The sequence below is a fragment of the Rhipicephalus sanguineus genome, chromosome 6, assembly GCF_013339695.2.
Source record: "Rhipicephalus sanguineus isolate Rsan-2018 chromosome 6, BIME_Rsan_1.4, whole genome shotgun sequence".
Taxonomy (NCBI): Eukaryota; Metazoa; Arthropoda; class Arachnida; order Ixodida; family Ixodidae; genus Rhipicephalus; species Rhipicephalus sanguineus.
The window spans coordinates 141,948,427-142,020,515 of record NC_051181.1 but is presented as its reverse complement, the minus strand read 5'-3'; the positions used below and the strand labels follow the sequence as shown (position 1 = coordinate 142,020,515).

General features: G+C 48.0%; 1 long non-coding RNA gene across 2 annotated transcripts; it reads right to left on the bottom strand.

Annotated features, from left to right (window-relative positions):
* Nucleotides 1-17,875: 17,875 nt before the first annotated feature.
* On the bottom strand, nt 17,876-61,638 carry LOC119396587 (uncharacterized). Of its 2 annotated transcripts, none has more exons than XR_005184467.2 (3): nt 61,458-61,638; nt 21,914-22,106; nt 17,876-18,717 (listed from the first exon to the last, which is right to left on the bottom strand). It is a non-coding gene; the product is annotated as an uncharacterized LOC119396587 (long non-coding RNA). The 2 variants fall into 2 exon arrangements; XR_005184466.2 differs by having other exon boundaries at nt 21,936-22,106.
* Between the last annotated feature and the right edge of the window lie 10,451 nt (nt 61,639-72,089).

Sequence of the window (72,089 nt, the reverse complement as noted above, 5' to 3'; positions counted from 1 at the left end):
TTCTATGCAGCAGGATCTGTTTTAAGTTCTCTTGTAATGTAGGCGTAGATTAGCTCTTTAAGAATCGAAACGTGGAGACTCTGGCGCACGTAAATTTATTAAGGCTTGCGTTATAACAACGCCCGGTATAGTTTAAATAATCCGGAGCACTCTATAACGGCGTTTCTCACAATGCAAATTGTTGCTTTTGGACATCAATATCAACTACTTACTCGGATAATAAATCAATCGCAAACCTTATTGCGGGGCTCGTAACTGAGAACGTTAAAAGCCGAGACACATTCATGCTACGTGCTCCCGCAATGTACTCTTGAACAACGAATGCTACGAAGCGGACTTAACAACATATTCACCGAAATGTTCCGCAGAGTGCGTTTAAACCATGTGGTCAATTGCCTCGGTGCAGCGAAAGCCTGCGCCCTTTTATTTTCTCTAATTCGCACGCTTTCTTCAAGGCAATAAACGGAATGTGACTACTATCGGCACCCTACCGAAATCAGCATCATCCGTGCACTAAATGAGCCGTTGTTTCGTGACTTTAACGTTAAGCCCAGTGATATCGGTGGCGCGCATTTTGGTGGTTAGGTGACGTTAAGTATTTTTGTGAACTAAACGAGAGCACACATTCATGAGTCACAAAATATAGTTCACAGAGCACCTCCTTGTCGGAGTATAGACAGCTTGGTTGAAGCACACATGAATCTAGAATGATATGATTCCATCGTCATCGGTATCCTTATATGAAGGGACAACGAGCATTGCTTCATTTTTCTAACGTTACATTCGAGGCAACGCCATCGGATCGCCGGTCGTTCCTCGTTTTCACTTCCAGCCTGACCGTCCGTGCGACTTGTCCGCTGCAGCGACTGTCGCGCGCGTGTTCTGGCACGCAGCTTTCGTCCTACTGCACGGAACTAAAGTACGAGCCTCCGGAGAAACACAGAGGAAATGCCGCGCGCGGGTCGCGGAAATAAATTAACGCGGTCTCGCAAACGCGAGAGGTAATCGAACCCGTGGCATCGAAAGACTCGCCCTCTATCAGACTCGCCGCTTCGACAGAGCGCACCGGGGACGCTTTTCAACGCGCATCCGAAGTCGTCCACTCGCCCTCCTCCTTCTCGATCGGTCAGTCGGCGGGCCAACGCCACCGGCCGCTACGGGAGAGGGCGTCGGTGTAGCCAGACTAATGACTGGGGACGCTCGCGCCGCGCGCAGTATATAAATGCCATTCGGGCCAGTGGGAGGCAGGGGGTGGAAGGGCCAAGGCCTACCAACCTGCCTACCGACCTGCTCAGCTTAAACGATATCTTCACTCGCAACAAGAGACCGCGCGGCGGCGGAGCCGAAGAAATATGACGGGTTGTCATAACCGGACCCGGGTGACAGCTTTACTTGCGCTAATCCGGCTGAAAAATCGGGGCCGGCAGTTTTGAGCATGCGATGCAATCGTTGAAGACCTATTTCTTCGCCGCTGCATCCGCGGACTTCGCTTTCTTTCTTTTTTTTTTTTGTTTTCTCGCCACTTTCTCTCTCTCTCTCTGTCGCTTCCCGTGAGATCTTCCTCTCACAGCCAGCCGCGGCTGCACACGCCGAAGGTGTACGACCCTCTTAGCGTGACCCGAAACGACCTCTGTGGCAGTGGGCTATAGAAAATCGCTGTGGATGGGAGATCGCCAGTTTTGTGCCTTCTTGTTCGCGAGCCAGTATTCCTCGGAGGTCGCGGCCTTGATATGTGTGTACCTCCACGAAATAGCTCATGATTCATAGAGATTAAGGTGGTGGAGACCAGAACGCTTCCGTAGGCTCCAGCAGGGGGGTGGTGGGGTTAGAGGGGAGGCAGGAAGTGAGACGCAGCCATGTGCGGGCCAGAGGCCAGAAAGAGGAGAATAACGAACGTAGACCGCGATGGTAACTTTATATCTTATATAGCTTGCAACAAGAGCTGATGAGTTTGGCTTCAACACGCCCGTATAGAGAGCGAAAAATGCTGTTTTATTTCCGGTGCTGTGCAGACGTTCTTGTCAGGATATGTTTTTATAATAAAAAGTCACATGACCTATGCATTTGCCTAAGGTGACTCGAAGGCGAAAGCCTTCTTCTTTTTCTTCTCGAATGTATTGATTCGGGGAGCAAAATTTTGTATTGCTGGAATCACGGTTTTAACGGGTAACGTGCTTGTGCGCAGCTATAAAAAAATGCTTGCAACAGAGGTCAATCGACAATTTTATTCATTTTTTATTTTCTATCTTGTCTGCCCCCTTCTGTTGACCCTCCTCCTCATTGAGATATGAGGTGCATTGGTGTAGTTAACAGAAAATCAAGATCTTCTTAACTTCTTTTAAATACAGGTGTCAGGGGGCCACTGAACATGCATCATACTTAAAATAGCTATTTTAAATGCCTTGTTTAAAGGACTTTGACTTCCTCCAAGGAGCCTTATTTCCAATGAAAGTGAATAGAACGTGCAGTTGTCTACGCCTTATCACATCTTAACAGGCATACGAGGAGGCGGGAAGGCTTCCGGCTCTTTGATATTCATTGGCAAGTTCGAAGTAAATATAAAGAGCATAGGCTTGCGCAGGGTTCCCCATCAGGGGGGGGGGGGGCAAAGGTTCATCGCAGCACCCCCTTCACCCTACTAAGTCAATGTATGGGGCAGATTTTGAGCTCCCCCCCCCCCTCTCAGGTGATTAGGGGGGGAGCGCCCCCCCTGCCCCCGCCCCCCCCCCCCCCCCTGTGCGCACGCCTATGATAAAGAGATCCAGTTCCTCTCGCTCATAAAAACAAGCGGAAAGTGTGTTAAAACACCGAAGCATTAGAGCAGCTTTTGTTATGATTAAATACACCTGACGCGTTTGTTCGTCATTTCTTTCGTGCAGTTATTGTCATCACCATCATCATGATCAGCCTTTATCTCCACAGCGGGACAAACGCATCTCATAATCATCTTTAATATACCCGAACTTGTCAGAGCTGATTTCGTTTCAGCTTTGCAAGTGGCAACTTGCACAGCTAATAAACTTCAATGGCAATGTAACCCTATTGCACATTTGCACAGGTGTTATGTAGTGCCGTTGTCAGAGCACGCTACCGGCAACTCGTACCGCACGACGCTCCACGTGCACTCAGAATCAGCACGGATACAACGGAATGATGCCCGTGGCGCCATCTGAAGGTGAAGAAGCGTACTGCGCAAGAAGGAGGGGGGTTGGTTTTACGCTTGCGAGATGCGCGTTGCAAGAAATACCACTACGAAGCTTCTCGAAGCAAAAACAATAAAAATTTGTCGTCATATGGGGCTATGAACTACATTTTGCAGGTATAACGGTGTGTCTGCGTTTCTGCAGCAAATAAAATATGCTAGAAGCAGACTAAAGCAATAAATTTCGCCATCGGGAAGAAGATTTTGCCTGCCCGCCACAGTGGTCTTGTGGTTATGGTGCTTGACAGCTGACCCGAAGGTCGCGGGTTCGAATCCCGGCCGCGCTGATGGAGGCGAAATGCGTGAGGTCCGTGTACTTAGATTTAGCTGCACGTTAAAGGACACCAGGGGGTCGAAATTTCCGAAGCTTCCACTACGGCGTCTCTCATAATCATATCGTGGTTTCGGGACGTAAAACTCGAATATTTAATATTATTAGACTTTGCCTGTCGCGGAATCATTGAACTGCGTAAGAATACATCATATACAGGGCCTGATTTGCAACCGTGAAAAGTGTTTCAAAGATTTCCAAGATGCAGAATAACACCCTGCCACCGTCTTATACTGCACATTGCACCTATAAACCCCAAATCAAAATCTTCCCGAATTTCTGTTACATTCTTCTTTCTTCCATAACTACAGACCTACAGTGGCCGTAGAGAGATAGTTGGCGGGTCGGGGACCTTTCTGAATGGAGATTAATCTTTCTTCTCGTGCTGAGAATTAAATATAGTGTCGACCAAGCAAAAATGCATCTCCAACAAACGTGCGCGATAAACCGTGACATGTTTCCGCGAAGCAAGTTGACCACCTCTACGCTGGAAACTCAGTGGCTCGCGGTCTGTCAGTCATACAGCACGGTGCACCCATACCTTATCAGTGAGCTGTCTCCGATGCTTTCGAGTCTGGGTTGGGTCGGCTTGCGGGCAAAGCGACCAACATTGATTCGGCAGCCACCTGACCGAGGCCACCGCTATCGGCTCGAAGGTGACTGACTCCCAGCCGGACTCTTGCGTGAACTTTTTATCTGGCTGGGTGCGAAACACAACGGCGTTTGATTGGCAGCTAGGGCTAGCGATTTCCGGAAGTGAGAGGGGTCGAGCCGTATAACGTCGCGTACTCTACCATCCTTCTCCGGTCCATCCATGCAATACACCTCACATCTAACGTTGCTCACGTGCTTTATCGATAAGCTTGCCCATAGGGGGGCGAAAAGTGGGAAGGGGGCAGCGGGGGTGTCCCTCCCTCCCCCTAATACTTCGTCTTTGCACCGTATTCTCATCGTAAGGGCTTAAGTGGGAGTGAGTTGGGAACAAAAGGGGGGGGGGGGGTACTTCACTTCACTTCACCCCTCCTAATGGAACACCTTGCGCACGCCTATGAGTTCGCCACCGTATAGCTTTACATCGCAAGATGCATCTATCATTCCTCCTGACATAACGCGCAGTGCCCGTTACTCCTTCGGATGATAAGCAACACGTGGTTTACTTATAAGGCTCCCGTCGCGTCAGAATCGTAATGCATTCACTATGCCGTCTTCCACTGTTTGCCCAGAAGATATCGCTGCGGTATACGGGTACGCCGAGTCTTATCTCGAACTAATGAAGCAAAGCAAAGGGTTAGTTCACTGAATATACTATACATGAAAGTATTCTAACATGGTAATGAGTAGAAATGCTCATGGAAATGTTTCTAACTTCAGCACGTTAAGTGAGCGCCAGAAGTCTAGGGACCACGAGACTCAAGAAAAAGCTGAATACTCCCGCTGCTTCGGCAGGCAGCGTTAAATTTATGTTTCCGACCTGAACTAAAACGCGCTAACAACGTGTACTGCACAGGCCGACCGAATACAGTAACAAGTTACTGGGAAATTCAAAGTTTACTCAGACGTAGTGGCCTCTAAACTTTTTGGCGCCGACTATACTATAATAAGCGGGGCATATTGCGCATGTGTGTGACAGGAAGAAGCACCCTTCTTGGGAACGTAGAAGATCGCCAATATGAGACACTGAGAACAAAACTTTCATACGATTTAGCGCACTTTAGTATAAAGCGTGAGTGTTCGTTTATTTTTATAGAAACAGAGTTGGGTGATCTTAAAGGATCTCTAAGCTTAAGCGCCAGTAAAGAGGAAACTTCAAGAGAAAATAATTTGATAAAGTATCGTACAATGCGTAGTAACCTTCATCTGAGCTTAGTAGTTTTCTTAGATTTTGATTGCATTTAAAAAATCACTATCACTTCCCTGGCACGTTTTCTCCTGTATCAAACACCTTTTCTCCGTTTATGTTATGTGTCAGCCTTTACAGACAGTGAGGTGATTAATTTATTCATGCATACGACGATTGTCAATCATTCATTGACCAAGTCAGTCTTTTTCTCTCTATACGTTGCACATATTCGATCAGCGTGGCATTGCAAGCTTGCTAGAACAAAAACATCAAGCCTTCGAACTTTGCAAATAGAAGGTGCGCGACTCAATGCACCTACTAACAGCCACAACCTCGGACTTGCCACTCAAAATGAGTATGCAGTTATCTCTCTTCCACTCCGTCATTAGCCCCACGCCAATCCTTTCTTTCTACGGAACAATGGTCACACGGAGACGCGCAATCACGGTGTCGCATTCAAATTTAGAAGCGCAGTGCCGATGGTTCCCATGAGACTCACAACCCATAGACTCCCAGCACCGGCGCCATGACAGGGTTTGACGTGAGCAGGCAGGCTTGCGACAGCAGGGCATCGGCCATCCTGCATGTAGAAACCGCACAAAGCCCGTATAGCTGTAAGAGGCGCGCGCGCTCGCTCATATTCGCATAACAATGGAACTTTCGTGGTTCTCGAAGCCTCGAAAATGGGGCTGCGCAAGCGCCGACATCGACTCGATGCCGCCGACACGCCTATAACGAAGCGGTCTATAGCGTTTTAACTAAAAGACATGCAAAAGTTCACATAAAAACATACATAGATATATATGCAGATAAGGCGATATGGGTTGCTCGCAGCCCACAAAGTTGCAAAGTCGCACACGCAATGTCGCGTCAAAAACATAGAACTGAAAACGTCTGATTTGGTATGGACGGCTCTTTGGAAAAAGAAAAGGGAGAGGGGGATGGAAACACTCTTCGAAAAACCTCCCCTTCGTTAGCGACGAATTGTCCCGAGAGGTCCGTGGTGAAGACCCCCCTTCACCCAGAACCACTCACTATAACCACTGTCAGGATCTGACTGCCTTTTTTTTTTTCTTTCCGTGAAGTTTGTTTCATTCCACGCGTGAGCTGGCCCACATGGCAGACCGCGACTCAAAAAAAGTGAAGCCTCAGAGACAGCCAGAGAAAGAGAGACATTACAAAGTCCCCGAGTGTCCCGGGGGAGTGCTTGCTTCTCGGGGTCCACTTCCTCTCAATGAACGGTCGGAAAACGACGGCGTTTTTTTTTTTTTTTTTAAACGAGTCCTCGGGGAACAAACCGAAGCTAAGTGGTCTACCGGCGTTTTGGGTCACGCCCTCTAATTGTGAATTGGGAAGTGGGAGGGAGCGGTGGGCGCGCGGAAGCAATTCGCCGCAAGAGGTATATATCGAGAGAACGCGAGCGGCTTGAACGACAAAGCCCCAAACGGTAGGGGAATGTCAACGCCGCTTCAATGAAGAGGCCGAGCCGACTAACTTTGCATCCTATTTATGTCCTTTCTTTCTTTTCCTCCTCACGGAAGAAGTCATGCGAGCGCCTTTCTCGGCGTCCACTGTTAAAACTGGGCTTAACCTCGACGGGAGCGCTTTCTCGTTCAAAAAGGCAAAAGAGGCCGGCAAGGAAGTGGGAGCGTCAATGGCACAATTGAAGTATAGCAGACGCGCGCAGCCTTCCCTCTGTCGGCGAAAAGACGCGAAGACAGCTTTATATAGTGAACCGGCTACTTCTAGTTCACTCTCTGGCCAGCAGGGGGCGCTGCCGACGCATTCCCAACAGCCGGCTGAGACGCCCCAGAAGCGGCCAGTCGCTGTTGTCATATGCAGGAAGGGCTCAGCGACAGTTTCGCGCTTTCTTTTTTTTTTTTTGCCCTCTCCTATGTTTGAGTTGTGTATGTCTGTCAACAGAAACGATGGGACATGCGTCTCTCAAGAGTGAAGGAGAGTCTATCACGCCTCCCCACGTTCCTCATGCGTGACCGCAAACGGTCAGTTCTGGCCAGCTGCCTGTCGTGTCGTTATAGTGACCAGTTGGAGAAAACGCGGTACTTGGCGTAGAGTCGCTCTCCTTTAGTTAGAAACTGCCAATGTAGCAAAACAGCAGCTTCTGAGTTGCCGCCGCCTAGTTGGTCATACAACAAAGAAATACCAGCAAGATTGCGCAACTTTCGCTGTGTGTACAAATATATACACATACATGGTTGCTCGTGGGTATGACAATGTGACGCAGCAAAATCGAATATGCGTATACAAAAGGTGTTGTACACATTCTAAGGGATTTATGATTGGACGTTTCCTGCAAGGATAATGTACGCAAAGTGTAATAAATAACACAGCAAAGGCGTATAGGAATCAGTTTGCGGCCGCTGTATATGGTTTTGTAGTGGGTGTTTATCTGTTATTTTTTTTAATTGACTTCTGTCCAGCAAATTTCGCAAGTTATCAACGTCAGTTACGTTACCATAGCTGTAGTCTTCTTTACAGGCAAGACATGGAGTTCGTTTTTGAGGTCAAAAAGAAAACTTCTGATCTTTTAAAGAGGACGAGAGAATACAGGAAAGGCGGAGTGGTTATTTAGACTATGTCCAGATTGTTACCCTACACTTTGCCTCAGGGTTCACAACTACCTCGTACTGTATCATTCTTCTAACGGGAAAGATTTAGCGAATCCTGACGTTTAACATCTACCATTAGGAAGGCGGCTGGCCATTCGCAAAGACAACTTACGAAGGAAATTGTCGTGAGTTTGACTCCTGTTCATAATCTGTTCTTTTGCTGTTCAAATTTTTCTAGTGAAGAAAATCGAAAAGAAATCCAATCAAACATTCTTTAGAAATACTCTATGTATGCCTCGATGGTTAGTACGAAAAAACTAGGTGTCAAGCGAAGGACTTAAGGTACTGAACGATGCCCAGCATAATTTGTCAAACTTGAAGGTTCTAAACAAACAAAGAGTTTTAAAAAAATGTATGTAAATGTGTTGAACAACTTGAAATGCTAATGTTTTACAGCTGCAACATGGGAAGCAAGGGAAAACGGCAAACAGATGTAAGCGTTATCATATCTTGTTGACAAAAGTACAAGGAAGTCAGACCCGCACAGAGCCGTCATAATTTAACGCAATGTTCAACTCACCTTCATACACGAACTGCTATATAAGAAAGTAAAAAAGAATGTTTGCTGGAACCGTGCTAAGTTCGCAGACTAACTTTAAAACAGTTGCAAGATGAAGTCGCAATGCAACAGCACGATTCAGCAGTTAAACGCGCCTAATTTCTTTAATTTCTTCAAAGCAGTCAGCGAAAATTCTCGCCCACCGTCATAACCCTGATTGTAGTGCTTCGGAGAAAAGGATAAGAATGTTAGAAGAAAGACAGGGAGGTTAACCAGGGCTGAACCCTGCTGGCTACCCTGAAATGGCGAATTGCCTGCTTTGCCGAAACACATCTGCGAGACATGGAGGAACCGCTATCTCTCAGAGGCTACGTATGGTCTGGGCTCAACCGTCAAAAAGGTGAACGCAAAGGAGGCGGTTTAGGGTTTCTGAATAGAGTGGACTCCCAGTGAGACAGGTTGCAAATTAACTGCTCAGAGCACATGTGGCTAACTGTGAAAATCGGCCGGCACAAGGTGGCGCTGGACTTCGTTTACCTGTGGACTGGCAAAAATGGTTATGACAAAAATGTGGAAATTTTGGCATGCATGGAAAATGACATCCTTAACATTAATCTGCCAATACTGCTTGTTGGCGACTTCAACGCGCATATTGAGGAGCTCGATAGGGCCACAGACAGAACTGGAAAACTCCTTTTAGACTGGGTAGAGAAAATGGAGCTCGTCATTGTAAACACCACCGAAAAATGCAAGGGCACAATAACCTGGGCCGCAAGGATCAATTCGTCATGCATCGACTATTGCCCAATCTCGCCAGGCCTCCTCCCGCAGCTAACCGACATGCACGTGGACGAGAATGGAGAGGAGAGCATAGGCAGTGACCATCACAGTATCAAATTGCGATTCGGAGCACAGGCCTACCCCACCCGGCTCCCTGGTGCCCAGACTGGCTGTCGGTCACTCACGGATGGCGAAATAGAGGAGGTGGCAGGGTGGATGGAAGAGGAGGCAGTCCAGAAAGACATGGAAACTTTTGATGATTTCCAGACCTGATAAAATACATGATAGGGAAAGTTGGTAGCGAACACAGGCCCTCGAGAGGCCCACCGAGAGGCCCACCGAGGCAGAAGAGGAAGGCTTGGTGGGACAACGGCGTGGCAACGGCCCTATAAGCAGCTCTGCCGACAGCATAGATTTGCGCTCCGGCTTGGTGCTGATGAGGCGGAGGTCAAAGACCTGTGGGCTCGTTATTTGAGGGCCAAGAAATCAATGTCTACCTTGGTCCAAGACCGCATGAGAACCATAAACCGCAAGATACTAAAGGAAATAAAAGAGGCTGGTCGAGATACAGGGAAGAAATTCTGGCGGCACATACAGGGTCAGAAGTCGACAGCCCAACCATGGACAGACAGCCTTCAGGATCCCGAAATGGGGCTGGAGTACAGAGGTGAGGCATGCCTCGACTTCATCGCAGAACATATGGCAGGAAAGCTCAGGTCGCAAGCTGGACACAGTGTTGGCTTGGATGAGAGGCCTCAATCTCCTGACCTGGCACAGTGCGATGGTATCACTGAGCGAGAGCTTGACCGAGCCCTCAAGCGACTGTCTGGTGCATCAGCGGCTGGGCTGGATGGAATACCGCCTTTGCTGGTGAAACGAATTGGGAAGAAGACTCGAGAGCACTTGCGAGACGCCCTCAACTATGTCATCCAGTCTGGCAACATACCGAGGGTATGGAGGTACGCCCCCATAAGGCTCATCCTTAAGGAAGGGGTTGACAAGTCTCTCCCTGACAGCTATCGACCCATCACAATAATTTCGGACATGTACAGACTGTTTGCCCATATCGTGCGAGCAAGGCTACAACGGTGGGCCGAAGGTGAGGTCCTAGGGGAACTACAAAACGGTTTCCGGCCTGGCAGATGCCTAGAGGACAATCTTTTCGTTGGCGCACAGGCAACGGAAGTCGCTCTAAAGGAATCCCGTACGGTCTTTCTGGCTTTTCTGGACATCTCACAGGCATACGATGCCGTAGAGCAGACTAATTTGTGGTCGACACTGTCACAACTAGGTGCGGCAGAGGAAGTGGTGGCACTGCTTAAGGCACTCGATCTACACCGACACTCAGGCATTTGTACAGTGGGGTCAGAAGAATTCGCACCCCATCAAAGTGACTAGGGGCCTGCGACAAGGTTGCCCCATGTCACCGCTGCTTTTCATGCTCTATGTTGCAGGTTTAGAGCAGCGTCTGACAGAAAGTGGGCTTGGCTTCGACCTGAGCTACATGGAGGAGGGTATCACTAACATACGACGCATCCCGGCTCTGTTTTACGCCGACGATATTGTCCTCCTGGCGAAAAACCCTGATGAGCTGCAGGATCTCCTGAACATATGCGGCGAAGAGGGCACAAAGCTCGGCTTCTCTTTCACTTTCAGGAAGTCAGCAATGATGACCTATGGACCAGCGGCCCCCCTTAAGACCCCAGAACTCTCCATCCAAGGAAAACCCCTAGCTTGGACCAATGAGTACAAATATCTGGGGATATCAATCACATCTGCCCCAAACTACCTGCAGAGCTATGAGATAGACTTAGCAGCCAAGGCGAAGACCCGACGATCCTTTATCGGCTCTAGGGCACTGTGGTCGTTCAACCGTTTCGAGGTGTGCAGAGCGCTATGGAAAGGAGTGGCAGTGCCAGGCCTCACGTTCGGAAATGCGGTGCTGTGCCTGTCGTCCGGCACAATACAGGCGCTAGAGACCCGACAGAGGGAGGTCGGCCGCGTGGCTCTCGGCACACAGAGAAGCATGCCAAATGAAGCCATACAGGGCGATGTTGGCTGGTCCTCCTTTAAAGCGCGAGAGGCCGTGGCAAAAATCTCTTACGAGCGGAGATTAAGCGGGATGTCCGATGACCGGTGGGCCCGGCAGATGCACAAGTACATCTACCTACGATCCCATAACACCAAGTGGGCAACTCGAACAAAAATCCTTACCGAACGGTTTGGCGTCGAAACCACCCAGCTCACGACCGCCCCACAAGCTGGCCAAAGGCACAAAGTGAGGGAGCGCGTCAGAGCCGCTGAACTGGAAAGATGGAGGACTTCGGCTCAGACAAAGTCGGCGTTGTCAGTATACCGAACAAACAAACAAGCCATTGAACCAGAACGGTTCTTCGACAATTCCAGGGGAAGCAGTCTCCTCTCGGAGGCTCGTGGGGGTGTCCTTCGAACTCGATCCCTGCAGGCCAAATACACACCGAGCACGTCGACGACCTGCCACCGCTGCGGCGCGGCCGAGAAAACCATTAAGCACGTTGTGCTCGAATGCACTGGCCTGCAGCCCGGGCCTCCGCTCGAGCAGATGAACCCCAGTTGCCCCAATGCCCTGGCGACGGCGCTGGGATTCCACTAGAGTCACTGTATATGCGACCTTTAGGTAGCAGAGTAGCGCATAGGTCCGGCTAGCAACCACAGCTATGCGGTGAAGTCGCACTCCATTTTTGCAGGCGACATGCCTACCGCGTCGCCGATAAACATGTCTGGCGTGTCGAAGGCCGGCGATAAACATTGGCTGTCGATGACTAGTGTTAATTGAGTGAGCTGGAGCGGCGGCGTCGAGAAATACAAAAATTGGCCCGAGCGTCAGCTTCTCCGCAATGCATGGTTGCTAGCGGCGTTTGGAAAACAGATGCGCAGCTCTGCTACCTAAAGGTAGCATATACAGTAACTCTAGATTCCACGAACAGGGTGCGCCCCCTAACTGGAAAGAGTTGGAATTAACGAAGCAACGGCTGGAGCACTGGTGGCGCACCAGAAATCCGCCATCTCCCCCCGAAAGTGCAGACAAATAGAACTTTTTCCTTTTAAAGGTCAGATCCGGGCTGTATATGCTCGTTGATCGCCCGTTACAAAGGGCAAGGCCACAGTTATCATCATCATCATCATCATGAGGAGGGGAAGAAAAAGAAATCTCGGAGACTACCTCGAGATTTCTAGTAATTTCTTTAACTGTGAGCAGCATCCGCGTCCGGGAAGCTGCCTACGTTCAACAAACGCAAAGCAAATGACTCAAGACTCAAGGCGCAAAACAAATTTTAAAAAAGTAAAGGAACCTAATATATATGCTCCATAGCTGGCGTGTAGTCGTACAGCTTCAAGTTGCTGGCCCGATGCGCAGCGACCTACCGATGCATGTTTCCGATAAAGCAACAGCCTTTAAAGTTCTGGCCGCCGACAAAATACACGGGCACAAAAAGGAACAGAGAAAAACGAAAAGCGCATAAGCCTCAATGGAAAAAGCTCGGAGAAAGAAAGGCCAATGCATAGCACTAGAGACAGAGGGCGCGATTTTAATTTCCAGAGCTCAGCCAAAGGCGCGTTATATAGTATATAGGATATACGCCCTTCGACGAGGGGGCAGCCGAAGCGCAGCAAGCCTTCGGTATCGATCGCTAGCATCGCACAAATTACCGTAATTATCGCGCGTCGAGCAGGCCAGACGCAGCAGCGGATGAGCAGCGGACTAGAATTAACGTCGCATGCACGCGTTGCTTTTCCTCCTCTCCTCTTCATCACCTTCGTCTTCTGTATTTTTTTAAACATTCTTCTTGCGCGCTCTTCAATTCCGCGTTATGCTTCTCTGCAGCTTTCAAGCGACGTGGCTGCTTCCAAAGGTTTACACTCTGTGTATAGCTGTCTTCTCTTCGGGGCTTCGACTTCGCGCGTCATTACTCCGCAGACGTCGGGGGCTATCTGATCCGATCAAGCTTGAAGTGCCCGCCTGCCGACGCGTCCTCATCGTCGACGTGAAGAGAAAGAAATAAGAAGAGATAGGCAAAGTCAGGAGAGGAGCCGATAAGGGAAGCAGGGGGGTGTGGGGGTGTGCTGGCGATGAATGTTACGGTGGATGCTGGAGTTTGTGTGTGTGTGTGTGTGTGTGTGTGTGTGTGTGTGTGTGTGTGTGTGTGTGTGTGTGTGTGTGTGTGTGTGTGTGTGTGTGTGTGTGTGTGCGCGCGTGCGTGCGTGTTTGACGTACTGTGTTGTGTTGTGCTGTGCTGTGCTGTGTTGTGCTGTGCTGTGTTGTGCAGCGCCGAGGGTTGCAGTACTATGTTGTGCTGTGTTTGTACCTCAGAGAGAAAATCGAAGAAAAATAACGTGGGAAATAACGTGTCAGTCTTCCTGCTTGTCTGTCTGTGCGTGCGTGCTGGCGCATGGACTGGAAGGCACAGAGATAAAGGCGGAACTTGCTGCTCGTGGAATGTGGAAGTGACAGGCTTTGCACGCTCGGTGTTGGGGGGTGTTTCCCGAGTCCAAGGAGAGACAAGCAGAGATAGGGGAGAGGTGAAAAGCAAGTGTGATTTGGGGTGGCAGCGGACACGTTAGTACGTCTGGCTGATGCGACTGCGAGATTAATATGTCACGCTTATGCAACAGCGTCCACCGCGACGCACAAGTCCGCGGAGCGCAGTGCCTCAGAGGAGCTACGCTTGTGCTCGTATGCGAAGCGCAAAAAAAAAAAAAAGATGTCTTAATCTGAACCTGTCTTCCGCGGTGTTAAGACACGTACGTACATTTGGAAAGACGGCTAATGAGTTCTGGGATTGCCTCTCGTGTTTTGTGGTTTTTCGAGTCGAGTAACACTCATCGCAACAAAATCATTTCCTGAAAGTAATGTTATATTCCAAGCAATAGCGATGTGTTATTTTATCTCTAGTTTTACAACTGAAATAGCGCAAAGATGCGCTAAGGTTCAAGAGCCCCATGTGAATAGATTCTTGACGTGGCTGGAGCTTGCCGGGCGTTTCTGCTAACGTCGCCACTTGATGTGTAAGTTAGGACTGGTGACGAAGGGGCAACAGCTATCTGTCGTGGGCCTGACAAGAAAAAGCTCTATGCTAAGTCAAAGTCATTTAGTTTATCAATACGAATCCTATGTTTGTCGCCTTGCAAATGAAGTAATAGGACAGCCACGGTGATTTCCAGCCTTTCTGACTTACAGTTTACTTTGTTACAGTGGCAAACTCCCCACATTCGAGTTGCAGCGCAACTACAGACAGTTATATTTTTGACAGGCATGAAGCTATCTTTTAATTTTCTAGATAGCGTTGCCTTTCAAGCAAGTGTACAATAACCTGTCCCAACCTTGCTGATTTCCTACATAGTTAATTATATGACATCCGTTCAACCGACGAAAACAATGAAACATGAAAGATATTGCATTGCACATCTAAACAATATCCGGAATGCAATTTTCCGTGCCCTTTAAGGGCATGCACGTAATCTTGAAAATCTAATATTAAAAATAAAAAGACATCAGTGGATATGTTTCGCAACTGAACGAAACGCCCGTAAACGTGACGTCTGCATACATTACGCGATCTCGTTTAGGCCACATGATAAGTGAATCTTCAACCATTTTCGCTTTTTACTCATCGAGCATATTTCCGGTCCGTAATTCCTTTTCCGCTCCGCAATGTTCCTCGTCACCGAATGAAAAATAAGCGATAAAATCCGAGAAGATTTACGACGCTCTATTTTTTTGTTTCTATGTTTCGCTTCATTTGTCAAGCTAAAATCCGAAGCCTTTCCGAAAGCCGAGTCGGTCCAAGAGGTGCTCCGAGAAAAGTTTTGAACCCTACGCGCTCACAGAGTTTTTCCTCGCCGAGCGTTTTCCCAGTAAGGGGATAACGGGTGCGTGCCAATTTATCTTTCCAAAGGTCCTGCCTCACTGCTAGGAAAAAAGAAAAACGTCTTGAAGCAGCCGGGATTTTCCTTTCCCAGCTATCTCTCTCTCTCTCTCCCCTCTTTCTATCTCCCTCTCCCTTTCTGTTCCTAGTCGATGGGGTATGAAGATGGGAACGGGAGATAGCACGCACGATATAGCGTTAACCTTATAGCTGCCAAAAGGGTTTTGAAGGAACTCAGGAAAGCCCGGAGAAGACGAGAATTCGACAGGAAATGACGTGGAAAGAAGGAGAAGAGAAGTTGTTCTGCGAAATTTCGGAAAGTTTCCGTCGCAATCGGAATATACGAAAGCTGTTCCAAAAAGGGAACCAAGACAGATACGCAGCCTCAGAGGCTAAAGATAAATTAAGAAGTCTGAGTAAAAAACTGCGATCAATGTTTCGCTTTATTCAGCGCACGGGATAAGATTCAAGAGATAACAATCAGTTTCTTGTATTTTTTTTATTCGAGTACAGATTGAAACGAGCGTTTAAGAAATTTGGCCTTGTTGGTACGTTAGCGCCGAAGAACGTAGCGCAGATTGAGCAAGGACACAAGACGACACGCGCGAAACAATTGTGCCATGTCTCCTTATTAGACATGCGCTTTTAACGGGAAAACGCATACACGTAGGTGCGTCCGTTAAAACAGCGGACACACTTTCGTCCTTCCACAAGTTTCGAGAGATTGAAATGGTCGACACAAAACCAATAGTTTTTCTGTCACACAAGAGCAGATGAGGAATGTGTGCTTTCGTGCCACACGTCTTTACCAAACCTCCTAGGTCTTTACCAACTTGCGTAGCACGCAGTCGTTTTGAAAAAGAGATATAATAAAACACAAGAGTACATGAGTAATGAGAGCCCACGGTATATGTAAATGGTCATGAGTTCCCAGTTAGTTTTTATTTTTTTTTTTTATTTTTTTTTGATGTCTTCAAGTTTTCGTGATCTTAAAAAAATATCAATGTATGAGCATCTTGGCCAGTAGACACAGAAGGAATAGGGAGCCTGTTTCCTCTCTGTTTCCTCTGTGTCTGCGTGTTTTCTATGTATTCAAACCAAATAAATAAATAATAAATAGAGCTTGACAAATGAAATTCAACGCTTGGCATACACTGAACATATGTCTGATATTGGCATACAGGACATTACTCAGGCCTAGAAACTTGCATTTGATGATCTAATTAATTCCTAGTAATAGCATAGCTGTTACGTTTTGCGTTACACAAGCATAGTAGCAGTCATTTACTGCAGTTCAATTCTCAACCACTGACGGTAAGCCTCTCACCAAATCGACTTCCTTGCTTTAGTTCGAAGTCAACACCGTGATATAGTGTATTAGAACTTGTTGTTGGGCTAGTTGGTTACTTCATACTGGAGATATTCCTGTACGTATATATGATGATCGGTCTCGCACCATAAACAGTTGGTAGTGAGGGCTGTGTGTGGGGTGTGTTCTTGAGTGGAAGCGTGTGTGAATGTCAGTGTGTTTTTTTTAGTTAATGCCAAGTTCTACACGGGTGTTCTACTTTGCCAAGAGGCAAAGTAGAACACCCGTGTACTTAGATTTACGTGCATGCTAAAAAAAAAAGACCCCAGGTAGTCAAAATTGATCTGGACTCTCCCGCTACGGCATGCGTCATAATCATGCGGCACAATAACGAAAGTTGCATCCTCTTTCCAGCGTTTGCAGCCATCACTTGTCCCGAAGCCACACATGAAATATATATATATATATATATATATATATGTAGCTTCTCCTTACGATCTCGCAAGAAATCTTGGGACGTTTCGTTAGCCTTAATCACAAGACAAACAAGAAAGAAAAACAGATTGATGTCGTAATAATATATTCTTTTCGAAAGAATCCCAACACAGGAATCCCTCAAGACGCATAGAAAATTGCACCACTCTCGCAGGCTACCGTTCCTACCGATGTTTAGCGCTACTTTTAAAGAACTAACAAACAAGACACGCCATTATACTTCGTCATATTGAAAGAAATGAGGCATCGAAGCTGCCGCGCACAGGACGCTCACTCCTTTCCATTCGCTTCATATACACGTCAAATTTTATTTATCTTTCACTCACTTTTCGAATTAAAGAATAGAAAGAAGAACACAAAAAATAAAGAAAAAGAAAGAAAGTGAGGACGACAAACCCAATTAACTCTGGGCGAAAGAGCCGCTATTCCATGAAGTTCAATCGACTGTAAATTGATTTTGACTCCTCTCGCACCGCTGAATTGCGCGGCTATACCGAGTACAAAGCGCAGGAAAAAAAAACAATACAATAAAGAAGGAAGGCGACACTGACGCACTCAAAAAAGAAAGAAAATTCCCAACGGGGCTTCTTCCGATATGAACTTGAAGGGAACCGAAGCACGATAAACGCGGGAGAGACCTTAAAAGAGCGCCGTATAGCAGGGAGTGTAGGACCGGCAACCGAAGTACAGAAGGAAAAGGTAATAAGCTAAATAAAATGAACGACTGGTAGGGAAAGTAAGGCTTGAGGGAAGACTGAAAAGAGTGCCGGTTTTAGTGGCGGCTGGAAAGAAGGGTGGTGGGGGCAGGTTTGTGGATGGCTTGTGTCGGGATGGGGGGGGGGGGGGGAAGGGGGGGGAGAGGGAGAGGGAGGTGTGACGTGCGGAGGGGGCACCGAGCGATATCGAAATTGAGGTGGTCGAACTGCTCAATCGAGCGAATTGTCCGTTCCTTTAGGAGGGGCCCTAGGGAAGGGGAGAGACGGGAGGGAATGTAGCACTTGGTGACAGTGGAATAAGTGGGAGAAAAGGGGAGTGGGGGGGGGGGGGAGGCGAATGCCGGAAGGAAGGAAAGTGGATGAGTGTGATAGCGACGAGATACGACGAACGCCTACGTATGAAGCCAAAAAAAAAAAGAAGGGGGGGGGGGGGGGAGGGGGGGAGGACGGGGATTCCCCGCGAATTGCTCACTGCAGTGTCTAGTGAAAACGAACTCACTCGAAAGCCCCAGCTTTTCGTGTGGAAAGATAAGGAAAAAAATGAGGTACAAATAAAAAGTTAAGGTAAAGATTTGGTGCCCCACGTAAAGTATTGGGGAACTATTTCCAGCCCATATGTGATCCTTGCGGAAGGAACGATACGGAAGTACTCAGTTTTTACCTCGACTCTATTTCTCAAAAGTGACCGCAATAAAAGTAAACTTGACGTCCCAAGTGGCTCGTTCGCAGGAAAGCACATGTGCCGTCTTTTTTTTTTTTTTTAAGAAAAAGAAGTCCTTTCAATTGCCAGGAGTGCGCGAGCATCTGGAAAGTTTTAATTGTACTGTCCGAAAGAAGCCCCGCTAGGACTATTTGGTGACTGCCTTGAAACCAATGGGCTCGTAAAATGCTACTCAAGGTTTCATTATTTCACACGACGGTTACGGGTACACCACATCAAATTTATTTCGCTATCTTCGTGCTCTTGCAAAATAATCAAGCTGCGTTTTCCTACGCAGACAGTAGTAGCCTGAAAATAAAGATACACAATTTTATTACAAGAAGTGCGTGTGCGATACAGTAGGTCATCTTTGCAATGGCTTCCTCATAGAACCTCGAGCTTACGGTTCAGCAGGAAAGCCACTTCATATCAAATCAAACTGGCGCACTGACTCAAACATAAAGGACGCCGTAGTCGGGAATCGGAATGCGGTTGGTGGGTTCCAGATTCATTTCAGCTAGCTAGAGCGTTATTTTCTTTTAAACATAGCACTTAAATCTAAGTATACTAACGCGTTTACGTTAGGCGTCTGCCCGAATGTGGCCACCAAGATAGGGAAACGAACCCGCCACCTTCCTACTCCAGCGCAGCACCGCAGCATCTGAGTCAGCACAGAGGGTTGCGAGAATTGCCGCTAACAGATAACTTCGCTTAACGCTCAGCCGCGCCCAGCGGTCCCATCTTCCGCACCAAAACCTCACTTTCCACCACATTTATTCTTTCACAACGCGCACTGCAGGAGTGGCCGGATGAATTCCAAGGTCAGCAGGAAATCCAGAGTATATATTAGTATATAGGCTGGAAACCTCGGCCGGCAATGGCATCCCGAAGCGCGGTGCTTCTTAGCCCCTTCAATCGTTCACTGCCTCTGTAACCCTTTGGGCCAAAAAGCGTGCGGCGGTTGCATGGCAAGGCTCGGCGAAGACTTGAAGTTATTGCGGCTCCCCACGATCACGGACCGCGCGGCCCGCTGTGCTTACGAAAGTGGATCGGGTACAACTCGAAGAGTTCGGTATGTGGCAAGAGCCACGCGACGCACACCTTGCACTGCTGCGCGCATCGCATTCGTCTTGCGCGCCAGTGGCTCTCGGACACTCCTATTTACGAGGGGGAGTGGGCTTCTATTAGCGACCACCGCCCAGCGCAGTACGGCTACTCCTCAAATCCTCTTACTTATAGTACACACCTGCACAATTTCGCTCGTTTCGCGGTCGCTGTCCAGCCTCCACCCGAACTCAGAGTAGCTAACTATACTGTAAGCACAAACATACGGGCTTACGCTCGGTGTCGCTTCTTTTAACCATAACGCAGTAGACGCAGCTATTGCAAATGATTTCTGCGGAAACCCACAAGGTTATGAAAGGGAAAGCTGGCAACCAACAGTTTCTAGCACAAAGCGTTGGTCCCGGCTTCGATCCATGAACCGGGACGAATTTTTCGGCAGCGATGAAGCTTTCTTTCTCAGATATTCGTATAGATTTCCTTGTAGCCTTGTGCTACAAACGGGCGGTTGCCAGCTTTCCCTTTTATAGTGTACGCAACTGAATGGAAAAGTCAATGTCGTTTTCGGAAGCTAGGATTCTTGGGACACGGCCGTGTGCGTTGACGATTCAGAAAGCAACGAAAGCTTTGCTAGTTTACTTGAAGTAGACAGGTATCTGCGACTGTGAGCAGACTTGATGGGCACCTTCAAAGGCACGCGCAATTAATGCTCTCTTTCCTCCCATCTATCTCATTTGTCACCCCCTTATCCTTTTCACCCATTGCAGGGTAACTTGTTAACCTCCTCACCCTTCCTTGCTTTTGTATCTTCGTTTATATTGAAAGCATACCGTATACCTAAGATAATTTTGCTAATATAAATTAGCCTAAAAGCAAGAGTCCTATCGCAAGCAGTGACCCTACTACTTATCGCTTGTTTCTATTGGAAAATTATCTTACGATGCATCCATTCCCAACACCGGAGGCTTGCATGCTTGCTTTCTGCTTAGGGCATTTTTATTGTACGCTCCAATCTGGACAAAGCGCGAGTACACAGAGTTATACGAATGGTAATCAGAATTCGTATTTGGTGTCGTTTATATAGCGCAAATACGGCTGTATCATCTTCACCACGAAAAGCACTCGCCCAATTCTCTGTCATACAGCGAAGCAGCCGGTAAAAGAATGTTTCAGGAGTAACATTATGCTTATTCACCTCTTGGGCGATAAAGTTGCGAGAGAACGCCAAATGAGGCAAAAAGAGAATTACAGCATTCCGAGTGAAGTATCGCATACAGGAACGCCGCGCAACAAAGTGTATCACCGTTCTCGCGATAGTTCAACGTTGACCTTGCTGCAGCAGAGACCCCATCCATCATCGTGCCCGTGCACCACGCTGGCCGATATAGATTCCTCAATGGCGAATAGGTCCACGCGCGAAATCTTACGGCCGAGCCCAATGCTTTTCGTATCGTGTGTATATACAGCGCATAGCTGCAGAAAGCCTGCACTTCATCTCTCTCTGTTTCAGGAATCGATCGCGCTCTCTATCTACGCCATGTGTGTTACATTATTTTTCATTAATGCGAAACGAAACAGCGGGAATCAGCGAGCAAGGGAAGCAAGGAACCTCTCGATCGACGACACGTTTCGAGACAGAGCCAAGCGCGGTTCATATCGCCACTTGCAGAATCGACACTTTCGTCTCATCGCTCGCGAGTGTAGCCAGAGAAATTCCGCTGTACTATATACTCTCGAAAAAGCAATCTGCCGAGAGGTCGGGGCACGTGAAAAGGAGAGAGGGGGTTTGCGTTCCTTTTGGGAAAACGAAAACAAACAAACAAACAAACAAGCAAACAAACAAACAAACAAACAAACAAACAAAAGGTAAGCAAAAGAAAAAACGAGGAAGAAGACGCGCGTTTAGAAGTCTGCAGATATCGCGGTTTTGCCGGCGTGAAACACGGAAAAACCATCAGCGCAACCTCGCAGGGCTGCGCTGCGGTAAAACGCATCCACGGGCTCTCGCGTAGACCTGATCGGCTTGTCACCCTCCGAAACCTTCCAAGCTGTGGCGTAGAGTACGCTTTGCCGAGTGCATGAGACGGTAGTCGAGATGGACGTTGTAGTACACACTTGAACCACGCCTTGGGCGCGAGGTGTTATGCCACGCGGGGCAGTTCAGATGGGTCGCACGCTGTGGCAGTGCGCATGCGCATGACGACGGCGCCGCTCGAATCACGTGGAATTTTTCGTGCCGCGTTGACAATATTCCCAAGGCTTTGCTCGGGGCCGCACCGGCGTCTATTGCCTCTCCGACTTCGGGGGGTTGGCAGTCAACGTTTTGAAGAAGACGTATCGCATGCCACCGCGTTCGGGGCTGTGTTGTTTGTTTCCTTCACCGCGGGAGTGCTACTTGTGTAACGTATAGTTGAGTGCAACATTGCCAATGCGTGCTGCATACCGAAGTATCCTTCTCTCATTACCGTTCGCTCCGTAAGAGAAAGTAGTTCCAAAATACGCTTCAATGACGCTTATCTTGCACTTGATCCTGGTGCAGTGAAATAAGATTGCTTCAGAAGCACAGCTGTGTATCTTAATGATCAGTGCCTCCGCACGACCAATTAGATGCTGAAGAGGTAACGGCCACTGCCGACCTGAAAAAAAAAAATGTTTTTTAAAAGGTAAGTACAATATGACAAACGCAGAGGGAGCACGAAACGCGCAAACAGCACTGAAGAAGGATCTAGGCTAGAGCTTTTTAATGACGCAATAACTGCAGCATCCTCATCTCGCTCTTTCTGTAATCTTACTTTCCATGATCTTTAGCATAGTTCTAGTTACGAAGAATAGACTCGCACAAGCTCTCCTGGCTTACACTAAGGAAAAACAAACAAACAAACAAAGAACAAGAGCATTCTACGCAAACGTTGTGTTTTTTAAATGTAAGCTCTCTGTATGAACGTAAACCTAAATAGACGGAGCCTCCGTTTTCTTTTCTTACTTAAGAGTCAATGACCATCAGAATCCAACCCTACGTCGCTAGATTCTAGTTCACGCATTCCGCGCATAGCCCAGAACTTCTCGACCGTGTCATCACTGCGAGCCATTAGCTCTGAAAACGCGCTGGTGAGACGGCTTTTCAATATAGTACGCGGAATGATGCAACGTACAGCCGTCAGCAGCATGAGAGGGAACACTGAAACCACTTTTTAAAGGTCATAGCGGCCAAACGCAGTTTACAAGGCGCAAAAGTGTTCAAAACGCTAAATGCTCATGCGGAAAGTTATCTCTCGCAAATCAGTACGTCACAGTCACATCAGTACATTAGAAGTACCCCTTCATTAAACACGAATTCGGTGTTCCCTTTCATATTGCTCACGACTGTACGTCTCCGCATTTATAAGGAGCGGCACGTTCGCTCCTCTCTCCGCCGGCAGGACTCGTCTGCGTCGACGTCGCCGACTTGTGTGCGTATACAAAGCACGCTGCGTGGATTTAGTGTCGGCGTATGCCGGCTGGTGTTGAAGCCACGTCTTTCAAGAGGATGAGGAGGTGGAAGAGGAGGAGAGGGAACTGGCTCGCTTGCATGCGGGAGCTGACTACGATATCTCCGATCTGTTATGTGTCCTCTGCTTTTCATTCCGTGGCACCCCGCGGGAGATGGTTTCAGCAGCAGCAGCAGCAACAGCAATCGTGCTGCCTATATGCGGCCGGTCGCCGTTCACCCGCTTATATGTATGTATCTGACGGAGGAACGCGGGAGGTAAGCTCAGTGAAGCGCCGCTTGTAATGTAAACTCTGCGACTGTTGAGATCTCGGCGCTGCTAAATGGGCATGGAAGGAGGGCAGGCGAAGTCCTAGTAGCTGTCGCAGAAATAAAACATCTCCAAGTCGAAGCTTCAAGTAAACCTAGAAAGAGAGAGGGGGGGAGGGGGGGGGAGAATGACGGTGCGTGCTACCGCTGAGAGCTGACGGTAAGCGAGAACATGTTTTAAAGAGAAGTTTGAGAGAAAAAGGGGAAGGTGGATTTTATGGGCGTCGACGTACGCTCCCGCGGCGCCATTTGTTCCGACATACATACATCCCAGCCCAGAAAGCAATTAGCGTACGTCTCTCGAAACACCGGCAGAAGACGAGGAGGGGGAATCATAATGTAAAAAAAAATATACATGCGTAATGAAAAGGTACTATAACGATGAAAATGCTGAGGGAAAACATCTCGCTCAATGTTTCGTTTACGCTCTTGTTTGAACGAGAGAAAAAGAAAGAAGGAAATCCGACTGGTCCGGGACGGCGGAAAGAAAAACCTTTTTTTCTTTTTTGTCTTTTAAGCGTTCGCTAAAGCGAGGATTACGACTCGAAATTACGCGTTCGCTCGGAAGCTGAGCGCTCGTTTCCCGGTGCCACGCGAATGCTCGAATATGCTATTCCGATGCGTGCCTTACACAGAATCACGCATACAGGGAACGGCGCAAGAGAGAGTGCAGAAAATAACGCGAAGTAAGCGTTACGTTCCGCTGCGCTTATCTCTTAGGCGTCTCGTGGTTTGTTTGTTTGTTTGTTTGTTTGTTTGTTTGTTTGTTTGTTTGTTTGTTTGTTTGTTTGTTTGTTTGTTTGTTTGTTTGTTTGTTTGTTTTGTCACGCCGTCTTACTTTAAAAATTATTTACCCTAAATTCGAGGGCAGTGGTTGCTCGCAATTGTACCACCTGATCGTTTAATGGAATAAGCGAGAAAAAAAAAAAAACATGACGTCGCGAAGAAACTTGGCAACAAGTAAGCGGACACTAAGTGCGCAAAGAAAAGCGCAAACATAGGGCCGAGTTGCACACCTCAGAAAAAGCAATGAAGATGATGGACTATCGGGAAAATGCACAGTGCGACGAAATACAAAACAGCCTTTTTTTTTTTTTGCGTGGTACGCGTTCTGTGGAAGTCGTAAATCATTAGCGGAACATGTAGCGTTACGTTTGTTTTACTTGTTACGTTGAGGAAATCAGGCGCGTTATATTTGGCGCGCTCCGAAGGTTTTAAGGCAACAGTTTGCAAAGCCATAGTGTACGACGTTGAAGGAACTCAAGCTCAACTTTCTTTCAAACGGAAATATATGAAAACCTGCAAACTGGCACGGATTTTGAAGGATGTTATAGTCTACAATGTTCGCGCCTTTAAAAACGGAATCTCAAGAAAAACAAAAAAGACACTCTTCAGAATTCTACTCCACGCATACCACCTCGCATAAATGAAACGCAGAAATAAAAAAAAAAGAAAGACATAACACACTGGCTTAGAAAAGCTTATGAGGAACGGCGAGCCATTTATTCTCCACCTGCGAGGCGACGTTTTTCATTACGTCTTTCTTTCTCTCTTTCCTTTCACTAACGCACTGCGACGTGCGTTATATAGGACATTCTGCGTAATTGAACAGGTAATAGAAAACACGCGCACGTGCAGATCCCTGCACTCGCGAAAGCCTTGGATGTTTTTTTCTGTATACGCATACTTCGTCTCTCACACCGAAGGTCTTACAACAAGCTCATCCGACCCAAACATCTCTTTTCTTTCTTCGTTTTGACACGATTTCTTCTTTCGAAGCATTCCCCCCCCCCCTTTTCCTCGTTTATTTTCTCTTTCACGCATGGTATCACTCAGAAAAACACGTGCATAACGAGTACACACACGTGTCTGTGCGTGCGTGCGTGCGTGCGTGCGCAGACGGGCGCACGGCGCATTCACGTTGAAAAGGGAGGCCCAACGCAATCCCAAAAACAAGGCGAATCAACGCAAACGTGTGGGCCGGGCGGGCCCGTTCTGTATCTCTTTCATTAATATTTTTGTTCTCTTTTTGTACTTTTTGCGTCTTCCTGTCCAGCGAAAATGCACGCGTCCGACAATCCGACCAAACGAGCGCGCGGCCGTGGCGGATACCGTATCTGTGGCCACTTTGCTGGCGTTGCATTGCGAGCGTGGAGAGCGAAGCGTGTACCGAAAGTTAGGCCGTACAATACGACCGTCTTGCTTGTTTTCACATATTCGTGGCCAATTTAAGTATGCTTACATTGCAATCGGACCACTGCGCACCGAAGTATTTGACTACTCACATTCGGCCATTCTAACGCGATATCGTTAAGGAGATAGGGTCGCAGATAAATCCGGCGTCTCTAGCCGTGAGCGAAAAACCCTGATGGATACAAAGGTTAGAAGCAGGTCAAATCATGCTCTGATTTTAGCAGCGTTAACCAAGGACAGTGTTTAGACATGACTGATTCCTCATTCTGCCCCTTTTAAGTCTGCATAAGTGCATCATTTGTGGTTTCGTGCCTTGTTTTCTTTTTTTTGTCTTTGTTCTGCTTGTACCTATTAAGCGGAATATTAGAAAAAAAAAAAAACTTCGAAGTATGAAGCATTGCCATTGTGTCTACATAGCTCTCGCGCATGCCAAGCGCTCTGCAATAAACACCAAGCTAGAAAAAAAGCAGTTGCAGCCTTGAAGACAAGTCCGCTTGTCGAAACGTCGGCTCCAGCACACACACCCTGTTTACGAATATTTCACCACAAGCTAGGACGAAGAAAGAAATGGCAAAGTTTTGCATAGCGTGAAGAGTAATTAATTAATTAATAATCAAATAGTAAGAAATGCGGATCTTGGGCGCGCTCCGCATACCGAAGGGCTGAGGTCTTGGAGGCGCAGTATATGCGTCCAAATTCCTTGAATTTTTTTTCCTGTACCGAATCCCGATATTAATAATAATAATATCTGGAGTTTAACGTCCCAAAACCACGATATGATTATGAGAGACGCCGTAGTGGAGGGCTCCGGAAATTTCGACCACCTGGGGTTCTTTAACGTGCACCTAAATCCAAGCAAATGGGCCTCAAACATTTTCCCCTCCATTATCGCCGCCGCGGCCGGGATTCGATCCCGTGACCTTCAGGTCAGCAGTCGAACGCCATAACCACTAGACCACCGTGGCGGGGCCCGAATCCCGATATTGTTCATCACATTGGGTTGAGTCGTTTTCGATGTGTTGCCTTGACGACGATCCCGAATAGAAGCGTTTGACCTCACTAAACTGCACAGAGAGTTGGAAGTGTCGCCGAAGTGGATTTCTATCGTATTGATTTAGAACGCCTGGTGTTCGTTAAGGAGCATCTAAATTTATGTTCACGGTTGTGTTTCAAATGCGAAGCATTTCTTAGCTAACCCTAGATACTTTGAGCGTATCTATCTATCTATCTATCTATCTATCTATCTATCTATCTATCTATCTATCTATCTATCTATCTATCTATCTATCTATCTATCTATCTATCTATCTATCTATCTATCTATCTATCTATCTATCTATCTATCTATCTATCTATCTATCTATCTATCTATCTATCTATCTATCTATCTATCTATCTATCTATCTATCTATCTATCTATCTATCTATCTATCTATCTATCTATCTATCTATCCGCCTACGTCTGGGTGCTCTCCTGATCGCGTCCTTAACTTGGTGTAGACCAAAACTGGCATGGGAGTGTAAAAGGATTTGGCGAATATGACTGTCTGGTCACGACATGAATAGCGTGAAAATCCTGACCTCCAGACACGTGTGGCACATACCCGTTTACCACGGGCCGCGGTGTACGGGTATGCGCCACAGGTTATTGACAGCTTATATCTACCCAGTAACGGCGAGCTCAGCCATTGGCAATTTAAATCCTGGAGCGTTAAGAAAAACTGACGTCGGCAGCGTTGACCCGATGAATGCAAAGAAGAAAATTTTGGACACCAGCAGGAATCGAACCCAAGATTTCTGCGTAGCGTTCAGGAATTCTACCCAGAGCCCCGCCAGGTCTGGAAACTGCTTTAGAAAAACACTCCATGCAGGCGTAATGTCAGTGCATCGTCAATTGTGGTGCCGGCTATCTAATTCCATAACAAAGCCATAAAAACTACATATGCACTCCTACCATACAAGCGTCATGTCAGGTTAACGTCTGTGGTTCCACTATTGACTGCGCTTTTATAGCAGTCTAATAAACATTGCCTTTGTATTCCTATGATTCTGCAAGCTATATTCAAGCGTTGCTCGACTCCGGAGGAATGCATTAACGAAAGTTACGTATGATATCACATCATTGCACCGTAAAGTGACCTCGTTTCGGTAATACTGACGTATGTGCTAAAACGTGAGTGCTGACGTTACTTCACGCCATAAGCTATTGTCGACGTGCCTTGTAAGCCCACGATGTGCACACGACTACTACACTTACAAAAACGCGTCGATCCACCTCGTAACGCTTGGTTCAAAGCCAAAAAATGCAGCATAGAAGTACTCAGCGACTGCTTGGCATTAAACCGATTCCCACAAGGCGTGGGATCTTGCACTGATTTTTTTTTTAATTTGGCCCTCAGGAGGGCCGAGTTCTTGGGGATTCGAATCCTTACCGTCGTCCTTAGCAGCACAATATCACAGCGCTAAGCCTTCATGGCTGTTTAGCTAATAAGCAAAATGTCACGCGGTCCCCTACGCATTTGCCAAAGACGACTCAAACGCGAAAGCCTTCTTCTTCTTCTCAGTAGATTGTATTCTCAGTATATAGATTGTAGCTTTCTGCACCTAACTTTGTTTTGAATTGCCTCCGGGATCGGCGGCATCGCAGCTTTCTGCACCTCACGTCGTGTTGCAGCACTGCCACCGCGATCAGCCCACGATTGACCAAGCGAGTGCGATGACGCCATCGTGTGACGTCACGTTATCTGACGTCACAGTGAAGTCACGACGACGCCATATCATGATGAATTCTTGCATCGCTTGGTGTAGACACCGACGCCGCTTACGGTCAGTTTCCGTGTTTATTCAAGAGAGACACCCGCTTGATGAGTTGTCTAAGGCTTTCCCCTCAATACGAAACACAGCCTCCAGTTGATGGGCTCTGTTGTGTGTTGTACGGGTGATAACACGGTACATTCGCGCATCTGCATGCAGAAAGAGGGAAATGTAGAACTTAAGCAAGGAGGACTTATCTAAAAGACTAACGTGCAGCCAAAAGAAGAAAGAAAAAAAAAACATAACAGCAGCAAAACTCTGGTGGTGGTGCATCTCTGCGCACGGTGCGCGACCCCCGTGGCGAGAAATATTTGATTGTGTGTGCGCGTGCGCGGATGAGGGGGGGGGGGGTATCCGGGGTCCAGTGTTTCCGGACTCATTATCCAAATGAAGCCACTGCGCGCACCGCGTTCCCCGACAGCGTCCGAGATAAGGAAGGAAGGAAGGACGAAGGAAAGCGTGCATTGCGAGATGCAACAAGAAGGATGACTGGGGATCGGCCGCGCGCAGGACACCTGCGGCGCGGCATAGCCTCGGCGACAAAAAAGTGAGCCAACCAATGGGGTGCGCCCGTGACTCGGGCTGCTTCCTCCTCCCTTTCTAACTCTTCTTCTTCTTCTTCTTCTCGCTTTCTCTTTCAACTTCCATACTATACACGACTCTCGGAGAGACACCCAAAACGCGATAGTCAATGTATATACGGGAAAAGGGGCAGCCTGCATTCTGGGAGGAGCGCGACCCCTGCGGAGTTTGGCTTGATCAGTACGACGTAGCTTTCCAATATAGGTTGATAGAGGCGAGTAGTGAGAGTCAGTGAATGAGGTTGATGCCAGAGTTCGGCCCGTCTTGCAGGCGGAAGGAGGTGGCTGCTTTCGAAACGAATAAAAATATATGTAAAGAGGTTTTCTTCAATAGACCAAACGTACTTGGTAAGAGAAGATACACAGCTTAGTGGTTACCTTAATATTATATGCCAACAGTTTCAACCCGCCCGTCGGTCAATACCGTTGTAAAATTAAGATAACCGCTAAGTTGTCTCTCCTCTTCCCATATATATAACGAGTAAAGACGACCTTGCGCGAAAGATGGCCAAGAACAATTGATAAGTTAGGTTTGAAATTATTCTCGCGCGCACACACACACACACACACACACACACATAATATATATATATATATATATATATATATATATATTATATATATATATATATATATATATATATGTATGTATGTATGTATGTATGTATGTATGTATGTATGTATGTATACGTTCCTAAAAATAAGGTCATCCTCCTTTTTTTTTTTTTAGGAGGACGGTCAACTCTGCTCAAGGCACATCGGATAGTTCATAGTTTTTTTTTTTTATCAAGGTGGGAAGAGGTGATGGAAAGACTCCTCACAGCTGCAGTTATAGTGCACATGGGTGAGTCCGGCATCCCCGTGCAACAGTTGCATAAGTTGGGGAATGCTTCTCCGACACGCAGCCGATGCAGGAGAGTATAAGCGTTACGTCGCGAAATATTTGTTTGCTGTTGCAGCTGAAATGATGGATCGTGGTTTGTATACACGACGTTTAGAATTCATCAGACTATTTCGGTGAATTAACGCTTTATAACGAGCGATATGGTGAGGTCTTTTCTAAGCGTCTGCTTTCGATAAAAGCACAATCAGTGCCGTCGCTCCATCCCGGGCACATCGGGCAGCGTCATCGGCGAAGGGCTTAGCAGTGATGTCACGATGTCCCGGCGTCAGCCATTGTAAAGTGACGTGATGTCATCTTTTACTAGAGAAATGACAAATTTTAATTATATTTACCACCAATTAATCGCAAGTTTAGTACAGATTAGCTTTAAGTTTTTATAAGCAACTCAGCAGCGCCGAAATACCTGTTCATCGTTCAGCACGAATAGTGTTTACGGGGCGTACAGTCGTTTTAGTGCACTCGACAACACTTTTACAAAATTATCATGTTATAAGCGAAACGAACTTAGCTTGTTTAGACTGACAAAACATCAATTAATACAACACCCGGTCAACGCGATCCACCGCAACCGAGCGACCAAACTTAGCTGGAACATAATACCTTTAGTAAATTCTGCTTTGAGTGATCTATAAGTAAATCTACGCTCAACGGCATAACTCACTTTTGCGTCCCGCGATGCACTGAAATTATATATTTGTTCTCCGAGTTCTCAGTGCGAATAAAAAAAAAAAAGAAGAAGAAAAGAGGACGGGCACGACGAAGTAAAGGACGAGAGGGTGCCGCTCCGCTGGAATTTGGGTTAAAGCCGACAATGAAGAAGTTTTGAGCGAGACGAGACAGATCAATATAAACACTATACTTCAGTCAGGGCATTATACTCTGGGCATATATAGCATACGCCCCAAAGGCCCCGTCTCGCAAAGCCACGTCGAGACGAGACAAGACGAGCCGAGGCAAGCCTGCAGCGTGAGCGGACCTTCCCCAGTCATCAACTGTCCCCTAATAGCGTCATCCATCTCCGTCGGCCCCTACCAAACGATATCGCTCCCGGTCGACTTCAAGCCCAGACAACGCTGCCTGTTCTAGACGCTGTCAGAAGCCGATCAGCGGGCGCAAGAATGAAAAAAGCCATAGATAGCCGAGCCGAGATGAGACGCGCGAGCCGGCCCATGCAAAGCGTGCGTGAGATGTCCAGATTATGAGATGTGGTGGCAGGCGCCGCTCCCTCGCTCTCTTTCTCTCTTTCTCTCTCGTTTGTCCGCCGATCGCACGGGCGTTGCATGAACTTCGAGTTCGCGCTGTGGTGTGGAAGCCGCTAGCGCGTTCGAGAGAGGCACGAAGCCGCCATAAGGGTGTGTTCACGCTTTGTGGGATATCAAGCCACGTATCCGTTGCTACCTCATCTTCTGACGCTAAAACCTTTTACTGAAACACGAGGAGGGAAGGATGGGTATTGGGAACATTGTTGATAACATCGAGACGTGGCATAGCTATCGTCAGCTGAGATTGGTGTGCGTGTTCGGCTCATTTATAAGCGCTCGAGTATCAGTACGGAGTCTGAAGGGTTTTGCACTGTTGCACATAACTGTTCATAGTATATCATACACTGTTGGTGGGTAACCCGCCCCAAAGATCGCTATAAGAGTTCAAGGTCTGTTCACATGTGCTCCGCTTTGAATGTACCGTGTTACGAAGATTCAAGATAGTAGCGGTACTACGGTTCTAGTACTCGTCATGAAATTCAGAACTATATAGGGCACATGCGGCTTACATGCGTTCAAGTCACTTTGGAGCGCCAAAAACAAGATAGTATATACACTGATTCTACTTCGCGCGCGCTGAACCTATACTTCTTTGCGCACATGACAGGTAGTGTTTACTACAGCCTTAAGTTCGGTAGGTCTGAAAATATTGCGATGACATCGTCACCAAAATGAACTGCGTCAATCACCTTTACACGTTCTGCATGATAACTTTAAACGGAATTGCCGAATGCAGCTTTCTGTATTCGGAGGTTACCCTAAGCAGATTGTGAAATAACCATGCGAAAAGAAAAGTAGAGCTATCCAACAACTAAAACGACGAATGACTGAAGTCAAATTACGCTAGAATATTAGTATATTCACTTGAGTCAGAATTAACGAAGACTGTTCGGGGCGCTAACTTGAGTAGTGGTGAAGCACGACACGGAGCTATGCGGTTAAGTGACAACGAAGGCAAGTGTTACATTTGTGAATTAAAGTCCGCCCAGTGAAGAGGTGTACTTTTCTAACTCACGCTTCTGGCCCCTTCATCGCCATAATAACGTTAAATGAGCATTTTTCAAACATTATTTATGCCTGACCGCATCATTACGCACCCATGATTATGCTACAAGGATACATCCCGACGAACAAGAAGAAATTCAGGCACTTCTGCAGAGTACTCGCACATGCGCTTTCCCATTATCTATCCGCACGCACTGCCTAAATCCTCTCGTTCAATTCGAAATCCTTATCACGTTTTCTCTTGTTGATCGAGGTATTATAGATAACAATCACAACCCTTAACCCATCACGTTAGTGTCTACTTAGTCGGCACGCCAGTAGAACAATACACAACCAGAACGACTATATAGGCAAGAACAACAGCCTAGGCTTCGACATGCAGATTATACACGTTATAGCTACCGAAGAACCTCCCGTATTTAGGTTAGGTTACGCTTGAGTAATTGGAGCGGCCGGTTGGGAGATCGAGAACGTCGTTCCAATCGCTAATCTCCCTGAACCATGGCTTGACGGATGGAGGATCTCATTGTTTGCCGGTGACTGATGATCACGTGGGGTGCGAGGGAACAAAGGAATCAATCGTCGGGATTAACGTTCGTGCGAAGATAACGCGTGCCGCCGTCTCTAAATAGCACGCAATGGGCTCCTGGCTCGCGCTTCGTTTGTCCCCCCTCCCCCTTCACCCTTCCCTCCTCCTTCTTCTCAGTATCGCCACGCAACTAAAGCTTTATTGAGGCATTGTAATGTAAATGAGGTGGACAGAGGGCGTTGTCCGCGGAACAATGACTTCGTAATTTAGCGACTGCAGTAGCCTCTATAGGACAGAGTCCAGATGTTGAGCAACACTTAAGACGTCCCACCACGCTCCTAGGTGGAGCCATTTCAATGCGAAACATTCATGGGCATTAAGCTAGCGTTTTACGAGCAATTTTCGACTATACCTTAAAGAAGCAATTTGCAGGGCTAGAATTGGTAAAGGAATCTATAGTGAAGTGAAGGCTATAGCACGTGAAACTATTACCAAGACGACATATATATCTATATCTATATCTATATCTATATATATATATATATATATATATATATATATATATATATATATATATATATATATATATATATATATATATATATATATATATATATATATATATATATATATATATATAGGGATATCAATTAATTTTGAAGTTTTAAGTGAGGAGCGCCATTACAGGCACCTGATACGAGTTCAATAAACGCCAGCGACGTCCTCACGGTATTCTGCAGCAAAAGCACAATACCCTCAAATATACCGACAGGTTGCTGCGCTCCGTGCTTTTTAGGCGATACGATTCGTTTCTGGCCCATTCTAAGTGCGCTGCAATTTCCTTGTGCATTCGTCAATGCTAGTAGATGAGCACCTCGGAACGTATATGTACCAAGCTGACCAGTACACAATGTCTGTGTACGTTTAGGTTACTTGTAAGTTTATACGAAAGGTTGCACACGGAAGTGGATTGCAGCTCAGAATACATGCTCTACGGTATACCTGAAAGTGACGCGTTTACCATCTACGCTTCAGAGTTCGAGATCGTTGCGGTAAAACGAAAGTTGCTGACCGAGAACCGCATTTCGGACAGCTCGCTTCTCCATGCTCAACGGGAACACTTCGCTCCATCGCTATAGCAGTTGCACAAGATCAACATTAACGCACACACGCACAGCACATACACACGCATACAGCGCAAACACGCACGTTGAGGCACGCGAACACACTCACACGCACATTCGGGTGCGCGCAGGCAATCTTCAAGGGCGACGACAGCGTAGACACCGTTTCTAGCGGGCGCTAGAAAATTAAGACGGATCTCTCTCTGCCCCGACCGGGTTCCATGTTACACTCACAGCGGTGGCTTCCTTTGCAACGGCTTGCCCAGCACGATGGCTATATAAGGCCCAGAACGGTTTCAATCCATCCATCGCTCCATCCTCCGGACGGTCGTACGAGCGAGCTTGCGCTTCTCTGTACTGCCGAGGAAGCACTTCACTTCTATAGCTCGTCCTTCTTCGCATTCTAGCAGGAAATCTTTATTTGCTTGAAAAAAAGCTGGCCGCCACTTCATGCTGGGGCCTTATCTCGTAGACTCACTTAAGGATGGTGACAGCGAAGAGGGGCTCAAGTCTCCTACTCGCTGTGATGGCGAGGCTTACGCTTTCACGGCAAGCTTGATGCCGTTCGGAGCATCGCGATGGCAAAAGCCTGCCGAGAGCGGCAACTCCTGTGGCAACACGGGCCGTCGACCTTTGCTTCCGTTTTACAGCCCTTTTTGCATCATTTTCTCGTCGCGCCTTTCTTACTACCCGGCTCCGCCGATTTGGGACGCGTTAACTTTGCGAGTCACATTTACCCCTCACAGCGGGTGACTACGCTTTCTGGGGTGGAAGCCGTGGCTTCGGAAAGAAAGTTTCACACCGTGTGATGCAGGCGCTAACAGCCACGGCCCGCTCTGAGTCAGCGACAGGCGCCCGAGTTGGAAGGGGCATTATGCGTTGGGGGCACAAAGAAGTAATCCATCTGGTGCGCCGCCAATAAAGGGGACGATGATGAAGGGCTACCGGACGGCGGCACAAGCGGCAAAAGAAAGAAGGGTGAAGGAAGGTGGTGGACGTCTTTCAATGCCGACAGGCGCAGCCGAGCTTCTTCGGCGAAGTTGCGTGCAGGGACAGTCGAGCTCAGCTTCACCCCAGGGGCGTAGCCAAGGGGGGGGGGGGGGGGGGGGGGGGTTGGGGAGGTTCAACCCCCCCCCCCCGAAATTTTTCAGTTTTGCTTGCGTATATATACACGCACACATACAAACGCACGCACGAACATACATAAAGTATGGCTGAACCCCCCCCCCCCTTAAAAAATTTCTGGCTACGCCCCTGCTTCACCCGTACCATGCGTGAAAATATGGGAAATCATTCTTTCTAGCAAAGGTTAGTCGTGGAAACTTGCGACGAGGAACAGCCGAGACCACCGCAGCGTTATGAAAGGTGCCCGTGTATTCACGGCTCACAAATTTTTATGCGATTGATCCAGCACTGCATCTTGTGTACCGGAGGATTGTTTACGTGAATTTCGTGACAAAGCCGAAGAACACGCTTTCTCGAAGAGTGAACGACACAAAGCCAGTTCGTGTAGTTCATAAGCAATAAATATGCTCGTATATGAACCAATGAAGGTAGAGTAAGTGAGCAGACTATGTGAATAAGTGACGAGAATTGTGCGTGTTTCCGTGCAATACAGATTGAAAAACCTTGCCAGTCTAGAGACGCTGTTTCCCGTAGCTAATCAAGAGGTTAGCTGCCAGCAGCATGAGCCGAGCCATAATTTGCCGCTGGAAAGTCATGCAGCTGCACCACTGACATGTGCTGTGTCCATGAATTTCTTGAGCTTGACTTCCCAAGGAGCCTAGGGACAACTACCTATAGGAGGACGGGGTCTCATTGTGGCAAAGAGCAGCAATGATTCCATATATTGAAAGGTTGTTCAAATACAAGCGTAGGTGAATCAAAATGGGCGTAAGCTGCAAAATAGAGCTGCTTTGCTCTATAGCTCTGAATATAGGTTAGGTTAGGTTGACTTAGGTTACGTTTCTCGCGTAATCTGTACAACGGAACTGCTTTTCCTTATAGGTGTGACTATAATTAGGTTAGGTTCGTTACCACCTGTGTTTGCTACACTGTTCGCGCCCAGCGAACGCTGCATCGCGCCTAATGCTGCTGCACGTAACAAGAGACACAGTAACTCGTTTCTCGACTCCCACGCTGACGCGCCTAGCTCTTGCCCGCAAACGGGTGGCGTTTTGGGATCCCCGCACACTGCAAAGAGCGCCGGCAAGTCGGCGCGCGAGCGCTAGCACAAAAGGAGCAGCGCTCGCGCCAGCACTCCCCCCCCCCCCCCCCCCCCCACCTTTTCCTCTTATTCCCCATCAACCCAACTCCCACCTTGGAACCTTTCTTCATTCTGTCGGGACTCGGGACTTTGATGGAAACGCGCGCGCTCAAGGGCTGGCCCCGGGCTGACGAACAGGGGATACAAGACGGGCCGACTCCCCTAGCTCTGCACAACCCCCTCTACATCCCCCCCCCTCCCCAGCACGCGCACGCGCGCCACATGTATAGAACGGCTGGGCCCAGGCACCGTCCACACAGTGATGCGATGAATGGCTGCGAACCGGCAGGCAGCGGTACATACAAGCAAGGGGCCAGCAGGCATAGTCACAGGGAAAACTCTGTGGGGCGCGAAATTAAGGCGAGCCCTTTTAGCGACCTTGCACGGGCTGCGTTTACGCGTTGCCACTACGCTATTTGGGGCTCGAGAGCGGCCACGCTTTCATCGGACACCAGCTTGGTGTGCGGGGCTGCGGCTAGGACTACGCGGAACGTCTGCGACTCCACGTCCCCACCAGGCGGTGGCCCGGCGCAGTGCGTCCTCTTTAGGAAGGATGCTTGTGACTGCGTGCGTGGTTTCACGCATTGAAATGCCGTTGCAGTGGCGCATGCTGAGACATAATAGAATGTGCGTCTCTATAAATATCGTAAAGACGACCCAGAGATACGTAATTTGTGTTTGTTGAGTGTTGTGGGTGGCTTTATTTACTGCTTTCCATTTATTCTCTCAGGAAAAAAAAATATCTGTCTGGAAAAAATTAACAGGAGCTTCACAGGGGGAAAATACCGCACAAAATAATGAACGAAACGAAAAGTTGTCGCTTGTCTAGTTTTTCTAGTCCCTTAGTTTGAGGTCATTCTACACCCGGGTGTTGGAACTTGAAGGCTACGCTGTAAAGACACTTTAAAGCAGTTGAGAGTCAACTTTTCCCAAATAGTGATCATCGCCTTTCTTGCATTCCTTTTGTTCCTGTAACACTTTACGCAACAGCTACATTTTTGGCAAGGATAATAGGTACCACGCTTTTATATAGTAACCTGTAAGTACATGGCGTGCAGGGCTAAGGAACAGAAAATTATGAAAATTTAGTGGTAATTCCGGGCTACAAAACATGCGCTAAACGGTGCACGAATTTTCGGACTGCATAAGGACTGATGGAGCAGGAGACGGCATCAGAAACCACGGCGGCGCTCCCTCGACCGTGTTGAAGCGGAAACGATAGGTTAATAAATATAGAATCTGAGCGTGCAGATATCATGTCGAGGCTTTCCTGCAATGCTCAAGCGTCTAATATGTGGCCTAATATACAGTACCTATTTAGTACCAAGTACATGATGGGCCTGGGCAGGGCATGTTTCGCGTAGGCAAGATAACCGCTGGTCATTAAGAGTAACGGACTTGATTCCAATAGAAGGCAAGCACGCGGGGGCGGGAGGGAAAAGGTTAGGCGAGCAGATGAGATTAAGAAGTGTGCGAGGACAACGTGGCCGGAGCAAGCACAGGACCGGGTTGGCTGCCGAAACATGAGAGAGGTCATTGCCCTGCAGCGGGCGCAGTCAGGCTGATGATGGTGACAACGACGACAACATGGTGGCGATTTTAAAAGGGCGTAATCATGCAGGCCGACTCATATAAAATCTTATAGTCACAGCACATACTATGTGGCACATGCTGTAGACCTAACAACACACTGAATGAGAAATTCACGATAAAATACGGTAGGTGTGCAAACACGGACACATAGTCAGAACAACACTATATAACGCCGGCGTTTGTGTTGTGTCGATCTCTTCTCTTACGTCACGTGTTTCCACGCCAACCGTATTGTCTCATGAATTCCGACCAACTAGCTCATATTTCTGCCCTAGAAATGAGAGGGCTGAGAATACATGTTTGCTTCTCCCATACACATCAGAAAAAAATGAGACACAAGAGTGGTATAGTACCAATCCTCAGGTTTCATGACTGTATGGGGATAGCGTACGATTTCCCTCGAACCGTCCTCGGAAAAAAGATTCCACTATAGAGGAAGGAAAAATTTGTTGTTAAAAACATAGTACGCTTATTATTATTACTTTCTTTGATTGCCTACCGTCAGCTGGATTTCGTTTTGATGAGCCTCTTCACATTTCTCGATCAGTCACCCCAATCCCCAATCAAGAGAAAGTGCTCGTTATTGCCTTGCTAACTTTCTCTTGACGTCACATCCGGTGATCGATTGCGACGTTGCCAAACATACCTCGCTGCTTCTTTGCTAGACGGTGAAACCTTATCGGTGTTCTTTTGCTGCGATGACGACAAACTTGATCAGTGCTGTGATAAGGTTGTTACTTTGACCGTCTGACAGTAGACACGCCAAATGCTGCCAGCCGATAGAGCAAAAGAAAGCTGGAGGAGATGGAGATGCGGCCTTGATATGAGGTGTCACGATGTTGAAAAAGAGCATGTACCACAGCTAGGAGAGCATAAAATAAAAGTTAGGCAATATGTTACTCCCTGCAATACATGAACGCGAAACCTTGCTGCTGACTTGGTAATGCATTAAGTTATACAATGGGGACCAGCCTTCTTGCAAGGCATAATGGGCCGCAGTTTGAGAGACACGCATCACATTCTTAGTCCAACGCGATCATGAAGGAAAACAAGAAATTAATTGAATAATATCTTGGGTTTAACGTTCCAAAACCACGATATGATTGTGAGGGACGCCGTAGTGGAGGGCTCCGGAAATTTCGACCACCTAGGGTTATTTAACGTGCACCTAAATCTAAGTACACGGGCCTCAAACATTTTCACCTCGATGAAAATAAGAAATTCACAAGGTCCCTCGTGTATTCGTCACGACTCGAAGGCGGAAGCCATCTTCGTTTCGTTCTCAGTAGAGGTACAAATCCTCCACACCCCTCCGAAAGCTTTCTGCAACTCAGCTGGTTTTGCACTGACTCCGGGATCGGCCCACCTATGACTAAGCGACGACGCCATGTGATTGCGTCATCATGCGAGGTCACAATGTCGTCACAAATTTTGGCGACCTGTGACGTCATTATGACGTCACATTCTGACGTCATCGCGTGACGCTGATCTTTTGCATCACTCGTGTTGGCACCGAAGCCTACGGTCAATTTTCACGTTTCATTGGGCATCTGAGGTGCTCGACTTAAAAGGACACATTGAGGACAGGATGTATGTCCTCAATGCCCGATGTCGCTTGCGATGTGTATAACATCACAATCGGTCGGCACGTGGCTTTTACGAAAAGTTAGATCATTCCGTGGACGTGGGCCCTTTTCGTTGCTATCACTCGTAACTTCACACAAACAAACTCAAATAGCAGGCTATGTTAAATGGAAAATGTATAAATGGAAAAGTGTTCAGATGTTGTATATACATGGATATGTGGACATAGAAGCGTGTGAATATGTATTTTTCCCCTCTATTTGTATACATGCTGTATGTTTTGTAGCCAAACCAAGGAGGCAGGAACCTCGTCAAGCTGCTGTTTTGCAGCTTTTTGTTCCTTGCCCTTGCGTTTTCTTTTTTCCTGTAAAAAGGAAATGCGAAATAAACTTGAAACTTGAAACTTGTATGATCGCGCAACCCTTGTAACGCGCGATTGCGAACAGTTCGTAAGAACATTTCGTTCTGTCAGCCGATTGTGATGCCACGCACAGCTATAAATACAAAAAGCGCAAATAGCAGCTTACTTATCCAGATTGGCTCGTATATACGGTTACGCAAGACTGGCATGTGTTCTTGCGACTACAGTTCTAGCGTAACACTGTGTATTTCCATCCAATCTTGATGTCACACAATGCCCTTACGAACAAACGCAAATAGCAGCTCCTCAGTCAGGAAGGCTATGTGTACCACTGCGCAAGGCGGAAAGTCGCGAACAATTCTGACGGCGCGCTCCGGAAAGAAAAGATAGGCGACGACGCCACCATGAAAGTTGTCAGGACCGTGAGGCGAAGGAAGGAAAGAACACAAAGATTACTTTGCTAGCGGGAGAGTTCTGGACGTAGGAGAATGTCAGAGCCTGGCGGGTGGGTCCAAAGAAAACTTTGCTTCTGCTCGGCGCATAACAATGTGTCAGCTTCGCCTCTAGACGAAGATAGCGCCGGTGGTGGCTACCGCGAGAACACCCTAAGGAAGGGCAGGAGACGCTACTGTAGCCGGAACTAAGCGTGGAAGCCACGCTGACAAGATAAGCAGCCGGAAGGGAGATCTGCTTTTTTGTGTGTGCGCCTTCTAGCGCTAAGGAATTAACAGGCAAAGCAGAAGAATATCGAGGGAACGGCTCTCTGAGGCGGCTGTGTATACGTCAGAGCAAGCATAAAGAATGTAGGCGCACTATGCTCCATAGTTCTCTTGTCTCGCCGACATAGTTGGGCATCGTATGTACGCATAGCCACAGATGTCCGTGCAGATCAAATATACGCGGATTCCGCTCCCCATAAGCCGAGATGCGGCAGGGCGAGCAGATGTGCCAGTTGTATTGACATACAGTAGTGAACAATATGACAGAGAACGCCGAATTTGCGTTTTGTCAGTGATTACTTGCAATGTGCCAATATGAATCTGACATATTGAATTGCCAGAGATTCCTTTTCACTAGAGCATTTAAGTCTTATGATTACTTGCGGAAGCGGGGGGAGGAGGAGGAGAGGGGGGGGGGTTAGACCACCCTGTTATGCCACGTGAAAGGTTCCACACAATAATAATATCTCGGGATTTACGTGCTAAACGTGCTAAAACCACGATTTAATTATGAGGCACGCTATATTCGAGGGCTCCAGAAATTTCGACTGTCTGGTGTTCATTAACAAGCACTGACATGCACTAAAGGCCCGTGCCTTTAGCATTTAGCCTCCATAAAAATGCGACCGCCGCGGACGGCATCGAACCCGCGACCTTCGGGTCAGCAGCAGAGCACCATAGCCACGGTACAATCGAGGAGTACACCAATGGGGCGACGGCCTTACATTTTCGATGTGTACAACCATCGCATATTAGACAAAAAAAAAAAAAAAGGCTCACAAATAAGGTGTGGAGGGCGATTAAAGGACCACTGTCATGGCGTCGGTCGCTTATTTGCTGCGCGACAGGCGGGCGCCCTTTTTGTGTCTCGCTCGTATCAAAGACTCACGCTCACTGCTCTTACCACAGACGGGTAACGCTCTTGCTTCTTTTCTCTCGACGATAATTCCACGCAGAAGCAATGCATCGCGAGGAAGTTTTCCGGAATGAACTGCGACAACAACAAAAAAAGGTGTTACGCGTGGGCCAGAACGGGGCGACAAGGGAAGTAGCGAATGAGGTAACGGGATACAAAGAACAAAAAGAAAAAACGCGAGAGAAACATATATATACAGACTGCGACTACTCTGAGAGCGAAGGGCTTGCGAAGTTGGAATAAAGAGCCCGCGACCGCCCGAAGGAAAACTTGGGGGCAGAAAGCGAACGAAACTCTGCAAGACGGAGCACTGTCTAAGGGGCTGGGTGGGGAGGGAGTCGAACATCGGACATGAAAGGAAAGTTTCGTCCTCTGCGCTGGACTTGCAGGCGGACTGAAAGGCCTCGAGGCGAACGAACTAGAGAGAAAAGCGAGACTTCGGCGGTGGCGGTGGTGCATGGTGGTGTCCGCCCACTTCTGCACCGCTGACGTTTGGACGAGGAGGGCTGGTCCCGTCAGGCGCTGCGTCGGACACCGAGATAGAGTCCGCGCCCACCGGGCCATTGTCCTTAGCTGGAAACGCTTTCCCGACACACAGGCCGGCCGACACGAACTTCCCCACTCCGTTACTTTTTGTTGTTGTTCATATACTAAGACGCGGATGCACTTCGGTATACTCGCCCGCTTGATTCCCACAACTTCCTTTTCTTTATTTCTTTGTTTTGGTTGTCAAAGGAATATCGACACTCCCCGCAGAGTGCGTGGGCCGCAAACAGTGTGTACGACTTCATCGATCGCAGCAGCCAGCATTTAGCCAGATTTCCTGTGTACTGGTTGATCCGATCAGGCCGCCGCATCGATTCAGGTAGCAATATCTCTGGTGTCGATTATTGGTAGGCACCTTAATTAAAAGTTCCACTATGAAAGAAGACATCGCTCATCGCATGGAGTCATTGTCCAGGTAGCGTCGTTTGAACTTTCGCTAGAAAAAAATCGCCGCCCGCGCACTCCGTACAGGTGGTTAACCAGCGAGCTGACGCCTGCGGTCCTACAGCAGAAGACACTGCTACAGCAGTGTCTTCTGCTGTAGCTTTTGATTTCTCTGTCACCGCATTTAAAGTACGCTTTCTTCAAACTATGCGTTCGGTGACGTTCGCTTAAAGGACATTCAGAACACCTAAAGAATTTTATGGGTAGCGATTCATGCTGCGGCGGATATCACCTCTAGCTACATATGCTGACAAAACATGAATAGAAACTAGCGCAAGCGTTTAGACCCTGCAGGCGAGGTTGCGTGTACTAGCCTTGTTTCTTCGTTATAGTTTCTGCGCACTCACGGACTCACGGACCGTCTCCATCTCTCAGCCATATACAGTGTCACTGTAGCACAATTATGCCGCTGTACAGTCTGAGCTAACGTTCAGACAAATCCCAGTAGACATGCCCTCATCATGAACATGGAAAAATGAATAATATTGCGGGCACTCGAGTTAATAGAGAGTACTGCGTACGTATCGCACGTGGCGGCGTTGCGTACGTAAGGGCGCCACGTATTGCGTAGTGCGCATGCGCAGACCGCAACGTATACGTATGCGTTGCGGTCTGCGCACGCGGCCGCTACGTACGCACGCATGCGATCCGTGCGTGCGTAGGTAGGAGCTGGTCGCATGCCGATTTCTTAGATCGCGTTTGTTCGAGACGCAACATGGGCGCCTCTATGTCACCACAACTGCGGTACGCCAGGCAGTATATATATAGGGGTCCCAAAGAATACTTGGTTTGACAATTGTCGAGGGTACGTCGCCGCACCTACCGCACAACAGGTGAGAAAGCACGAGCGTTTGGCAATCGTACTCTCACTTGGGTTCACCGTGCATTTGGAGTGGCTACAGCTACGGTACCGTACTACAGCCTGAGTGTGGGTAGAATTCTGGCCATAAGCCGGTTATCACACTTGGATTAGCTCAAATTGGCTGTCAGCGGCACGGGCGTCTATTTTGATCTACCAGATTACGCAACACGCTTGACGTTCGCTATACGTACGCGGGTATTACCTTGCACTAAAAGCTCTATTTTGGCAAGCGACACCACGTAACGCAAGGCACTTGCGTGATACGTTCGTAACGCCATTCCGCAGTACTAAAACTCTCTAATTTCATGCCCTCATCTCTGGTGAAACCGTATCGTGTCAGCTTATCATGGTCCATGGAAAGTTTACCTTGAATTCCAACAAGAGGCGTTCTTGTTAGTGAGGCCATAGGCGTGCGCAGGGTTCCCCCCATTGATGGGGGCGGGGGGGGGGGGGTAGAGGGGCAAGTTTGCGACACGGGTTATGTGTCACGAAAGCTACCAGTACGGCGTCCAGACAACAGCCTTTTCTGGGTTAATTAAATGAATGGGAGGCGTTATGACAACTGAATACATAGCACAGGAATCTTTATGCTTCCTATGCATAGCCGGACGGTTTGAAACAAAGCTTAACCCGTCCCTAGGTCGTTGGTAGTACAGCAGGAGCTGCTGCGTGTATCCGACGTTCGGCGCACAGACAACCGAGTCTTTCAACCTATTTCTGCCATAAAATTTTAGAAGATTCGGAATCACAACTTTTATCTTATTGTGGAGTATGTGCAGTATGCTCCGAAGGCACGACTGCATCGCCCTTTAGAACGTTCTTGAATTTTGGTGTAATAAAATTTTCTGTTCAGTGTTTAAAAGTCCAGCAGTCCTGTAGGCGCACGCCTTGAACTTGTACAGACAGCAGTGCTTGTACAGATTACAGTACGTAACATATAACCCTTTCATTTCTCTCCGCGAAATAGTTGAGGTAGGCTTTTCCAAGCGGCAGAGAGCGAGGATTATGAGGTAGCGGTTAGGATAACGAACCGATCTCGTGCCAAAAGCCAAAAACAATAAGAAAACCGCATACGGTAGATTCACGCGGCATAATCGAAAGGAGAAACCAGTATACAGCGCAAAAAAAAAAAAAAAAGAAACGCGGCGCACAAGCACACAAATGTCATCAAGTAAGTCGATGACCCGGGGGCGGAGGGGGGGGGGGGTGCTGATCCGCTAATGTAAAAGTACCTACACATGTAAAGAAAAGGAAAACAAAAAATGCAAAAGAAACGAACATGCAAAAGCGTGCAAAAGAGACAAATACAAAAATCTCTCGAGATAATTAACACCAGGGCCCGGCAAATCGAACGCCAGCCTAAACCGAGCGTGTACAAGAAAGTGCTGCCGTTCTGAGAAAGCGAGAGCCAAGTTTCGTTCTAGCAGAACAGGCGAAAGGGGGAAGGGGCTGTCTCTCTCTCTTGCTCAGTCAATTTGTGAGCTCTGTATGCTCTATCCCGCTTCGAGCTAGTGGAGTGACAACCCGAGAACCGCCTACTCGGAGTTCCCGTCCCGATGATGCCGGACCAGCAGGGAACGGGGCAGTCTGTGACAGCAGCAGTCGACGAAGGCGGCAAAAAGCCACCACTGGCAGCGGCGGAACAAAGAAGCCATCATGCCCAGGAGTGACCGCAAAGAAGCTGCATGCAAAAAGCGAAGCGGCGTCCTTTTCGGCTCCCATAAGCGGAAAGGAAGCAGACCGATGTTGCAGCGGCGCGGAAGAAGTTTTTTGACAGCCACTTCTTGTGCACCAGTGTCTTCTTGATGCCTTTCTTCTGAGGCGATCACACAGTGAACGACGCAAGTCCTGGTCACTCCCGCCCTCTCCATGGAAGACAACACAACTCTACAGGCTTCGTTTTACTGTTTCTTTAGTGTACTTCGAGATGGACACCTGCAATTTCAGCCGATACCAGCCGCGATGGTCTAGTGATTATGATGCTTGACTGTTAACCCGAAGGTCGCGAATCGAATACCGGCCGCGGCGGCCTTACTTCGATAGAGGCAAAATTCTAGGGACCCGTGTGCTCAGATTTAGATGCATGTTAAAGAACCCTAGGTGGTCGAAATTTCCTGAGCCCTCCACTACGGCGTCTCTCACAATCATATCGTGCCTTTGGGACTTATAAACCAGACAATTACTAATTTCAGCCGACAGCACAAAACTATAGCACGCGACGCCAGATAAGTTGAGCACTTGCGCCTAAATTATAGCTATACGATCAAAGAAATTACGCGAAAGAAAGAAGCGGGCCTGGCTGTGAAACCTTTCGATATGAGACATCGGATATAATACCGCGTCCACTAGTTTACGTCATCTAGGGCTTCAATGGCGTCTCATGCCAACAATGCGCACCGTTCGCTTGAATCGCGACGCGCTGATTAGGAAACGCGCAGGTCCACAGTCTCGTCGTGTGTCGTGTCAGCTGTGGCGCAATAGCAATCGACGTCTTATAACGCCCGTTGCTGTAACGCTCGAATGTTACCGGCCGAAAGAAGTTCAGTATGCAAAATGAAGGTTCTCGACGGTCGATTTCTATACCAAAAGACTTCGTTGTCGATGTCATCCGCCTACGTACTGGAGACATTGGGTGCCTAGCTCATAGCACCGTTTTTGAAGCCGCGACGTAATCAGAGACTCGATTCATTCTTTCGCGTGCATTGCTTCTAATCTCGGCTCCTCGTGTGTTATTCTTTTCTTCTTCGTCTTCTTCTCTCTCGAGCTCGCTTCCTTTCAGTTAAAGTTGGCTCGGCATACGCACGGGCAGACAGAACTGCGCCTGCTTGCTCGAGCGCTCAAGACGTTTTAATTATGCAGATAAGGAGTGCGTCGAAGCGGCAGCAAGACGAGAAGAAACGAAGAACGCCTCAGCGTGCCTCACGTTAAGAAAAAAATAATAAAGCTGCAGCGCTGAAAAAAGCTGCAGCGAGGGAGCCAGCCAATCGTAATCAGCGTTCGCAGTGCGGCTAATGCGATAATAATGGTGCGCGAGTTCGGTATCGTCATGTGTTTAAAAATCCCGATATAGACAATGACAAGACGATACGTGCCGATCACGAATTTTATTTTTTTAAGCTTGCTAGATTGAAGGGCAGTATACGTGTTTGACTTTCGCTAGATCTATCTATCTATCTATCTATCTATCTATCTATCTATCTATCTATCTATCTATCTATCTATCTATCTATCTATCTATCTATCTATCTATCTATCTATCTATCTATCTATCTATCTATCTATCTATCTATCTATCTATCTATCTATCTATCTATCTATCTATCTATCATTGAAGATATAACGTAATACAGCTCGACCTGCGAGTTGCATGGTTATATTTATGGGGCTAAAGATATACAAAGCTTATCATCGGTCTTACAAGAAATATTGATAACGTTTGTGGAGCAATATGAAATGGTAGCACAGCTATGACGTGAGTGAGGCATCGATGAAATTAGTGCGAAGGTTTCTATAACAAGCAAAATTGAGCTTAACCAGAGCTTTGACAGACAGCTGTTTGAAGAAAAAAAAAAGCATTCAAACGAGGTCAGCGAACACACACCGTATGGACCAAACGAATTAATAAGAAAAGACGATTAAAGCGCTATTCTCAATGTGCTACGCATTACTTTTTCTCTCTCTCTCTCTCGTTCTCTCTTTGACCTGAACACGTAAGGAGTTCACACCACAGGACGTCACTGCGAGGAAAATATGTTAGTGTACTAGCCTGACACTGCACTGTACTAACAAATACGGCGCGACAGGCAGTCCACTAGTGCTATATACCATATCCGCGGAACAAAACAGCAAAGTGCGGAGCTCGGTTTTAGTGAGGTAATTACCAAGGAAGTCAACCATTAGTGGAGTAAAACTAATAGTAAGGAAGGAAGGTCGTGATTAATTACAGAGCTGCGTTAGGCCCTTGAATTAACAGGATGCGTTCGTGCATGCGTGCGTGCATGTGTTTCCAGCGACTGCTGACTTCTCTGCAAATATTTTCATTGTAAATAACGAGGACCCGTGGTCGTAGATCAGGAACACGTCTTTACTGCATGAAGGCTAGCTCCGAATCCTACTTCGTTCTCCTCTTCGTTTCCTCCCTGTCCCTACCCCCAAAACTATGCCCCACTATTCTATTTTCAACATCCTCCGAGGGGGAGGGCACGAACGTTATACAAGTCACTTTGCTGCTTTCAATGTATACAACTTTTGTATCGGATGCTTCACCACGTGGGCCGTTGCCACACGAACAGAACAGCCTCTGACTATCTCGTCTGTGATGTGATCACGTCACTTGGACAGCTGTTCTTGCACAGTCTAAATGTTGCGCGCTTGCATCTCCGGCGTTTCCATCTGGGTGTGGCATTGCTGGCGCAATCCGCACTCAGGTTCTCCTGCAGGCGGTTTACTGCAGCGTTTTGGAGTCTTCTCCACGAAGTGCCTGGATACCTGCAGCGACGTTTCTTGCTGCGGCCCGAACCCTGCGAAATCTCGAATTTCACGAAGGTTCCCGAGATCGACGCTTGTCCTTCGGATGAGTTTACCTCATCAGTGGCGAGTCCCTTTGCCTGGTTCTCCCGCTGCTCTGTAGGAATATCCTCGTGGAGAAGCTGCCATAGTAGGTTCGCGTGGTGGCGGTATTGCTTCGACTTCGTTTTCGGGACCCTCCACTGCTCTTCACGAGGCAGAAGCAGCGCTTTCTCTTCCTTGTGTACGCGCTCCTCCCTTTGCTCAGTCACAACCTCCTCCAGTTCCTCTAAGCAGTCCACTTCCTCCAAGTCCTCATGTTCAGGCTGTGCGTCCAACGACGAGGATACCACAGGAAGCACCGCGGGACTGTTAGCTCCGCCGACCAGCAGATTGACGCAGTCGTCGTTGCGGGTGGGCAAGCTATCGTCAGGGATACGATGCTCCGGAATCATGGAAGGCTCTTGGTAACATCCAGCCTGTCTGCTCAGACATTGCTCTACCATATCGATTTCTTGTGTTTTCTTTGGCATCCGGTTGTCACTACTAATCGTGCCGAGGCGCCACCTAGCCGATTCGTCGCACTCCACACCAGCTGACATGAGGAGGGCACAAGTCGTTGTAGCCTCGTGAGGTGAGATTGTTCCCTGTACGGTCCACCCAAAAGACGTTTCCACGGCAGTGAGTTGCTCGTTGAGGCGATCAATCTTTCCAGTGGCGACCTTCCAATAAGCGTCGGAGCCAATTAATATGCTGACGTCCTCTGGGTGCCAAGTTTCCGGGTCAAACATGTCCGCGGCATCATACCTCCGGGCGCTCAACCGCTTGAGCACTTCAATGTTCAGCGGTGGACTTGTCACGGTGCACACTTCGGGGACTTCCAGTGCTTCCAATGTGACGGTGCTGCCGTTAAATCGTCCACGCAGCGTGACAGAGACGCGTCGACAACGTAAATGATTCCGTGGCTTGGCATTTCCAAACGTTACCAGTGAGAGCTCTTCCGTGCCAATGACTTTACACTGCAATCTCTTGGCCACGTCGGTGCGGATGAATGAACGCTGGCTGCCGCTGTCAAGCATCACACGCACCAGGAGCTGTCGCGGTCCGCTCTCAGCCCAAACACGGCCCGTCTGAAGCAGCACCGACTTGGCTTCTGTAGCGCCAGTTGACGCCGTAGTTACCGTCGGTGAGGTAGAGCCGGACGAGCCGCTCGGTACTGTTGGTGCAGGAGCAGCGGTCGTGGTGACGGCTCGTGACAGCTCGTAAAGGACCGTTAGGTGTCGGCGTTGGCACTTGTTGCACGTAAGGTTCAGGGAGACTCTGCAAAACCGTGCGACATGATTGCGCATTCCGCACTTGTAACAGCACCGAGCGTTAAGCAATCTGGCCCGTTTCTCGTCGGCGGGTAAGTCGACCCTGCACTCTGCCAGGCTGTGACCTCGGCTGTCGCACAGTACACAAGGCGTGCGCTGCTGTAGGGATTCCGTCGCCGCTAGCGCGGATGCCGACGGAATGCCCTGTGAAGATCTCGGCGAGCTTCCTTGTGTACGCGCTCCTCCCTTTGCTCAGTCACAACCTCCTCCAGTTCCTCTAAGCAGTCCACTTCCTCCAAGTCCTCATGTTCAGGCTGTGCGTCCAACGACGAGGATACCACAGGAAGCACCGCGGGACTGTTAGCTCCGCCGACCAGCAGATTGACGCAGTCGTCGTTGCGGGTGGGCAAGCTATCGTCAGGGATACGATGCTCCGGAAGTGGAGAAGCTTCGGGTGCTGCATGACACCGTGCGTTTCCGCGTAAGTGCGCTCGAGGGTCTTGGTGTACCACCTGAGCAGTACACTGTGGTGCTGCATCGGGTGCTAATGAGGTGCTTGCCAGAAGACTTGGCGATAATGTACCGACAGAAGAAGAAGGAGGAAAGCACGCGCGGTACTAATGCATCAGCAGAGCCCACACCACCTGAAGCGAGAACGCACAAGGCGACCGACATTTTAGCGTTCCTGAAAATCCAGGTTGAAGTGCGTGAGGAAGGGAAGCAAGAAGCGGCGTCATCGTATACGCACAACTCGATCACGGTACCTGGTGACATGAGTTGTGCGTATACGATGACGCCGCTTCTTGCTTCCCTTCCTCACGCACTTCAACCTGGATTTTCAGGAACGCTAAAATGTCGGTCGCCTTGTGCGTTCTCGCTTCAGGTGGTGTGGGCTCTGCTGATGCATTAGTACCGCGCGTGCTTTCCTCCTTCTTCTTCTGTCGGTACATTATCGCCAAGTCTTCTGGCAAGCACCTCATTAGCACCCGATGCAGCACCACAGTGTACTGCTCAGGTGGTACACCAAGACCTTCGAGCGCACTTACGCGGAAACGCACGGTGTCATGCAGCACCCGAAGCTTCTCCACTTCCTTGGAACTCCTCACGGGTGACAATGCAAGAAGCTGGTCGATGTGCTCGTTGACTAGTAATTCATGTCGACCGAAGCGCTCTTTCAGTGTTGTCACGGCAATTTCATAGTTGTTATCAGCCAGTCTGATGCCTTCGATAGCTCGCTTGGCCGCTCCCGTCAGGTAAGTCAGCAGATACTTAAATTTCTCGATGGGCGGCAACTCGGTGTTCTCGTGAATCGTGGCGCTGTAATGGTCCCAGAATTCTTGCCACTGACGTAAATCGCCGGCATACGTCGGGACTTGAAGCGTCGGAAGTGCGACAGACCGGTAACGTGGCGTACTGACTGGTCCTTGCGGCGCCTCAGCAGATCCGATGTTGCTCTGGGTGGCTGCTACCCGGTCGCCATTGGGTCCACTCCTAGACGGTTCGCTGAGATGAGTCGACCGTTCTCGCTGAGACAAGAAGAACTGTGCGTCAGCTATCGCGTACAGAATCTTATCGTGGTAGTCCGTCGCACCCTCGACTTCGGCTTCAATAGCTTCATCTTCCGTGAGGTCGAGAACGTCCTTGTCTAGCTGGCGGAGCTCAGTTTCCTTAGCCTTCAAAACGGCGACTTGCCTGTTGACCTCGCGCGCCTCGGTGTCGGGGTTCTGCAGCAGTCCTGTCAGTAGCGTAATATTCCGGGAGACGCTGGCCCTGACAGTTCCACGCACCTTCCGAAGACGCTCGGTCGAAGACATCGTTGTCCAGCACTGACCAGTTCCCGGGTTTCGGCACCAAAAATGTAAATAACGAGGACCCGTGGTCGTAGATCAGGAACACGTCTTTACTGCATGAAGGCTAGCTCCGAATCCTACTTCGTTCTCCTCTTCGTTTCCTCCCTGTCCCTACCCCCAAAACTATGCCCCACTATTCTATTTTCAACATTCATGTTTAACTGAGAGTTAAAGGATAAAACACTGTCAAAAGTGTTACGTGCATGACTTCTTAGGTGCTCTTGCGAACAGAAAGATAGGTAGCGCTGAATTCGCAGTGATATACTTCGAGTACCGAGTCGCCGGCCGTCGAATCTACAAACTCACTAGGCTGTCCGCCATTCGTGCGTTTATTACCGTACCATCCACAGTAATACGCATACCTAATCTAGTCAAACGCGGAGCTTGATTAGAGGAGACTGCTTCGCTACGACATCGGCAACAACAATCAATTAATTTCCTGCACGTGTGATAGTCGCTCCCGTATGAAGCGATAACAACGAGAGTTCCAGTCATCGGCCACACGAGAAAATAATGTAGTAGCGTTAACGCTCAAAACTGAGCTATAGTTCATATGTTTTTCAAATCGCGCAGCGCTCACGGAGTTCAAGACTGAAGAGCACGAACAAACAGGAGCAACCATGTCCTAACGAACTAACGCTAACAGTGACTAAAGCTAACTAACACAGTGTCAGTCCTGTTGGTATTCCTGTTCTTCCGTCCTTGTTTCTGCGAGCGCTGCGAGAGTTTTCAGATGGAACGTAGCAGTGGAAATATCACGCCGTAATTGAAATTTCAACCTTCAGTTGATACAGCGTAAGTTCCAGCCGTGCTGCACCGTAATAAGATACCGAAGTGCATAAACTTGAAACAGCTAAGAGTGGGAGGAGGGCAGGAAAGAGATAAGAGAGGAGAAGGTGGCCATTGGACTCGTAAAAAAACGATAAAAAGAATACGAAGTCTCCGTGCGCAGTATTTATACAATAATGGGCCGAGCGGGTCCCGCGGGGTCCTCTTTGTGTGTGTAGCGAGCGCGACACATTGAAGGCAATCTGCATATCGGATAGGTGAATTAACTCGCCTCATGCTCGCCGAGAGTGGAAGCGAAAGACGCAGGAATAATTATAAAGCCAGGATCTCATTAGGCGCCGAGTCGGCCCTCTGTCGGCAAAACGGGGCAGCTTACATTTCAACGCGACGACCAGATTTGCACATACGCGTGAACAGGAATATATAAATGGGCGGATGAAAAGCACTGCCCGTATACTTCACCGCTCTGAAGCTGTAGAGCCAACGCTCCAAAGGAAACGCGCCTACACGTGGGTAGTAAATGTACGAATGGAAAGAATTACATGCACCTCATTACTTCAAAGTCGTGTACGCTCTAAAGGAAACGATTCTGCAAGTCACGTGTGACTGAATCAAACACTTGGTTGGTGACGCGCTTTCCGCGAATGTCGCCAGGGCAGCGCGAGTGTTGCGAGGAAGCTGTCGCATAGATTTTTAACGACATATGCGGTACATCCATGGGTTGTGTAAATAAATGAGTTGAGGTTCCGTTCATTGACATAAGCACTCATAAACTTTTAATTCAGAAGGTTACGGGTACTTAACCTAGGTGACAAAGGCGCGAAATCAAGAAATTTCGATCCAGGTCGTATAAGAAAGTATCGCAAGACTCCGACAATGTATGCGGCTCAGTACCAACTTCCATGCACTCAGAGCAAAGCATACAAATGTCTCAGTTATCTTTCTTTCTTTCTTTCTTTCTTTCTTTCTTTCTTTCTTTCTTTCTTTCTTTCTTTCTTTCTTTCTTTCTTTCTTTCTTTCTTCTTTCTTTCTTTCTTTCTTCTTTCTTTCTTTCTTTCTTTCTTTCTTTCTTTCTTTCTTTCTTTCTTTCTTTCTTTCTTTCTTTCTTTCTTTCTTTCTTTCTTTCTTTCTTTCTTTCTTTCTTTCTTTCGTGAAGGCTGCCGAGAACACTATTCACGTGTGTGTCAATCTTCAATCGAGCATCAGTGACTTGCGGTGCGTTAAGAAAAGTTCTTATACGCGTTTGTGTGGACACCTCATAAGAGGGTAAAAATTGGCTCGAAGGTGGAAATGTCTGTCTTTTGATTGTCATTATTATTAATAATACTAGTAGCAGCAGCAGCAGCAGCAGTAGCAGTAGTAGTAGTAGTAGTAGTAGTAGTAGTAGTAGTAGTAGTAGTAGTAGTAGTAGTAGTAGTAGAAGTAGTAGTAGTAGTAGTAGTAGTAGTAGTAGTAATAGTAGTAGTAGTAGTAGTAGTAGTAGTAGTAGTAGTAGTAGTAGTAGTAGTAGTAGTAGTAGTAGTTGGAAGTTATGCAAGAGCACACAAAACGCAACGAAAGGAGGAAAGATTTTAACAAGGCCCAAGGGACACCACGTCAGCAAGCTTGAAGAGGAGAGGAAAGCAATATATTGAAGAGAAGGTGATGGTCCCTTCGATAACGAGACCAATCAGAATGTCTACTTAGTTTACAGCTCCTGTAAACGAGCGGATTTTCGGAACAATTAATAAGGTCGTCTTCGGTAACTCGTTCAAGGCGCGCGAAATGGTCCCGATTATATGTGTTGACAGCCCGTGTGCGAGGCGTGAATAGCCTGGCGACCCATACGCTTATTTTCGCTTCATTCAGGAACCAATCATGCAGCCTGGAAAAGTTCGGCCTCGCTAAGCAGTTGTTTATGCTGAGGCTTAAATCAAGCGACGTGTGGTCCTCTTTCGCTAAACAAATGCACTGCGCGACACTGTCGTAGACTCATTAACTCGCATAAAAGAAAGATGAGCCTAATTAAAGCGGCCGAGATTGCAATGTCATCGAGTTTTTACAGCTGGAACATCCCCAGAGAAAGTATGCGATTGTAATTGCTTCCGCCGAAAGGACTCCTGCAATGCGGGCCCTTTAGCGCGGCAGCGGCTGTGCTGACAGCTACACGCGACTCCAGTGTCGGATAAAACCGTGTATCTACGCACGAATGAGCCGCCATCACTCTCGAAATGTTTCGTCATTACCGCGTCGAAATTGCGCCTGCCGCCGCCGCCCTCCCATCTGCCCACGTTTGCAGCGGGAGGTTCGAGCAGCCAACGAATCGAGTTGACCCCTGCTTAAGTCGAAACACGCTGGCGAGGCGACGCGTATCGAACAGACAAACGTAGAAAACGAACGTCTTATAGTATATAGATACGAATCAGCCTGAGCCGCCAGGCCCACCCTCTACATAACGGACGTATAATAAAGACGTCTGCGAGCTAGCAGTGCGCGTGTGTGAGTGTATGCATACACGACCGCAATGGCTGACGGGAAATGAAGGAGGTGGCGAGAAAAATAAGCAGGAATGCAGATAAGTCAGTTCATGGTAGACGCGTGCACCGTGAAATACCCGGTATAAGACGCGGTTTGTTATTCTGCTATACAAGGTTTATCCGTTTTCAGTTCCATTAGGTAATTTGCTGCCTGTTACCCGTAATACGTAATGTAATGGCGGTAGCACCTAATTATCCGCTTCACTAAAGCGTCGATTTGATAGGTTATTACACGTGCATTGGGTCTGCGTATTTTCCTCTTTATTTTAGTGTCTGCCGCAAAGTCGACGCTAATTAATATGTCCGTCGACAATTCCAGGCAGGCGACCCAAGGCATTTTTCTAAAGATATTTTTCATTTCCTAAAACAATAAGAAAAGATCGTTCAAGCGTTGCTTTAACAATACGCTACCAGTTAGACTTCGTTGAAATAGACATTTCGTATTCATGATAAGAAAAAAGGGGTGCAGCACGTTAGTGCACCGTGTGGTGACTTCCAGTTTACGATTTTTGAGTGGTTATAGTAATCCTCGATCCTATATGCTAAACAAAAAAGTACGCCAAGCGCAGGCCGTGAGGTATTTTATGCAGGTAAACTTATTATTTTGCAGCCTCTTCGCCTCTCTTGTCGTTAATGCCTTATATATGTAAAAAAAAAAAAAATTCGCCTCACGAGAAATTCCGATGGGTTCCAGATTTTTACAGCCCATTCTCGCCACCAGCAACATCTACAGATGTTGCTGACGTGGAGCGCTGCAATGCGAGTATGTACGCCTGCGAGACGTTCTTTCTGAGACGAGTAACGAATGAAATATGTAGGAGCTTTAAGAAAATAATACAAAGCTTGCACTAAGCACTTAGCCGCGCAAGCCTTGAAACAGCGAAACTGGACGATTCTGAAGACTAATCTGGTTGCTTCTAGGCTGTTTCTAGGCCTTAGCTAGGAGATGAAGGTTGCTTCTAGGTTGCTTCTAGGTCGTTGCTAGGCTTTAGCTAGGTGATGCTAGGTTGTTTCTACGTAGATTCTCAGCGCTCCGGCGCTGAGAATTAAACCAAGCACAGTCCGACGCGACACGGATGTCCAAACTCTAGAGACAAACTCGCGCTGAAACCAAGCCTTCGCACCTCTCATACAGTCACAGACACGACATGAATGTCCAACCAGAGATAAAACTCGAGCTGAAACCAAGCGCTCGCATCTCTCATAGAGCTACGGGCACGTCGTCGTTGGCGTAAGCCTTCCATCGCTTCGGGGTCTTGTCGTAGCCGCCGTTGCCTTTCCAGTTCCCTAGTGTTGGGCTAACTGTTACCTTCTTCATTTTTAGTGGACCAGTGCATGGTGAGTAGTGGGATTTAGCCAATTTCCGTGGCACATACCCGTTTATTTTTCGAGACGGGGTCGGCCACCTTACGGCTAGCTTAAACCGCTTCGATGTTAATATGCAGCGGGGAAACAGGAATCGCCCCTTATGTCGAATTCGGGCTCCTGCTATACGCAGAACTTTACGGCATATTCCCGTTATTAAGACACTTCGCCTAGCTCAGCGTAAGCAGCATGTGTACGCAAGCTGCGAACATGCATCTACATGCGACTGCAATGCGATCATTGTGAGACGAATTCTTAAGAAAAAAAAAAGGAAGAAAGATGACGTAGAAGTTAAACAAGCACATGGAACGGTGAAGGACGGCAGTTGTTTCTCGCGTATAAGTTCGATTTCCCCACTATACGGTGGTTTTTACGGTACATCATCGGCATCCAGACTTTTCGTTCATTCTCCGCACGCGTGCGTGCGTTTATGAACGTCTACAGGACGTTCGTTACGAGACGACGAACAGCTATTGCAATGTACAGAAAAAAAAATGTGACATTTACGCACTGGTGGTGCGCAGATAGAAAGCAACGGAGGTGGTGGCGTTTCCCTCCTCCTTTCCCTCCTCCTCACGTCCCTTTCCCACCCTTACTACTATATTGTACTATACTACACCATACTATGCTGTACCACACCATACTATACTATACTATACTATACTATACTATACTATACTATACTATACTATACTATACTATACTGTACAAGACTATGCTATGCTTTACCCTCACACCTCCTCCTCCCCCTCACTTCCCTTTCTCACCCCTTGCTATACTATACTATACATAGCTACGCTTGCTCTCTCTTTTTTCTATCTCTTTTCTGTGTCTGTTTCATTCTGTATCTTTCTCTCTCGGTCCATTTCTTTCTTTCTTTCTTTCTTTCTTTCTTTCTTTCTTTCTTTCTTTCTTTCTTTCTTTCTTTCTTTCTTTCTTTCTTTCTTTCTTTCTTTCTTTCTTTCTTTCTTTCTTTCTTTCTTTCTTTCTTTCTTTCTTTCTCTTAACCAGCACGTTAAAATTCGGGTTCGTATTATACTGACTATACGCCATATCTGCGACATTCGGATATTTCTTTAATTCACCGAGCATACCGTACCCGAAAGATGCAAGTTCATACGTGGGTGTGCGTGTGTGTAACACGTCTACGCTACGTTTGTTCCTAAACGAAATCGAACGCACACCGCATGCGGGTTACGAGATACAAAAAATGCAGACGAAAGATTACCCCTCACGCACTAATTCGGGTTTGTGTTATACGCAGGCTTTTACGGCACATGCGCGGTATTCGGTCAGTTCGTTTAATCTCCGTGCATGCCACGAACGAGCAACGTCCAAGCTCGTGTGCACGCGTGTGTATAGGTCTGCAAGACGTTCGTTCCTAGACGAAATCTAACGAACAAAGCGTGCTGCAGGTTAAAGAAAACAAACCAGAAATCAAGATACCTTGGGGAAAAAAGGCAGCGGGGGTCTCAACGGGGCTTCGCGAACGTCATGCACGCACTGCAAGCGAGGCCGGTCGGAATACCTCGGGACTCGCGTGCAACGGCGGCATGCAGTCGGAGCGAGTCTTATTGCGCATCTATCATCGCTCAATTTATTACGACTCGGTTCGGCCTACCGGGAAATTGCCGGCGCCCCGCCACCTTCGTATCAGATGGAGCCAAGGGGGCACGGCCCAATCAAATCCCTCGCACGAGGGGCTGTATATACATACTATACAAGTCGAAGGCACAGAACGCAAGACGCCGTTGTGACGATGTTCTTTTGCTGCTCCACGAGCGGCCGCACTGCCCTCTTCATTCCCCTCTCCTACACTCCGTACGTTCACTCACATCGCACTGTGCGTGCGAGGGGCTGTTGTCTGTGGTGGCCGCTTGACCGGCGCGGCGTGAGCCGGGCATTTGCGGCATTTCGTTGCGTGCGCGGAAGGAGCTGTATCGGCCCTTCTGCCGGCGCGAGAGACAATTCCATCTTCTCGACACTCGCTCGGCAACAATTCAATACGCGCGCCCTTATACGTATTGAAGACTCCCCTTTTCTCGGAACTATGTCGCCCGTCACTCTCGGCGACAGACGTTCTGCGGGCTTTGAATGTTATGACGGACACCGGACGATTTACGCGCATGCGTGGGAGGGTACAACACCATGTACGAGCGTGCTGACGGAACGCTCCCCTGTATGCATAGAGTTTCCTACAATATCTGCTAGGGAAAACTGTGGCGCTGCTATCGTTCAGCCACCATGGGAATTATGGGTAGTACATGGATTTGCCTAGTCTTCGTGTTTGCGGCTTCAAACGAACTTGTGGCTTGGTTTATTGTTCGGTTTTGGCTTTGGTTTCACATAAAATAGTGGCTCGTTGTGAACCTCTTCAGCTGATTTCAATTGGTCAGCCTAAAAGGGTCAAGGTGGTGAAGTGGGACTGCTCAACTTTTGCTGAACTTCGTCTTGCGAAAAAGCGACTGCAGGCCACACGGAACCACACGGAGCCAAAAGAACGAAGCTTAGGCAAATCCATGTACTACCCATCATTCCCATGCTGGCTGAAGCGTCATGCGTTGCAGCTCCCATAGACACTAGCGCCAGATTTTACTTTAGTGTGCTATTATGAACCTCTATGCATGTATAGATACTTTTGGTTTCGCGTGATCGCGGCCGCCACCTTAGGGTACTAGCGCATCGGGAGGTTGCAGTGTAAGCAAGAAACGCGGAACAGCGCGACAGCGTCTTGCGCCGACAGTCAAAGATCGATCACGGTGATATTATATCCGCTGAGTAGCTGGACGCCACCGTTGACAGAAAAGCGGCGCACGCGTATATGATACGTTGACGTCACCATGGTTAGGTACTGTCAAGTTGCATGATAGCAAGGAAACTCGAGATGAAGTTGACTACACAGCGTGTGATGGAACGGAAAATGATAGGCGTACCGCTAAGAGATAGGAAAACTGCAGAGTGGATGAGAGAACGAACAGGAGTACAGCCGATATTGTAGTGCATGTTAAGAAAGAAAGCGAATTTTGGCGGGTCACGTTACGCGTAGAACCGATAACCGCTAGTTAGAGCGCTGCATATTGATGTTTAATAATAATGTAGCGCATGTAGACAAGAACACAAGCAATTGAGGTACGTGAACACGCACACGCAGTGTCATGTTCATGTGGATTTTCCTGTGTTTCTCCGTCTTATATACGCTGCAATGTTATTCCGAGATACCGTACCAACAAGCTTGCATTTGAACATTAGTGGAGATTCAAGCGGCTGTATATATAGACGACTTACTTGCTACGTGCCATAATTCTGAATGTCCTTTAAAAATTTACAAGCGGCACTAAATGCTTGAACGAGACTTTTGCTCGTTGTAGCACCGAGAGCCCTTTCGAACCAGGTGACATCCTAAAACGAAGGCTTCATAAAGTGGTGATTGAAATTGATCAAAAGCGCTATACAATGTTGACGACACGGAGTGCAAAAGCTGCATGTCAAAGCTTACGCTGCATCAGTGCGTTGCGATACATTGTCATATTCTGTATGCGAGGCGGAAACAAAGGCGCCAGTGATTACGTGCGCTCCCTCTTGCTTTTTCTTCTAGGTTTAGAGAAGCACATTTAAATCTGATATATAGCAAATTTTTTAATGATATCGCCGGAGTTGTTAGCCGGTTTACCGCCTGGATTGCTATTGATGGTGTCGGGTGATGACTATGATATGTACAGTGATCACATATACACACAAATAATATGTACGGTCACAAACAAGATAAATACACAAAACAGTCATTCATGAAGTTTCGTTAAAACGAGTAGTCCTAAAAAACACCGCCAGCGCTTTCGTGGGAAAGCGGCTCTCGTACATTTAATATAAACCGCCACGACACAAACCGCGAACTGCAAATCCGGCTTTCAACGCACATAACAGCGAGCACATGAAGCTGCCGGGCATACGTGAAAGAGGCAACGCGGAAACACCTGAACATCACGCAGACACTGAACTATGTGATTCCGCGTTGAAGGTGGAGGGTGGGGGGGTCATCCTCACTCATCAGCTCACGCAATACGTGAACTAGCGGAAATTAGGGCTGCATACTCAACGAACCCCGAAGGACCCACGAGAGCCGGCGCTGCGCACGCCATCTTTGCCTTCGATTCGGGCTGTAGCTAATTGTCGTTACGCCCTCTCAAGCGGGCCTCGTTTGCCGTGGCAGACACTCGCGGTGCACTGGCCGCCGATCGGCGAACGATAGTGCACGCGCTGGCATCGCCAGCCCTGCGGTCTTCGTCGTTCGCGTGCAGCTGCGGCAGCCGACGTGGCGTGCGCCTGTAGGGTACGCGCATACCGTATGCACTCGCATATATTAACCGCTCTCGTGTAACGGGGAATGCACTCACGTCACCTTCGAAGGAGGAACTGAAGTTTCAGCGGCATTCTCCTATGGTGACGACCAGTGATAGGCGTGCACACAAATGGGGAGGGGGAAGCAGGGGAGATGCCCCCCCCCCCCTATATCTCGTCGCCTTTGCACTGCATTCTGATCGTAAGAAGACTGTGTGCGTGTTGAGGGGAGGGATTACAATGAGACGTCCCCCCCCCCCTGCCAAGGTGAACTCTGCCCCCGCCTATGCTACCAGAGCCCGTCTACAGCAGACGGCATTCAAATTGTACGCCCAACAGATTATTGACGAATTCAGGATGCCCAGATCTATCCCAGACATGGTATATGTGTGCCCTATTTCATGAAAACAGGGTTCTATTTAGAAATAAATATAATATAAGCCTGGAACTACTAGAGCTCTGCCACATACGTGAACATTATTTTTCTTTTGTTGGCCAGCTTTTCGTTTTCGATTGATTTGCGCGAGGCATGCGCATCAACTTTGTAGAAGGATATGAAATGAATGCAAATGGTGCACGAAATGCAGAGAAGAATTCGCGAACTTGTTGCCCATTATATTCAGCGAATTAAGACATCTGGTACATTTTATTTTAGCATGACCTCCCTGACAACCCTGCATCTAGTGTTCTTAGTAGCATCGCACAGCCTATAGAGTTTTCTTTAGACTAGAGGGAACTCCGACGCTAGTGTCTATGGGAGCTGCCACACATGGCGCTTTAGCCACCATGGGAATGATGGTTAGTACCCGGATATATCTAAACTTCGTTCTTTCGGTTCCATTTGGCTCCGTGCCGCCTGCATCCGCTTTGGCGCAAGACGATATTCAGCAAAAGTCAGCAGTTCCACTTCACCACATTAACCTTTTTAGGCTCACCAATTCAAATCTGGTCACGAAGTTCACAACGGCCCATTCTTTTATCCGAAACGAACGCCAAAACCCAGAAATAAACAAAGCCACAAGTGCGTTCGAAGCCGTAAGTACGAAGATTAGGCAAATCCGTGTACTACCCATCATTCCCATGGTGGCTGAACGATCGCAGCGCCAGAGTTCCCTCTAGGTAATTGTAGGAAACTCTATGGCACAACCGCAAGAGAGTGCGGCCGTACGCCGCAGATTACTGGTTCCGGGCACTTAGGACACGTCGAAGGTTTGTCACTTGAAGGTACCCAAGTGCTCGCGACAGCGATTGTCAAGTCCACCCCATTCACGAAGCTTTCGAAGACAAACTTCCTCGCGCCTTGTCTGGTCTGGAGTGATCGGGGCACAGTTGTGTCAAAAACTCTTTAATAGTATTACAGACAGGCGCTTGACTCCCGTGCAGGAGTCCTGAGAACAATGCGAAACGTCGTTTATTCTTTATTGTAACTTTCTAGCTTTCTTACGCGAAAGGTGTCAGCGTTTACGTGTATACGTCAGACATCATGGACCTCATGCGCTCTTCTAATCTCCCTTCGTGCTTGCGCTGATTGCGAGACAACAAACTAATACTTTTTATTCCACTATGTATGGACAGAGAAAGACGTTGAAGAAAAGGACCGGGAGGTTTGAAGAAGTTTGTAAGTTTAGAAATACATAATATATCCCTGTTGCAACGATGCTGGAGTTAAAGGCGAGACTAAACACGTTTCACATGGCTCATGACACCCGAGTATATCTAGTGGACTTTGTCCAGTTTTCTACCCTACAAGTTGTGGAGGGAAATGAAGGGATAAAGAAAGAAAGGGAGAGAGCGAAGGAATGCATATAGCTTACCGACAAGCAATACATTTATCAGGCACTGTACGTGGGTTGTTTTGAAGTACGGATACTACGTATGGCTGTTCCCGAGGCCGATGACCCCTGGGTCAGTATCACTTCTTTGGAAAAAGGCCGGTCGTCTGGTCTGCTGAAGGTACACTGAAGAGCCTGGCGTTGTTTGATCGTATTAATTACAGAGGCTGTAACCAAATAGGTATACATTCGCGTTAGAAAGGGCACCTCTTATGCCTCCAGCGCTCCTAAAAACATAAAAACGAAGGAATTCAGTTCATTATTTGACAGTAGGGATACCACGCTTATGTGTGCGTCATCAAGACCAACAATATCTCTTCGATCTACTATCAATGAGTCAGCGTAAAGCGACTTCTATGTTCCACTTGCAGCATTACTTCTGTGTTATTATTTCTTCTCATTACAACGTCAGATTGGTTATCTGTCACTACTTTAACGCTACTAAGACTGTTTTCTTAGCTGAAGATAATGTATAAATGAAAGAGAGAGAGAGCACGCACTGAATGCGTATAAAACTGATTTCTCGACGTGGTAACACAGAAAAGTCAAACTTATTCGTACCGTAATCGCCCTACCCGCTATTTACAAGTTCCCGCGACAATACAAATTTAGGAGTTTCAAAAACGTACGCAGTTGTGTGTACATTAATAATAATATCTGGGGTTTAACGTCCCAAAACCACGATATGATTATGAGAGACGCCGTAGTGGAGGGCTCCGGAAATTTTGACCACCTGGGGTTCTTTAACGTGCACCTAAATCTAAGTACACGGGCCTCATACATTTTCGCCTCCATCGAAAATGCAACCGCCGCGGCCGGGATTCGATCCCGCGACCTTCGGGTCAGCAGTCGAGCGCCATAACCACTAGACCACCGCGGCGGGGCTAGTTGTGTGTACATCAATCCAAGTCTCTGTCATCCGTGGCCGTGCCAAGACTTGGCATTAGACAATAAGCTCTCCTTTTCGACCAGTCGACGTTACATTCTGTAAACTCAACGGTGGTGTTGATGGACTTGCACGTGAACATTCTAAGATGGAGTTTGAGGAAAAGGACAAGAAAGGGCCGCGGACATTGTCCGCGTCTATGCGGTATACGTGTCGGCATAGCGCGCGCAGTTCACGGCGTTCAGGGGTACAGAGAATGTTCCGGCGCAACTCTTCAGCCCCATCTGGTTCGGCCCTTACTACTTCACCATTTGCCCTCCTACGAAGGGTCAAGTGGATAACGAGAAATTTATTTTCCTGCCAGCCTCAACGGAGCCTCAGGAAAGAACAGAGCGGTACGCATGCGTGCGCGTACAGCTTCGGAAGACTGGACTCCGCGGATGCACGCATGCGCCCGCTGCATGCCGCCGGCACCTTCATTTGCCGGCCGCTATAACGTGCTCGGCTGCAATTGTTGTCGGACGGGGGGGGGGGGGGGGGGTATTGAAGATAATCGAGAGATGGTTAGGATTGATAAGCGTAAAAGAGGCACGAGCGTTACCCCCTTCACGAATTGCGCACGATCTTTCTTTTTTTTTTTCTTTTTTGCATCCATGAGTCTCACGCTTCGTTCCGACTCTTATTTAATAAATGTGCAGTGGGTCTATAATCAGAAGGTTCACGCTGGATTACAGAAGGGACCGCGATGCACAACAGGGCTCGTATTCCCAAAAACAGTCGTACGCTGGGATTGTTCGTAAGAGAAATTTTCGACCAGTCGTGATGATGAACGAATAATTGGCTATACCATCTGGCCAATAGCAAAAAGGGCTTGCGAGCTAAGCTTCGTAAATTTGCGGTAAGGGCCGAATTCGCAAGCATGGGTATGCGTTAGTGTAGGGACTTCGGATTACTTTCACGAACTAGGGTTACTTAACATTCATCTATGTCAAATACACGGTTAAAAAATCCTTGGAACACGGGATGTCGCTGTAGCCAACGTTTCGCTTGTCTTCTTCAAGGCTGCAATTTCTTCATAACATAAGAAGACAAGTCCGCTTTTCGAAACGTTGGCTCAAGTATCATCCCATGTTCCAAGGATTTTTCATCGTTTGAATATTCCATCTTCGCCTGAACTTCTACATTATTTGTATAAGTACACGGTTGTTTCTTGCATTTCGGAGCCGTCAAAACGGGGCCGCAGTGGCCTGGAATCGAGCCCACACCCTCGAGCGTCGCAGCACTACACGCTATAGCTATATGAAGGCGGGTGTTCAGGCATGAGCATCCGTCTACTGTCCATCATTCCTAAGCCTAGGGAACTTCCACACTAAGTAGTTTCCGCTTACACCAAGAGTACAGACTTTCGTGCTGTTTGGTTCGGTACACTCAGTGAAGCCATAGCGTCATCTACCTTGGTCCCTGTGTTTTCAGCGCTATGGCTTCATTGAATGTCCGTGTACACTATAACCAGAATCGCCTCCGAAAATTTTCATAGGAAACTGTGTGGTTGGAATGCGAATATACATGAGATTAGCTGTAGAAGTCGCAACTATAAGAAATCAGAAACTAAAAAAAATTAAATGACGTGGAAAATTGGCAGGGGGGGGGGGTGGCGAAAGCGTAGAGTTTCCTACAATATGTGTACTACCCATCATAGGATTGATGGGTAGTCCACGGATTTGCCTAATTGTCGTCATGCTTGCGGCTTCGAAGACACTTGTGACCTTATTTATTGTTGTGTTTTGGCTTTCTTTTCAGGTAAAAGAATGGATCGTTGTGAACCTCGTGAGCTGATTTGAATTGGTGAGCCATAAAAAGGTCAACGTGGTGAAGTGGAACAGCTGAACGTTTGCTGAACTTCGTCTTGCGACAAAGCTGCTGCAGGCCACACGGAGCCAAACGGAGCCAAAAGAACGAAGCTTAGGCAAATCCATGTGCTATCCATCATTCCCATGCTGGCTGAAGCGCCATGCATTGCAGCTCCCATATACACTAGCGCCAGATTTCCCTCTATTAGTGTATAATTAGGAAACTCTATGGCCGAAAGTATTTGCCGACCGGCCTTGAACGACACCTTGACGTCACAACTGATGAGACAAGCATGGGATTCAGTTCGATGTCGCAAAAAGAAGAAAAAAAATGAGGGCGGCATTATACGAGCGCGACATTCGTGAATCCGGTACCGCGAGTGGCCGTGGCAATTAGTGGGTTCTGCTAATTAGCTTAATGAGAAAGTCGTTGAGACCCTTTCGCAGCGTCGAAAGAGGCCGTATAGAAAACAGATTTTTGTTCTTTTTCAGATGTTACGGAAATGGTCAGCACCTCTTTATCGAAGCGCAATGCCACTCCTTTTGGCACTGATATGGTTGAGTTTCTCTTTTGCGTCGCTTTACGAAGACTACCTCTGTCTTCACGCGGCCGTACTTTAATAGAAGCGCGCTTGGTGAGCTCGTTACATCGTCCATCAAAGCCTATCTCGGTGCCTTACAATGGAACCACTCTCAAAGTATTATTTCCCAGCGAGCGAAGTACTTGTATACTTACGTACCCATTCTACGGAAGTGCACCTCATGAAAGGAGGATCTTCGGTGTTTCAGCACTAATCGTAACCGTTACGGAGGTCCTCAATATTCAGGGCCCGTACTCCTTAAAAAAATTTCTTACGCTAGTATTGTTCGTAAGAAAACTCCAGCCAGTCCCGATGCTCGTCATATCATTAGCGAGGCTGGACGAACAATGGCATAAAGCACTTACGAAGAAAGCAGTTTGTGAATTCGGTCATGGAACTCCTGAAATGACGTAAGCATGCGAAGCGTCAGCGTCTTCATAACATGAGAAGTTATACTTTTCGCAGTCCTCTTCCTGCCTTGCCACGTGTGTACCGCTCACGATACGGTGATCTGGCAGGTTTGGTGATTACGCATGCTGAACGCTCACTCTAGGCATTGGCTAAAAGTGGAGAGGGAAATAATGGAATATAATGTGGTCATGCCGCTCTCTACTTCAGATTCTTCAAGAAATCATCGTCAGCACCATCAAGTTGATATATCATCAGAATTCACAAACGCTCCCATCACGCAGGCGAAGGCGCGGCTAATGACGAAACTTGGCCGAATTAAGGCGAAAACTTGACTCTGACACGACTTTAACACATCGAGCTGGGCTGAAAAGCAGAGCACAAACGCATGGGCTAAGGACATAATCTAGCAAAGTGTCCGTCCTCTTATTGGTCACAGTGTCTGAGCACATTTATTTTTCGTCGTGATTCGGCTTGAGCGTTTATCTTATCTATAGAGCACGGTACACAAAGTCAGTCGACTTTTAACGTCCTTGCTCCAAAAGGAAAGTTTCGTGTTGGTCACCAAAAAAGCAAAAGTGTAAAGAAAAGTCATCTCTCAGCACAAGAGCCAAGCAACTAGGACGGCACATATATGTCCATATATATGTGGGCCTCAAGAAAGCCAAGCAACATTGAAGCAGTAGAAACCCCTAAAGTTTGGTTTAGATAGACCGTGTTTCTACGGCTAAACGCGCCTGGCAACTCTTCCACAGTCGCTGCCAAAAAGCGTTCTGCTTTCAGCCGCTCGCAGCTCGATCCTTTGCTCGCCGCATCCAAGCCAGCAAAGAAAATACAAGCTTAAATTCACAAAAAAAGGAAAAAAAAAGAAAACCGAAACTACGAGAGACCCCTCTGCCGGCCAACGCGGCAAGTGGTATCATAGTCCATCTTCAGCTTCCCGTTCTTAGGCGGCGGAGATTTCAAAAGGGAAAAAAAAGGAAGGAAGAAGGAAGTAAAGAACTCAGGGAATTCACTTGAAGTTTGGCTAGAAGGGCGTTGCAGATGTGAAGCTATTGGCGAACGAAAGAGGAAGAAAAATATGGCCTCGGGCCACTTCAAATCGAGTAGCTGCAGGCAACGGAACAAGATTTTATTATGCCCACTTTCGCCGTACGAAACGTGCGGACACGGGAAGCCCATTTTCACCCGCGCTGCCCAGAAGAGTTTTTGTCAGCCTCGACCACGCAAACTCTTGGTCGAAATAAAGTGGCGAACTCGCACCGCGGTGCCGATATGGCCGGGCAGTTTTTATCCATTCCGCAGTTCCTCTGTGTAGTGACTAAAGTGGTTCGGAGGAGAAAGGTGAACTTTGTCGTGTACGCGCACTCCTCGGTGGCGGCAGTAGCAGGATGCGGCTAGTCCGAGACGCTTACGGAGTATCTTTGGAGTAAACAAAAGCCGAGGTCACCCGGCTGAAAGCGTTCGGCGACGCTCGAAAGTGTCGAGCGCTGAAAGCGAGGAACTCTATGGGAAAAGTCGGTTGCCGGACGGTGAAATGATGGTGGAGTGAACAAAAAAAGTAGAGAAAGAAAATGGGGCTGAAGGGGGTATAAACTTTGAATGGTAACTCTCGCGTTGGGACTACAAGCGCATACTGAGGCTGGGAGAGAGGGAAAGAGCGGGGGGGGGGGGGAGGAGCCTTGTGGAATGTGACATTGTAATATACGCAGGGCTTGCTGCTCAGGATCATCAGGAAGACTTGTTTCGTAAACCCATACGGTCCTCACTCACTCACTCACTCACTCACTCACTCACTCACTCACTCACTCACTCACTCACTCACTCACTCACTCACTCACTCACTCACTCACTCACTCACTCACTCACTCACTCACTCACTCAACACACACACACGCGCACACACACACGCGCACACACACACACACACACACACACACACACACACACACACACACACACACACACACACACACACACACACACACACACACACACACACACACACACACACACACGTGAAGACTTCCATGGCTTAGGGGTGGTTTGGTGTGGGCAAGTTGGTGCGACATCTGCAAAGTTAAACAGCAAGGAGAACGAGGACGCAAGCAACATGAACACACAGGACCAGTGCTGACTTCCAACGAGATGAGTCTTGTTTTTGTGTGTACGTGCGTGCGTGTATGTGTCATCATTTCATGTATACGATAAAATGTGAATTAAGTTCCACGTACCTTAAAAAGGTGACAAACCTGGCTAGCATCCCTATGAGCATCGCTGAGAATTTCAGTCCATCTAATCAATCTATCTCATGTAGCAAGCGGGTGGATGGCAACTTATCCCGCTCATAATAGAGTATAACAATATTGTCACGAAAATTCGATGAGAAGGGACTTACATTTCATTACTTCGCGCTGTATATTGCAACACACCACTCGCACCCGAGCGTGCACGCCCAGAAGTTGAGACAATAAAGCTGCGAAAGTTTGAAGCCTGGCCGAGATAACTCAGCAGGGGCCGCATAGCGACAGGGGCCGCAGTTGTAGTTCGATCGCCGCCGGGGCGCAAGGAACTCGTATAGCCGTCCCAGCTGCGTCGACGGCGCAGCCTGCCAGATTCGTTCTCGGGCATGCGAGCGAAGCGAGTGCACTTTCTCGGAGGAAAACGAGACGTCGGCATATCGGGCCGCCAGGCTCCTCTAATCTCGAGGATTTGCGTCCGGCTTATGAGTTATCTGCATCGCGCCACGCCGCGCCTAGTTTTCCAATCGATCAAAGTTTTTCTTCCAAACTCGAGCGATTTTCCTCTCGCCGTGCTCTCCTTCATTTACCCCCCCCCCTCCTTCCCCACCATCAAACTCCTCCTTTTTACTCTCTCATTTCGCATGGATTTCTTACAAGGCTCACGCTGCCGGACACGGGCTCGAAAGCGTGCACAACTTCGTCGATTTAGAGGCTAGCATAACGTAACAAAATGGTAAGTTGGGCTAGGTGGTGCTGGCTCATTTAGTTCATTTTTTGTGCGTTGCTTTTATTAAATGCGAAGCATTTCTTAGCGAACCTAAAGCACTTTGGCAGTTTATATCTATCTATCTATCTATCTATCTATCTATCTATCTATCTATCTATCTATCTATCTATCTATCTATCTATCTATCTATCTATCTATCTATCTATCTATCTATCTATCTATCTATCTATCTATCTATCTATCTATCTATCTATCTATCTATCTATCTATCTATCTATCTATCTATCTATCTATCTATCTATCTATCTATCTATCTATCTATCTATCTATCCGCCTACGTCTGTGGGCGCTCTCCTAGTTGTCTCCATGACTTCTAATATACCAAAATTTGCATAGCAGGGGATCAGTGTATATCTAACACGATTCATTGGTCACGACACGAATAACGCAAAACGCCTGTCGCGTACGCCCCGAAACCCTTTCTCTCAGTCACGTGTGGCACATACCCGCATACCACAGTTCATGTTATGCGGGTATGCGCCACAGGGGATTCACAGTCTCAATCAACACAGTAATAGCGAATATGCACATTTAAACGAAAGGCTGCCAACTCGACTGCCTCGACTGCCATCCACACGCCCACGTGGTCCGCCAGGATGACGCAGTGTGGTTGTTGTTGTTGTTCAATTAACTTTATTCTGGCCCAGATATCTCTTCATTTCTTACGAGGCTTGGCGGTGGCCTCGTGCCGACCAAGGATGACGTCAGATTGATTGAGAACCGCTTTGTGACACGCGAAGAAGCCGCCGCGAAGTGCCCTGACGGCATACGGGTATACCACACCACAGCAATGTCGACCGCTATAACGCACATTGCCTCGACGCTCCGGCAGACGTGTTATGTCATCCCGCATGCGATACCATAATTGGCTACAAGAACGAGCAGGTACGTGCACAGGGATGCCCTGGCCAAGGTAGCCAAGATGAACGCAAGCGTTATGGCTGACCTGTGTGGGATCATTTCTTCGTGTAAGGCATCCACGATTTCCAACAGCTGTGCTATACCTCATACATCAGTGCACATAGACCACTCGCCGCCGCGATCACAAACGGATCAGATAACAAGTCCTCTACATCTGCATGCGCTCACAGATTACGGTGATGATTATGTTGTTCAAGAAGTAAGAACTGTCAAGAACCCCTTCCTCACATGCACATGGATTCGTGAAACGTGTGTGCGTTCTCGGTAATAACGGACAAGTATAAGCACTATATATCAGCTTACCGCTTGTGGTCTTGTAATGACCATGCTGCTGTTGGCATCGTTACGCAACTGTAAACAACTGGTTATATAACCCATATGCGACTCCTCAACATATGTATGAGCGTGTACCATCTGTACATATCTTTAGCGTCATTTGGTATTGTTTCACTTAATATAAATAATTACGCCGCAGTCACCTTCCCGCTGCATGCTCCGCATAACATCGATTCCCATGGTACGCGGGATCTGCCGAATTTTTTTTTCAAAAAAAAAAAAAAAAAAGGGCTAGTGTAACGTGCGCGGTATTTGCAGTTTCAGACGGCCCGTCCTTGTTCATTTCTTCTTCACTTTCTCTCACTCTTTCTCTACGCCTCTTCCTTCCATTTTGTATGCCCACACATTTGACTTATAATGAGTAGATCATCACAGAGTAGCAATAATAGAGAGTTTGAGAACTGGTGACCCGAGACACTGGGTCCTCAAGCAGCGTTGGGTAGGCTGCTCTAGCATTCGGATGAGCCGCAGAGTTTGAGAATGGGGTCAAACGCAATCTGCGTTGGGTAAAGCGTACAGGGCGCCACACGTGGCGAAATTAAAATCATGCGAGACGCGCGGGCCATGACTGCGTCGTGGCCCGCGCTGCGTCTGCGTCGTCTCGCTGGCAACCCAAGACGCCTCGGGGACCCACGCTAGTTTTCCATTTTTGGGTGTCGGGTCAACGCGAGCGAAAGAGCCCAAGAGTGGCTTGGGCTCTGCACATGCGCCCTGGCGGCTCGCAAACTTCTTGGGTTCCCAAGCTCCTTGGGGCCCCAATTTCCAAACTCTCTAATTACGTCCAAGCGCCCCGTAGAGTTGGTTAACCACAGAAACTGAAACGTGCGGCCCCGGTGTTTATCAATGGGTTATTCCCGACGGTTCATTAAAGTATTTCTCGATTACTGGTTACGTCTGTCCAGAAATCTTAATGTTTGCCGCCTGTGTGCTCCCTACTTCATTCTTGGTGAACCAGAAGTCACTATAGTGGGGCTTGCCCAATTTCTGCGGCATACGCGCGCTATAGGAGTTGTAGCGCACATAGGACGGACGAATTTTGGTTTCGGTTAGCTTCGCTGTAAAGCACGAATCAGTCACGTGGTTCACCAAAGACGCTATTCGCTGTCATTTTTAAGCCACGTTGTGCCTTACAATGTCAGCGTAGCGCAGTCTTAATCGAGTGGAAGAAACTGATTTACAGAAATCAGAGCTCTCCCGCAATTTCGCCTGCGCCCGCCTTTGCTTCCCCCCCCCCCCCCCCCCCCCCCCATAGCACCGAAAATCTGACCCTAGGTAAGTGGTAAGCCGGGCACCGTAACTTCTGTACCCCAGCGGCGGACGTACCTTGTCGTTTAATATGTGAGTCTATTGTATCTAAGAACAAAGTAGATGAAAAGAGGCGTCGCAAAGTAGTGTTTCAAAGGCGCTTTCTTCTGGCCAGTTTCTCTCAAGAACAGACGTTTCTTCAGACTCGTAGCCGTGCTCGTAGCTAGTTAACGGTCAGCTATCAATATTTCATTATTAACACGTGCCACTCAGAAAAGTACGAAACAAAACGAAAGGCACGTGGCCATGGCAACAACTTTCGGATGTCATTTCGCCATTCAGGCTTAGCTCTTCCTAAGAGCTCTTTCAGAATGGCGGACGTGAAACGATAAACATGTTGAGAAAGCGCGTTGGCGGCACAAAGCTACCTTACGATTTTTCTTATTCTAGACCACTGGATAACGAAAACCTAGCGAAATGCGGTTGCCAGGAAAATCCATCCATTAGACTGGGACTTTATCCCTGCCGAACACTGCGGTTCTTAGAGCCAGGAAAGAAAAAAAAAAAGTTTGAGACAAATAGGCGCATGAGGTGGGTATTGAGAAAGGAGGATATTCATTAGCGGTGGATGACCATACAAAGCCTGTGATAACAGATCTGGTAGGATCAGTTATCGCTCGCCTCGTGAAAGAATGTGCGGCCCACTGTACGGAGTGCACTTCCCTGTTTTAGCTATTGTTCAGGTCTGCCCTTTACCGACCCAAAACTTCTCCAACTACTAATGCGTCGAAGCCTCGCCGGTGAAAGCTTTGCAACTTGAGCCTCAGCAGCCAGTGGTGCGACCATTCATAGAAATCGGGCGGAGCACTCCACGTGCCTCGGTACATGAAACGAGGCCAGTTGCCTTTTTATTGCTGGTGCATGAAAGTTTAGAACCATCTTTTCCTTTCTTTGTAGTTTTCGTTCCTCCTTGCTTTCTTTATCTTATTGTGATTATCATACTTGCAGTGCCTGATTCCCTTAGCGGTGTCGTCTATCCATCTATCCATCCGTCCGTCCGTCCGTCCGTCCGTCCGTCCGTCCGTCCGTCCGTCCGTCCGTCCGTCCGTCCGTCCGTCCGTCCGTCCGTCCGTCCGTCCGTCCGTCCGTCCGTCCGTCCGTCCGTCTGTCTGTCTGTCTGTCTGTCTGTCTGTCTGTCTGTCTGTCTGTCTGTCTGTCTGTCTGTCTGTCTGTCTGTCTGTCTGTCTGTCTGTCTGTCTGTCCGTCCGTCCGTCGTCCGTCCGTCCGTCCGTCCGTCCGTCCGTCCGTCCGTCCGTCCGTCCGTCCGCCGCCCGCCCGCCCGCCCGTCTATCTATCT